This window comes from Sebastes fasciatus, chromosome 12 (genome assembly GCF_043250625.1).
Source record: "Sebastes fasciatus isolate fSebFas1 chromosome 12, fSebFas1.pri, whole genome shotgun sequence".
Taxonomy (NCBI): domain Eukaryota; kingdom Metazoa; phylum Chordata; class Actinopteri; order Perciformes; family Sebastidae; genus Sebastes; species Sebastes fasciatus.
Window position 1 is genome coordinate 3,011,101 of NC_133806.1, and position 71,595 is coordinate 3,082,695.

Genomic DNA, 71,595 nt, shown 5'->3' on the forward strand with positions numbered 1-71,595 from the left:
GTCGGTCGATTAAAACATTTAATTGCAACATTTTTTATCTGTTAAATGTACCTTAAAGGGAGATTTGTAAAGTATTCAATACTCTTATCAACATGGGAGTGGAAAAATATGCTACAACCTAAAAATCTAAACTTAACTTTATTTACAACAGCCAACTTCAACCTTTTATTAAAAGAGTGTTTCATAGATGAGGGCATCAAACTAATCCAACATCTAATAGTAGATATCCGAGAAAGAAGATGATAGAGAACACCACTTCATCCTTTTGATGATTCAAGCCTCGTCAAAACAATTTTCAAACTAAAACTCTTTCACACATTCTGGTAAAGGATTTTTATTATGAAGGTAACATTTGAATGCAGCTGATACAAGCTTAAAAAACAGATTACTTTATTAAGTACACAGTGTCAGGTGCAGCCCAGCAGGAGGCAGTGTAAAGACATTGCTGGCACTTCAAGCTGAATACCCATTTTTAGATATTTTTTTCATTTGCCAGCAAGCAGTTCACTCGTCACATTGTTCCAATGCAGTCTAAGGTCATACTGCTCACAGGACAGGAAGTACCTGCCTCACAGTTCGTCTGGTGTTCTCCTCCATATGTATAACAGAAATGCATGTTGGGCCTTTTCTAGATGGTGTCATCCAAATGCTCGTGCAGCCTCTCTCCTCTGTTACTGTGCCTGTGTCGCCTGAAAAGAAACCCAAGTGTCCAATTTAGATCAAACGGCAGCGACAAACCCAACAAGTGAACACGACAATGGTGTTGTCAGCAGACACAGCCTGACCTGTCACGCCTCGTGTGTGTCACTTAGGATGCTAGCTGTGTAGCATTTTGCTGTTTTCATCTTCTGCCCTTTTTTTTGTCCTTTTTATTAAAGCAGCTCCGAGCAGTGTGTTATTTTTCTCTCAGCATACGGCTTTATTATCAGAGCATAGCCTGAAATGAGATTTGAGTCTGTGCCTGCCAGTGACTGTGTGCATTACTGTACCTCCACAGCAGAAATGCCACCACTCCTCCGAACAGCAGCAGGAGGACGGGACACAGTACAGCTGCTGTTGTCCCGCTGCCGTCTGTCTCACAAGGTGCTGTCAGCCAGGAAGAAGACACCAGATGAGGGGGAGAAAAAACAAACATCATCTGACATGGCTGTCCTAAAAGGCCAAAACAGGTCCCTTGCAACCCGTCTGCACAGTCACTAAACTGACTGGAACAGCGAGAGCTAACAGGAGGGATCCTAAAATACCCCGGACTGTCTTTGGATCATCACGCCTCTCGGCAGATACGAAGAATTGCATTTGTCTCGCCTGTTTAGCAACAGTAGTAGCAGCAGTAGTGACGGTAGTGATTTATTGATCGCGCTGTGGAAAATCCTTTATCACTGAAACACCACCTGTGATACAATACACAGAACAAAGTGCAATGAGGACACGAGGCTCGAGATAGACACAGGGCGCGGTATATAAAGGAGTCTGATTACTGAAATATCCATGACACAACACAGTGAACCGACTTTAAAGAAGACGTCGACAGGCTCAGCGAACCTTCTCATACGATCAACTAGCTTAGACTAATAAGCATGAAACATTATAATGATCTCATAATCTTCAGTGGGGAAATAAGTTTTCAGATACTTTATTAATACAGCAGTGAGGAAGACTTTACAAGTCAAAGACTTGCATTCAAAAATACCAAAGTATTATCAGGAAAATGTACCTAATCCATCAGAATATAAAGTAGTAATAAGGCATCATTGCAGAACGTCTATATTGTTATATTTATTATATTACTGGGTCATTATTACTGATATATTAAGGTATATGCAGTATTTGTAATTTTGTCACTGGGTCGAAATTCTACTTCTTCATACACGGCCGGTTAGTGTAATCCATATTTGCACCTATTTTACAAGCTGATCATTTGTTTTGTATGTAATTTGCAAAGTAACCGTCTCAATAATGTAGTGGAGTAAAAAGCACAATATTTTATTTTGAAATTTAGTGGCGTAGAAGTAGCATAGCTGTAGCCAATCACAGCTGACATTGGGCGAAGTCACAGGGCTGACATTAAGAAACAGACAACCATTCACGCTCACATTCACTCCTTCGGGCAATTTAGAGTCAACAATTGACTGTGGGAGGAAGCCGGAGTACCCGGAGAAAACCCACGCTAACACGGAGAGAACATGCACACTCCATACAGAAGAGCCCCAAGCCGGGTTTGAACCTGAACAAGTTGATATGGCAAACTGTTTTCTGTTTACACATTCAGCAGAGACAGAGCAACATTATCATTCATTTGGAGTCGTGTTTTTGGCCATCTGGGAAATTGCAAATCCAATATTCACTCTTTTGTTTTTAGCTCTGTTTTGGTCTCCACCAACTCCTGAAGGAAATATCTGGCTCTTTAAGCTGCTAAATGCTCCACTATGTTCAACAACAATCAACAACGCTAAAATGAAGCTGTGAGAGTGAACCAAAGCAGTAGAGTTGTGGGCTGTAAAGCCAAAAACAATGAGTTGAAATATGCTCCAAGGGAAACTGGAGAGTTGGGGGTTTTGTCTCTACAAGTGAGCCCTTTCTCATTATATATTTAATTTATCTATCTTTTTTTCATTGTTAAGCGTTAAAGAGGACATATCATGCTCATTTTCAGGTTCATACTTGTATTTTGGGTTTCTACTAGAACATGTTTACATGCTTTAATGTTCAAAAAACACAATTTGTCTGTCTGAATATACCTGTATCCACCCTCCGTTTTAGCGCCTGTCTCTTTAAGACCCCATCCCAAAAAATCACAGTCTACTCTGATTGGCTTGAGAGAAAAATATGGTGCATCTTTGCAAAGGTAGTTCTCAAGCTTTGGGCGCTATATTCTAATGAACCTGTTGTGACATAGGAAGGGGAGCCAGATCTGAATAGCTTGATGAATCACATGTTTTCTGATCTAGACAGCCAACAAAAAACTGACTGGGTTGTCTTATTTTACAGTTTGTGGGTTGGTAGGCCCTCCAGATACCCAAATGGATATGCACTGAAAAAGTGAGTTTTTCATATGTCCCCTTTTAAGTAAGGTAAATAACTTTACGTTGCTATTATGAACTGTGCTGTAGTTTAGACAGTATTTCAGAGAAACAACATGGTGTCAACTCGTACCTGCCGTGTAGGTGGCAGAACTGTGGCCCAGCTTGTTGCTGACCACGCAGGTGAAGTGGCCACATATGGGAGTCTTGGTCACTAACAACGTCGTCCCATTTTTGGAGACTCTTCCCACAGTCTTGGTGATGGCGACTCTCTCGTGGAACCAGCCGAAGTGGGGGTCTGTCCCCCAGGCCTCGCCACAAACCAGCGAGGAGTGAGACACGTTGATGCTGACGGAGACGTGGTGCACTGCCTCTGTAAAGACAGATGAGAGCGGGTGAGGATAAGAATGAAAAAGAGGTGATAAGGATGGAGGTGAAAACGCAGAGCCGTGGGCATCTATCTGTTATAAAATAAGAATAATGGCACACGGCTGTCCAAAGAGGGTCGAAGACAAAGAATCATTAGAGACGTTTAATGCTGTCAGGAGAAACCGGCTCAGTTTCATGGACAATAACGAGACCGGAGAGTCAGGCGTAGTGTCGGAGAATGGGATGATGGAAAGCCCTGGAAGCTGAGAGAGCAGATGTAGAGAAGAGTGGAGTTGATGAATTGATACTGTTAGAGCAGACAGACGAGAGTTAAAGCAGAGAAGCTTTGACAGGAAACTAGAAAAAAGCTAGGACGAGACCGGAACCGTCTAGAAGCACGGAAACAAAAGGAAGCGAAGCCCCATAGGCAAATTTAATTTCAAGTGTTTCATTATTAAATGAGACATCCACAATCAGAAGGAAACAATGCCTGCTGGCGGGAAATTAAAACACATTCATTATACTGTTGGTAATTGTTGGAGTTAACACTAGAAAGGCCGGGACATCGTCAGCTGATGAGCATTTAAAATAGTTCTGCTTTCATATCATTACTCTAACACCAAATTTGTACATAAACTACCTCTGTAAGCTTTTTTTTTTAAATTATGCTTTTTTTTGTTTCCTTCAGAAAAAAGACTACAATGACCTAAATCACAACAAATAGAATAATATGTACATATAACAGATAGTAACTGTAAATTCAAAAACAATCATTAATAATAATGAAATAAATAAATATATACATTTTAATAAAAATAAAGAAATAGTAATGATAATAAATAAATAAATAAATAAATAAATAAATAAATTCAGATTCCCAGCACCTACTCTGTGGTCCCGCCACCCTTACAGGATAAATACAGAGTACATACTGTGTGTTTAAGGCACATTTACAAAAGAGTAAATAAAACAGAATATAAAAATAATTAAATAATATAAATATAAATAAATAAAATATTAAAACAGAATTAATTAAATAAAGATTGCAACAAAACTGTTAAGGAGAATATTTGCGATTTACTCCCAGCCCTTTAACCCAAACATATACCACCTGTCAGAACCACAGGACTGCCTCTGTAATCCATTCATCTATCAGCTTTTTTTTGCAACGAATCAATTGCTCAGTCTATAAAGTATCGGAAAATTAGGTCAAAGCCCATGTCGTCTTTCAATTACTTATTTTGTCTGAAAAAGGGATAGGGATTGTCGTGTCCAATGTCAAAGAAAATTAACTTTGAAACTCAATTTTTAAACCAACATAGATGGAAAGTGCTCATAAAAGAACTCCATCATGTTAATAAAGAACATGTAATATGACTGAAAGCTGCTAAATGGACCTTGATGTGAGATGGCTTTGTCGATAAAAGGTCGTTAAAATGAGAAGTGAAATGAAAGTCCTCTAATTGGAGAAGCTGTAACCTTCAAATGTTGGTCGGTTTCATTTGATGGATAAATTAAAGAGGACACTCTTTTAGCTTGATCTCACCTCATTTAATTAATTAAAAAAGAATGCATTCAAGGTGATGTTGCCTCCCACGTCAGGGGCGTGTTGTACCAGATGCCACAGAGGTTGTTTTTTTAAGGGTCTAGAGGACAGAATTACTGGAGAAAGGAACTTCTGTGGTAATGAACACTACAGAGTGAGAACAGGCTGTACGCATAATTCTCAAACTCAAGTCTGGATCGATTGATTGTTTCTGTAATGTTAACTAAAGACGTAACCATAAATCCCCCCCCACATGCTGCGTATCATACTGTACCGTATTCCCTGACGATGCAGTGTGCCGTGGTCTCGGCCCCTCTGTGATCCGTCACAGTCACAGCGAACACGCCGCTTTCCGCTCGGCTGTATCCATTAATCTGAAGTGTCGTCTCCTGCTGCTCCACGTTCGCGTGGACATTTGGCCTCGTACCAGCGCACTCGAGGCCTCTGCCGGGGCACGTGGCCAGTATCACTCTCTCTGGGGTGATCCCAGTTTCGGCCTCCCATTCCCAGGTCACCACGGAGACCTCTTCCAGGGGTCCGTGCTCAATCCGAGCTTTCAGAACCAGACTGGATTCTGGCATCACGTGCACGGGCTCCTCGTTGAGGATGTGCACTGACATACACTGGAGCCCATATGGCACTGAGGACAGAGACCATTTGTTATTGCATCAGAATGGTGCTTAAAGGTGCAGTAGGCAGAAAGTTGTTGGCATCATTGGGCAAAAATTCCATAATAACCTTTCAGCATATTGTAATTGAAGTGTTTTGAGAGAAAACTGGACTTCTGCTCCTCATCATGGCTCTGTTTTCAGGCTTTAATCTAGCCCGTCACAGAAGACTTTGGCCAATCACAGGTCATTTTAGAGAGAGAGCGTTCCCATTGGCTGTTCATTCAACGGAGGCAGCTGTAAATCACTCGCGAACTCTGATCAAACAGTCAAACTTGCTCCAGCTGGTGGGCGGTGCTTGGTATTTCCTCAACTGATCACAAACGTTCTCATTTTACAGCTAAACAGTGCACTACAAGATGATTCTGAAAACATCTGAGGAGAGAAATAGGCATTAACGTAACAGAATATTGATTCATATTTGATCAGCGCTGCCTAGTTTGACTGTTTGGTCGGAGTTCGAGAGTGATTGACAGCTGCTCATAGACGTCAGGCTCCAGCTCTGCTCTGATTGGTTGTTTTCCTCCCGTCTGTGAAATCCTGCAGATGCCGTCAGGAGCATCGGAGGACACCGAAGAACATGATTTTTTCAGAATACCTGTCTCGTGCACTACTGTCAGGATATAATAACCATTTTATAAAAATAACTTTTTAAATCATATTTGCTACATTTCTACCCAACGCAACTTCAAATACAGATTGTATTTCTATTCAGATGACCAGTATGATCCACAGTATTTCATATTCAGCAGTTTTGACCTTTTGGCTTTTTCACTGTTTGGGCAGAATTTAAAACTAATAAAACAAACAATGGCATAATACTTCATCTCTGTCCTCAGCGTGTACTATCTTTATGAATATGTATGGCTGTTTTCTGTCAAACAATGTCAAGCGATGATTTATAGCGCATGACAGCCACGCCTAATGTGATATCCATCAAACCACATCAATATCTTAAAATCTGTGTCAAAACTGTAAGCCTCCGTGCATTCACCACAAGGAGTATTAATCACACGTCTTAACTTGATAGGCAAAGGATGAAGGAGATGTAAATAATGCAAGTGTGGGCATTAATGCAAAAGGCAGATTACACAAGTTATTTTGCATTTCTGTCAGGGTGCAATGCTGGAAATGGTTAGTGTTCTTCCTGTAGTTTCAAGCAGGTTTTTTTAAGCAGAAATCATTCGGATTGCGGTTACAACAAAAAGCCTTACTCAAGAGAAGCAGCAGGGCAACTCTCCAGCTCAGGAAATACTGTAGATCCATAACACCTGCTGATGTAGACAGAGAACAGAGAGAGGAATTTGTCCATGACCTCAGCAACGGTGCACCATTTCCTCTGTACTTGTGCAGCAGGGGTGCCACTACAGCAGGAATAATAACACCACCTCCAGAGAAAATGCAAAATTAAAATGAGAGCAAAAAGCAATTAAAGCAGCATGTCCCTCTGTTAGGAAAAAAAAATTTAATCCAAATGTTGAGGGTATTCTTTCTTTCTTAATTTATTTGTGAAATATCCAAAGAACAACAGTATTGGCATCGCAGACAGAACTTGGAACAAAATTGGGGACAAGGTCTGCTGCCAAAACTAAAATGAACCCCCTGAAGCACGGCCGCTACAACAGAACACAGAGAGAGGAAGCAGTGATAGCAGTGTAGGAACACAACCCAACCTGCATGCACTGAATATAACCCGGAAATCCCCTTTGCTGTTTACCTTGAAGTCATGCACATCAAAAGGCCCTCAGAGTGGGATTCACCTACCTCTCCAAATTGGGACAAACAATACAGTGGAGCACTTCACTCTCTCAGAGGTTACGGTGCAGCGCAATTCACTCTGTGAGTAGATTTTATGGCCCAGAATAAAACAATATCTTCAAAGCAGTTGCCATCGCATTGCGAGAAATAATGTAGTTCCAGATGACAGTTGCTAGGTCTACAGCTGTTACTGCAAAAAAACATCAAACAGAAGTAAAGATAAAAGTTTCAGAGCTTTTCTTCTCCTCTCTGCTCTGCCTCTTCTCTGCCTGTCAGGTCCAGTCAGTGAGTCACGTCTAGGCGTCACCTTGTTTTCTAGCAGCTTCCTCCCCTCCCCGACTGCCCTTTCCTGTACAGTAAAAGCTTCTTTCTGCTTTGTGCTTTAAATAAGTGAACTCACCATTGTAAAACCTGCCCCCCCCCCACCCCCCTCCTCATCTGACCTGCGTCCAAACACGCACAACAATACAACATGTTCGATTCTGGATTTTCACACCACTGTTGTAAACACAGATAAATGCAGTGGTATTCTTTCGAAGGGAAACCAGTGACAATGTTGGAAGTCATTATGAAATAGGCTTTGTGCTGCAGGCTTTCTTATCCAGCACAAACACTATTTGCCCTGCAGACACAATACATTGCCTTGGCTTTGGATTGTAAAGAGGAGGTAATACATGAATTACTCTGTTCTTATTATTTTGTTTTTCTCAATAATTGTCTCTCGCATGCAACTGAGAAACATCTTCAAGCACATAAAGGGGGAATGCCAATTTGATTCTTGTTCCACTGGGAATATTCAGTCTGTGAAATTGGAGAAAACCCTCTTAAAGCTTCAGTAGGCAGTTTATATTTTTGGCAACATTGGGATAAAAAATTCCATAATAACCTTTCAGCATATTGTAAGTCAAGTGTTCTGAGAGAAAACTAGAATACTTTTCTTTAGAGACATTTTGTTTGAACCATCTGAATGCTTCTGCAGCAGGAGGAAGAGGAGGAAGAGGAGGAGGAAGAGGAGAAACTGTCAGAGTAAATAGTTTTACCTGCCAGCGACAGACCGAGATGGAGCAAAGGTTGTGTCATGTCTTCAGTCAGGCTGGTCTGCAGAGAGATGAAACACTTTAACACACTAGAAACAACTTCTGTATGTTTCTAAACTGACTTCATCCAATAACAGATGTACAGATTTATTACCTACGCTGTATTCAATTCAGATTATACCTGACTAAAACTAACTTCTTTCCTAGTGATGAAGAGGAAACTCACCGCAGTAGTTTCCTTCTGCCTTCATGTTGATGTTTGTGCTGAATAAAGACTCTGTGTCGGTTTGTTCTCGCCAACAAATGAGGTTATACTTCCTGTTTCTCCTCTATTACCTGATAATGACACCCCTGTTCTCTTAAAGAGCCCGCAGCCTCCGCAGCCTCCGCAGGTGTGCAGTCAGCAGGAAAGTGCTCAAGTGTTCTTAAAGCTGCAGTAGGCAGTATATATTTTTTGCATCATTGGGCAAAAGTTCCATAATAACCTTTCAGCATATTGTAATTCAAGTTTTCTGAGAGAAAACTAGACTTCTCCTCCTCCTCATGGCTCTGTTTTCAGGCTTTAGAAAATGTAGCCTGTGACGAGAGACTGTGACCAATCACAGGTCATTTCAGAGAGAGAGAGCGTTCCTATTGGCTGTGCTGCAGCTGGTGGGCGGTGCTTGGTATTTCCTCAACTGATCTCAACACATGCCGGGTCACAAACTTTCTCATTTTACAGCTAAACAGTACACTACAAGATGTTTCTGAAAACATTTGAGGAGAGAAATAGGCATTACAGTAACAGAATATTGATTCATATTTGATCAGCGCTGCCTAGTTTGACCGTTTGATCGGAGTGATTGACAGCTGCTCAGAGGCGGCAAGACTCCAGCTCGGCTCTGATTGGTTGTTTTCCTCCGGTCTGTGAAATCCTGCAGATGCCGTTAGGAGCACCGGAGGACAGAGGAACATGATTTCTTTACCTGTCTCATGCACTACTGTCAGGATATAGTGACCGTTTTATAATCATATTTGCTCCAATCTGCCTACTGCAGCTTTAAATACAAAGTCTGCTTCATAGACAATAAATGAGCTGCTGATTTAGTGGATTTACATTCAAATTAAACTCATATTCTGGCTTTTTCTAACATATTTAAATCAGAATTTAAACCTCCGCTGGTTGCAAGAACTCTAAAACCCCCCTGCATCTTAACAAGATTATGTAATATGACTGAAAGCTCCAGAACAGCTACTAAATAGACTCTGAGATTAAGATTGTTTTGTCAGCTACACACTGCTTTTCCACCGTGGTGAGACACAATGCCATCAGTTATTCAGGGGTTAGCTCTACAGATTCTCACTTCATGAAACACATCCTGGGGCACAAATGTAACAAGTGATTTCAAACTGATTATAAATCCATTTGTATTTGCAGAGGGTTTATGAATAATCATGGGAATCACAGCTGTGTCTCCCACTGGGTCCTTTGACTACAGAGGAGTGCTGTTAGCTGGAATTAACCAGTGGGTGGCACTAATACATCAGCTGAAGAATATCAACACTTGGCCCTCACTTTAGCCTCTCGTCTCGTCAGCAGGGAGCATCACATGCTTCTGGTTCCACGTGTGCTAAATGACTGATGTCTGGTTTTTGCTTCACATTAATCCATATCATTGCACTAGTGAGTAAATTAAGCAAAGAATTGAATGTATGAAGACATCATTACCCAATATTATTCCATAAACTGCTTCATCAGATCATAAATGACCTTAAGCCATGAAAGTCAAAAAGAAAATCACCAAGTTGAGGAAATAAATTAATTATATTCTGTGAAAAGTGATTGGTCTTTGCATAACTGCCGTCGGTTCGGCACTTTATCTCATTGTCTCATCTATGAATTTCATTAATCTAAAAAAAAAGAAAAAAGTTTCTGATGCTCTTTGTATGTGGAGCATAAAAATATCTAATACTTTTGTTTTAAACTTGCTGTAATGTTATCATTAAGTGCAATATTAGAAAGAATCAAGACACATTTATTCAAGTCCTGTACTCAAATATAATTTTGAGGTAGTTGTCGATACTTGAGTATTTACATTTTATGCTATTTTAAAATTTTATACTTGTACTGTAATTTAATATACAGATTATATCTTTTTTTTTTTTTTTTTTTTTTTACAGTTATTAAAAAGATGACACACTTTTATTGATGAAAATACACCAACACTATATAAAGTAGTAGTTGCAATAAAATGCTGTTTTAAGTATTTAGAGCCTTTAGTTAAAGTTTCTGTGAGGAACTTTTAACTGGTTATGAAACAGTCTCTATTTAATACTGATAAATTAAAGTTTCTTGCACAGTAGTAGCTTTAAGTAAAAGTACAAATACAGCAGTGTAAAAGTACTCTTATTACAAGTCCTGCATTAAAAAAGGAACTACTTAAATAAAAGTAGAGAATTATTGCAGCAAAATGTACTTAAAATATCAAAGTAAAAGTACTTATTATGTAGAAAAATGCTTCCTGTGACTTTTATATGAGTCTATTATATTGACATACTGTAGGCCTATATATAACATTTTTTAGACAATGCATTAAGCATGATTTTACTGTTGTAGCTGGTCGAGGTGAAGCTAATTTTAAGTAGTTTAATTACATCAATATTTGTGTTTTGTAAAGTTCATCATATGTTTTTATGTTAAATCTTGAAGTCTGAAAAGTGTCTAGCACCTACAGCTCTCAGATAGATGTGGAATAAAACGTAGGCCTACAACATTTCTCTCTGAAATACTTACTTAAAGCTGAAGTAGGCGAGATTGGAGAAATATGATTACATTTTTTTTTTTTTTTTTAAACGGTCGCTATATCCTGACAGTAGTGCATGAGACAGATAATCTGAAAAAAATAAATCCTGTTCCTCTGTGTCCTCCGGTGCTCCTAACGGCATCTGCAAGATTTCACAGCCAGAGGAAAACAAGCAGTAAGAGCTGATCTGAGGTCTGCTGTCCAGCTGCCGTCTATGAGAGCCGGCTGTCAATCACACGCGGACACCGATCAAACGGTCAAACTAGGCAGCGCTGATCAAATATGAATCAATATTCTGTTACGTTAATGCCTATTTCTCTCCTCAGATGTTGTCAGAATCATCTTATAGTGCACGGTTTAGCTGTAAAATGAGAAAGTTTGTGACCCAGCAGACATGTTGAGATCAGGTTGAGATGGCTTGAAGGAACGCCAAGTTATGGTCACATGACCGGAGCACAGCCAATAGGAACACTCTCTCTCTCTGAAATCACCTGTGATTGGCCAAAGTCTCCCGTCACAGCTAGATTTTCTAAAGCCTGAAAACAGAGCCATGAGGAGGAGCAGAAGTCTAGTTTTCTCTCAGAACACTTGAATTACAATATGCTGAAAGGTTATTATGGAACTTTTGCCCAATAATGCAAACATTTTTTTTTTGCCTACTGCAGCTTTAAGAACACTTGCGCACTTTCCTGCAGACCTTAACACCTGCACACCTGCAGGCCTGTCTCTTTAAGAGAACAGGTGCGTCATTATCAGGTAATAGTGGAGAAACAGGAAGTATAACCTCATTTGTTGGCGAGAACAAACCGACACAGAGTCTTTATTCAGCACAAACATCAACATGAAGGCAGAAGGAAACTACTGCGGTGAGTTTCCTCTTCATCACTAGGAAAGAAGTTAGTTTTAGTCAGGTATAATCTGAATTAAACAGCACAGGTAATAAATCTGTATATCTGTTATTGGATGAAGTCAGTTTAGAAACATACAGAAGTTGTTTCTAGTGTGTTAAAGTGTTTCATCCCTCTGCAGACCAGCCTGACTGAAGACATGACACAACCTTTGCTCCATCTCGGTCTGTCGCTGGCAGGTAAAACTATTTACTCTGACAGTTTCTCCTCTTCCTCTTCCTCCTCTTCCTCCTCTTCCTCCTGCTGCAGAAGCGTTCAGATGGTTCAAACGAAACGTCTCTAAAGAAGAGTATCTGTTGTCTCTTCTGTGGGGAGATGTGGTATTCAAAGCACGTTTATAAAACATGCATTTCAAGCATTAAGCTCGTCTTAAACCTGAACAGCTGCATTCCTCCACTGACTGCTGCTGAGTGACGTGATGCCTTCACGGCCTGACCTGCTGTGGTGATTCAGAATGGTGTTTCTATGTTTGTATGACACTTATTAATAGATTGGGATGGGCAGTACTGTAGTGTTTGAATCCAGTAATCATACAAGGTTGTTGCTCATGCATGAATGAAAATGGGCCAACTTCCAACACCGATACTCGGCTAATATGTTTATGAAAATATGACTTTATATGTGTTGTGATTATTCAGTCAAAGGTCAGCTTGCTTTTAATGACACAAATCACAGCACTTACCAATAAACTACTTTGTTACAAAGTAATGAAAATAAGCAAAATCACACAAATACTAGGGCTGTCAATTAATCACACATTTTTTTTTAAAGGGAGATTTGTCAAGTATTTAAAGGTCCCATATCGTGCTCATTTTCAGGTTTGTGTTTCTACTAGAACATATTTGGATGCTGCAATGTTAAATAAAACAACTTTATTTTCCTCGTACTGTCTGCCTGAATATACCTGTATTTACACTCTGTCTGAAACGCTCCGTTTTAGTGCATTTCAACGGAATAGCAACAGTTTGGGTCCATGTTCACTTCCTGTCAGTTGATGTTTTTTACTTACGCTGCAACAGGAAATAAACTGGGACACATTTAGAATGTGTACGTTTAAAACCGTGTAATGGTCTAAATATTGTATATTTGTGATATCACAAATGGACAGAAATCCTAACGGCTTGTTTCAAACGCACAATTTCTGAATACGGGCTGTGTGTATTTCTCCGTATATTGAGGGTTTTGATAGTTTAACAGTATTTATAAAGCACTTAAACCTGCTTTATAATATAAAAGACCAGAAAATCTCACCTTTTACAATATGGGACCTTTAATACTCTTATCAACATGGGAGTAGGCAAATATGCTGCTTTATGCAAATGTAGTTTATATTTATTATTGGAAATCAAAAACATGACAGATATTGTCCAGAAACCCTCACAGGTACTGCATTTAGCATAAAACAATATGCTCAAATCATAACATGAAGTTCTACAAGGCAACAACAGCTGTCAGTGTGTCAGTGTGCTGACTTGACTATGACTTGCCCCAAACTGCATGTGATGATCATAAAGTGTGCATGTCTGTAAAGGGGAGACTGGTGGGTACCCATAGAACCCATTAACATTCACACATCTGGAGGTCAGCGGTCAAGGGGATCCCTCTGAAAATGGCCATGCCAGTTATTCCCCGCCAAAATTTAGCGCAAGTTTGGAGCTTTATTTCGGCTTTTTCCAATGGATTCCTCAGGTTTTCTAGTTTCATATGATGCCGGTATCTTCACTACTCGCTACAAACTAAAAACCACAAATTACGTTAATGCGTTAAAGAAACCAGTGGCGTTAAAACGAATTTGCATTATCGCGTTAACTCTTACAGCCCTGATAAATACACAAACTTTGACTCCTTCAAAAGGTTGTTTAACCACATGTATGCACAACATGCACAATTTAAAGTATAGATGTAATCCTACTCTAAGTGTTGTCTGTGTTATCGAAAGCCTGATATATCTAGATTTTCTGCATTGATGTCCAAAAACAATTAAAAAATATGAGTGAGCCACTTGTAATTTATTGCGAATCCATCCTACATACGCCGTCCTTCTGCTGTAAATGTATATTACTCCGCCGATGAAAATAGTCCTCAACAGATGCACTATTTATTCCTGTTTGAGGAACATCTGTTAAAGCCCATGGGCCCAGCTGCTGGAAATTACCCCAGAAGAAATGTATTAGTGAGCAGTTTTTAAAGATTTACAACTTCAGTAGGAACAAAGGGGGGGAGTGGGGTTGGTGGCAGACAAAGTGTTGAGAGACATACCAACACATTGATAGTTTTGGTCTTCTAATGGGATTTTTTGACGATAACAACATTATATAATAATGGCAGCCTTACCCTTATAAAGTGCACATGCATTTTATGTTTGTGAGGTTTCTCGCATAATGTATACCAAATGAGTAGTGTTATCTATTGTGGTATGAATATTCCCATCCAAAATTACAGATCGTTACCCTGGCATAATACGGCGTTGGATGCATAAAAATGATCTACTTTAGGTATTTGTGCTGCAAGATGAGCCCAGAAAATGAGCAGCAAGAATGTAAATGATATTTTAATTTGTTCATTAACTAAGGGTTGTTGTTCATGCATGGAAGATAATAATTAAAGTAATGATCAGCAACATTTTCATATAATTAAATATTAATTTTACTGCCTGTCTATCTGCGATTGATATTACAAAATTCAACCTACATAGTTCATAAAAGCTTCTAAACGCCTGCGGTTTGGTGGCTGTGTCTCTGACAAAACATCCTTCGGTGCACAAGAAGTGATTTATTTTTCATTTTCAGGAACAGCGGTTAGTTTGGAAGAAATGGAAGATTGTTAGAATGAACAGTTAGACCCACCTACCAGCTAATCTCTGTAGTTTATCATCAGATCAGTGTTGCTAAAGTTGTTGGCATGACTTCAGGGCTCTCTGCCATTACTCACTCTGCAACTAAATCATTCTCATAGTTACATAGTGATATTCATAGTTATGAATTAAGTGTAACTTACAGTCGTATTTTCAACGTATTTAAATTGCGTCCTTGAAAAACAATCCAACGGTACATGAAGGCATCGACACTGTGCCGCGTCGCTCACGGGGCTTTCTCCCTTCTGACTCATGTCTCTTTATCTTTCTGTCTCTACTGATAAAACAACAAGGCCAGTGATATTTTTAATCAGGCACCGGAACACTTTTGATGTCTTTAACAACTCTGTGTGTGGGAACCTGAACGCAATCCATCTCGCTGTTGGCTCTTGTCATTTTATACTCTGCTCCCCTGTGAAAACGGAATGAAGGCAGTCCAGCGAGACTGATCAGGACCATATTGATTTGATTCACTGTAATTCATTGGCCAGAGCGTTGTTGCGTGGTAGCTTTATATGCCAATAAAACAGCACTGAAAGCCTGAATCTGTTAAACTAACACAAACAAGGGGAGGACTGGCAGCGAAATACAAAAACACAGATTTTTTTTTTCTCATCTTCGCTTACGTACAAACTACAAATGGACAAACAGCATACTACAGTTAAATGCCTGTAAAGTCAATGGTTCTTTACAACATTGTTTTGAAAAAATTGCTTATGCACCGCTGATTCTCGAGAAGAGAAACAGCAAATATGATTTCGACACGGCTTACGTTAAGTCAGCCTAACTAAAACACAAAATAGATGTTTAGCTTGGGATCACTTACAATCCAAAAAACATGGTGTGAAATCTACGAGGGAGAAAAGAGTGTGTACCTTACTAATAGGTTTTTACCCCCTGAGCCCAGCCTGTGTGTATCTATAGATTTTGTTCTCTGCAGTGCTGAAAGAAGCATTCACATCCTTTTGCTTAAGTAAAAGTACCACAACATTGATTTAAAAAGTCTCTATATTACAAGTTCAAGGGTCTTTATTCATCATTTGTCAATTCCAGCAAAGCAGTCATTGGCAATATGTATATATGAAAATCTAAGGCATAAAATAGTGCAGTTAAAGAGACTGTTTATAACTTCTTACACGTATAAATCATTGCGGGTCGGTGTCCAATGCGCACTTTTGTGTGGCTACGCTGTTCAGACTCAGACTCCAACACAAACTACACGGAAGCACCAAAACCGCAAAGTTGTATCTAGTGAAGCCCGTCTGTTAAACAGTGTTGGCCGCGGGGGAGACCGTAGCTTTGGTCTCCAGGGCCGGAGTCTCTGCTGTACTCTGCTCCTCTGCCTGCCTTCACTCACACACCGCGCTCGTTCTCACTCGCTCTCTCGCTCCACCTCTCATGTGCATGCGTGCACACTCCACACTGCAGAAGAGTCAGTTTAGCTCTGAGAATATCTAGTGAATGTTCAATGTTCAGTCCTCCAGACCAACAGAGGTTTCCTGTGTCTTGTGAAGTGACGGGGCTCCGCAGAGAGAAACGTTATCGTCGAATTGGTGCATCCCTAAAAGTAACATCAAATTGAAATACCTAGCTCAGTAGTACTTGAGTAAATGTACTCAGTTACATTCCCCCAATGGTTCTCTCTCCTTTTTTATTTTCTGTCTAGTCCTCCTCTCTGCCAATGTGCTGGCTCAGGACCCGGTCCAGATCCAGTTCCAGACCGACCCGGTGCTGGTTCAAACTGGTACTGAGATCGTGTTCACGGTGCTGACGGTGCCCCAGGTTTTTTCCATGGAATGGCAATACCAAGGAGGAGTCACTGTGGGTCAGTGGTCCGGAGGAAGCCCAGCGGTTAACCCGGGGACCCAGTTCGAGGGCAGGGTCACCATCGCTGCCACCCAGCTCCGGATCGGGAGCGCCCAGCTCCGAGACGCCGGGAACTTCACGGTGGTGGTGACCCCCGTCGCTACAACAGGCCTGCTCACTAACTCCAGATCGATACAGCTAAGGGTGTTTGGTAAGAGATAAAGGAGTGTGTGTCTGCGAGTGAACTTAAGAGAGAAGAAGAGGAGGAGGAGGAGGAGGAGGAGGAGGAGGAGGAGGAGGGATGGTGGGAGGTGGTGAAGTGTGCGGTAGAGGATGGTTTTGGAGGGAAGCGATAATGTTAAGGAGGAACAGAAGGGAGTAAAGAGAGAAGAGGGAGGATTTGGGGAGGAAGAGAATTAGTCTGGGAGGTATAATGAAATTAGTGACCCATAGTAGGCGAGGTAAAATTAATGAAAAAGGAGGAGGGGATGAAGCTAGTGGTTCAGGGCTTTATGCTAATAAAACCCATTTGATATGCAGCACTCATGCTCTTAGATGTTTGATATTGTAGCCGTCTAAATGTGTAGCGTTACATTTACATACAGTACATATAGTATTTGCATTCATTTGCATTCAGCACTGTAATGAAGCCTGAACAGCAGCTCTTTATTTCCAGTCACACCGACGTTACAGTCTCTCTCATTGCTCTTACCAGCAGCGCTAACAGGGTGTCAGGGTGACCAAAATGTTAGAAGCACTAGTCTATTACCGCTGAAAGGTCACATCCTCCAAACTCACATCTGCTAGTTCATGTCATGGAACATCCGCGTCCCTGAGCACGACAACCTCCCACTTACTCACTCACAACTTACTCTGCAAATGGCTAAAAGCTAAAATCCTAAAATATGAAATGCTCCTGCTGCAAGCGGAAAGTCTGCAGGTGATTAGAGCTATTTGGTGGCGGCTCGGATGTTTTTGTTTGTTTGCTATTGCCGCTGCGGTTCTCTCTTAGTCACAGCCTCCTCCGTCAGCACGCCCCCCCCTCTTCTCCCTCTCCAATTATTTAACTTAGGCTGCCCGCCAAGAGGCATCTCGGCTACCACTCACACCGTCTGCCCTCTTATTCGCCATCTGTGCCTCTATCTGAATCCTGTCCCTTCTCAGCTCTGACTTCTTTGATTACAACAAATGATCCTCAACAGAGACATAAAACTGCCCTCTATTGCTCTGTCACTCCAACTTTTGAAGTGCGCTCTCTCATATTCACCGCATGCTCTATACCTACAGTAATAGTGCCTTTAGAAACCTCCTCTGGGTAATTCTGCTTTTGCAGCTCTTTGGTAAAACATGTTTTACTCTCCCTGCAGATGCTGTGGCGGTGGTGAGTCTGATTGTTCCCACGGTGGCGGTGGAGGGGAGGAATGTGTCTCTGAGGTGCACGTGGACCGCCGGGACAGAAATTACAGTCCAGTGGGGCAAAGGAGGCGTAGCCGTCACCCCCGACGCCAGGATCACCATCTCAGGCGGCTCGCTGGACATCAACCCAGCCAGGCGGGGGGATGCCGGGGAGTACACGTGTACCGTCAGCAACCCTGTCAGCGCCCAAACGGCCGCCCGGAGCCTCACTGTCTTCTGTGAGTTTGCACTGATCAAGACAAGTGGCAGCTAATCTGCTGTAGCCACTGCAAACAGCAGTAGCTTATCTACTCTATCTACATTGCACCGCACACAGTGGGCTGAATTGCACTTGGGTTGCACAGGACATTCTCCCATAAGCTCGTTGTACTGCTTCTAGCTTTGTCTTGATCACATCCTTAAATCCTAATGCGACGGTCTCACAGCAACAATCAGCCCAACGGCATACTAAAGTGGTTCCACATCGTCGTCCTCTAACATCGAACAGAAGTTTCTTTACCCACGTGAAAAACATATCAGATTGTGTTGTTAAAATCTGCTGGGGCTCCGCACGCCACAAGTGTATGCACTAATAGAAAGTCACCACTTCCTGTGGCCACGCAGACACCAGACTTTAATTTGGTCATGTGTCACAGCACTTGTTCTGCTCTCAGATGCAACTAACAGTTATTTTCCTTATCGAGTCGTCTCTTAATTGCTCGGTCTATGAATAATCAGAAACTAGTGAATAACGCTCCGCGCAATTTCCCACAAGCTAAGGTGGCATCTTGAAATTTGATTTAAAATAATATAAAACAGAAAACATCTCACATTTTGAAAAGATAACATCTGTAAATATTTGGTCTTTTTACAAGATAAATTACTTGAACTATTAATTCAATATCAGAATTGCTGTTGACAATTGTTTTGATGATATTTGGGGAATACGCTTATTCGGCTTCTTGCAGAGAGCTAGGCGAGAAAATGTATTCCACTCTCATGTTTACACGTTAAAAATTAAACTGGAACCGGTCGCCAGTTAGCTTAGCTCAGCGTGCAGAGTGGAAGAGGATAACTAAGATAGCTAAATCCGCCTATCAGCACTGCTAAAGCTTATTATTTATCACGTTATCACCTTTGTTAAATTGAATCGTTTGCTTTTGCGTTTGTTTAACCTGATCAAAAACTACTTGTAAAAGCTACAAGTCACATAATTCCCACAACTATTCCCTTTCATGAAGTTCCTCCTATAGCTTGAAATACAAGTAATTATACAAAAACTGATAGTACTGTACAGTGTTGTAGTCAAGTCGACCTAAACCGACCTAAGACCAAGACCAGACTCGAAATGTCTGGATAAAATAATCAGAAGACATTGCAGAGGTGAATTTAGAATGTTCCTTTGTTTTCTACGAGCAAACACAGCAATGATGTTAACAAATAAATCAGACAATGTAGTGATATCACCGCAGCTGTGAGTCCTCTTAGTCTGACTCCGAGACTAGATCGAGTGAAAACGCGGTCCGAGACGAGACCGAGGTCTCGAGACCGGTCTGGAGCGGGCTGCTGCAACACTGGTACTGTATGTAAAGAGTAGACTCACTAACTGTGTTGAACAGCCAGCAGGCTGCAGGCTGCAGTAACTTATCTGGCAAGTGTCTCCTCATTATGCAGTACTTTGAGTGCTCAATGACCCAAACCTGCCAATCAGGTTCTGCTGTAGATATGACTTGTTGTTTATTTAAGAGGTGGCACCACTGAGTCTCCTACCAGATCAAGGAGGACTCATCAGAATGCTTCAGCCAGACGAGGTGGTTTAAACCCAAACATTTACAAAACGATGAGCTCTTAAGCAGAATATATTTGATATACAGATTTCCCTTGTTGTACTTGTGAACCAAATGTTTGTGATGCTGATAACGTCCTCTGATCATCCCCGAACCAGATGGCCCCGACACCCCGGTGCTGACCAAGGACGCCCCGAAAGAGTGTGTTGTGGAAGGGGACGTGTTGGTGGGACAGACGGTGCGTCTCACCTGCTTGTCCGACTCCCTGCCCCCTGCCCTCTTCTCGTGGCAACGTGACGGACAGCCGGTCGCGTCCGGCCAGCCGGGCAGCGGGGTGCTCAGCGTTCAGACTTTCTCAACGGACGAGAGCGGCCGGTACGTCTGCACGGCCAGAAACGACATCACCACAGGCACGTCGATGCAAGGGACAGACTTGGCAATCGTAGGTGAGTTATGGTGGACGCAGACCTATCTGTGACTGATAATGATGACGGTTGGTTTTGGACTCTGTTCCCGAATCTGTCTTCACGACAGGAGAGGGACAGAAAGTATCGTGGGAGATTGATCCGGTGAGAATGTGGCCAAAGTCGTTCAGTGACTTTCACACACACGTTCTCCTCCTTTTATTTTTCATTTCTTTCTCTGTTTCTCGTTCGCTGCTATTAATTCATCACCCTTTTTTTTAGAATCTTCCCCTCTATCATTTTTTCCTTCTTCTCGTCCTCTTGTCTGTCTGAGCTCCAGACTCATTATCTTTATTAATTCTCCGCCTTTGACTCCATTCTTTCTGTTTCAGACACATGTCTAGATGTAGGGGAAGTGGTGGGGATTGTGATCGGCTGTTTGCTGCTGATCATAATCATCGTGCTCCTCATCCTGCTCATTGTCTTTCTCTGTCGGAGGAGGAGGGGTAAGTCCGTGTGTGCCATCGTGGACATTTTGTTTGTCCACTATTTGATTGTATATTATGCTGAGTCGAACACTTTGTAAAAGGCTTCTTTTCTTGCACTGAAGTGATTTCTTTTTGTTATTACAGCAGAACAGAGACAAAGTGATGCTGCTGTGCTCGTGCAGAAGACCAACCCAAATCCCCGGCCTATAGTAAGCCGCAGTAAAGTTTACATATGATTCACCATTGATTTTGTCTTCATCCTGTCCATGTGCTGGTGCTAAAGGGCTTTTCACAAATTAACCCTCTCATTCCATCTTTCTTTTGCTGTCTCTTCTCTCCCTCCCATCGTTTGTCATCTGCTCCCATTAAGCCTCCAGATCTGCAACCTAATGGTGCAAGGGATTTGGGCCAAGGTCCCCACCCCCCCCTCTATAACACGCGCCACCCCGACCGCTTGTACGCAGACCCGCGCGGAGGCAACCCACAGACACTGCCGCTGAACGGGCTGCATAACTCCGACACACACCAACACAATGGTCACACCCACACGAATGGACTCCTACACAATGCCTCTCAGAACGGCAATTCATACCCACACAATGGTGTTGACAACCGGGCTTTCACGCACACCGATGCTCTGAACGCAAACACACTCCCGAACACGCAGCAGCAAAATCCTAGCATCGTCATACAGACTGGCACTGCGCAGGGCGGCGCCCAGCAGCCGGCGGTCCACGTCAACCTCAACACGCTGCCACAAACCGCACAGCAAAACAGCAATGCACAGATGCCCGCCATTCATGTCAATCTTAACTCATACCCACCCGCTGGCCAACAGGCTCAGCAAGACAGCTCATTTCCTCTCCCCAATACAACCAATAATAACGCTTCACAAACCCAACAAAATTTAGCTTACACATCAAATCCCAGAATGCAGAGTGGCCAGTTCTATCCTAGTGACCCCCGGCTGAATGGTCACATAGAAGCCGGTCACGAAGATCAGCCTGGACTTGTCCCGACTGGATACACCCACTATAACAGTAATACCGCTTCTCAGCGAAACGCCAACACGCAGACGTACCAGCAGGAGCCAGAGCCTCATCGCAGGTCTGAAAGAAACTCATGGGATCTCCTCAGAGGGACGCCAGCTTATCCCAGCGGCACGTTTCAGAGAGGAGAGACCTCACCTGTGTTCACCTCTGACTCTACAGACTACACTACCCATCCTCCCATACGAGAGGCGAGAACGCCAAACAGATCTCAGCCTCAAACTCCGAGCCAAATCATTTCCCGGATCAGAGCTTCACCCAGATCAGATGCCCCGTCGGCGGACAGACGGACACGGAGCCGTTCAGCTGATCTGCGAGGCCCAAACACTCGCAGCGTAACACAGCTCGAGGCTGAACGCCACACGCAGGGAAGCGGCCACACACAAAGGAGGAGCGCTCCGCGGGACATCAGAGGTTCGCCTGGTAGCCAGACCGCCCCCAGGCAGGAAGCCACACACAACAATAACCCCCGGGCACTGCCACTCATGAGCCAGCAGGCCTCTGTAGGCCACTCTGCTCTGTCACAAGGACCCATGACACAACAGGGACTGACTGCACCGCGGGGCGCAGATTCAAGAGCTTTGGCTGATCCTAATCACCTGCCACAGGCACACATGGCCCAGCAACACAGAGCCGTACCGATCCAAACAGCACCACAAGGCCTGGGCAAACAGACACAGCCTGTCATAAATGGTGCCAATCAACCTCGCCAAGGAGGCACTGCTCCAGTCCCACTCTCTTCTGCCCAGCGTAATCCCAGTAACCTAACCCAGGCTGCACTTACAGCCCACGCTGAGAGGGCTCAGACATTTCAGAATCGGAAACAACAGACCCAGGCCGCCCTGCTCCACCCTGGACCACAGGCTCGTCACGCTGCTGCTGCCGGGGCTCAGCACGCACCGCCCCTTCCTCCTGTGATCCCCCTCGCACAGTTCCAGACCCTCCCCAAGAAGCACACCCAGCACAGATCCCCAGCTAGAGGTCCTCAGCCCCCCAGGCCTCCTGTTAACATACCGGTGGCTCAACGACCCCGACAAGTACAACAGCGGCCCGCCAACCATCATCACCATCCTGGAAACGGCCACTTGAATGTCAGTGCACACAGGCATGCCCATGCCGATGCCCGTGGCAACGGGCAGCCTTCCCACTTCACCCACCCACAGCAGGTAAATCTGCAGCCAACAGCAGCCATGTGTTTTGTGTTCATGTGTATTGATATTACAGATTTCCAGCACACGGTTCTCTCTCAGATTTGCACTTACGGATGTCATATCATGTTCCTGTATATGTCCATGTGTACAGCGTTTCTACCTGTACTGTCACCTCAACAGTTTGTGCTTTTGTCTGTAGAGAGATGCTTGACAGCACATGTAAACGGATGTTGCATTTTTACGATTGACAGTCTTCTTGGTGCCACAAAAAAATGTATTTAGTCGTGAGTGTTTGTGACACTGTGGCGGTTTTTAAAAGCAGCGTTGTGTGTCAGAGGTTCTGCCTCTTCTTCTGCATGACATGTTGGCAATGAAGGGCTTGTTGTGTCTCTCCAGCATCAGGCTCACAGAGGGAGACCAAGATGATGACAGATGTCAGCAGACAACCGTCCCGTATGCATCCACTGACACAAACAAACAGCTGACAGACGTGATCCAATACACCACAAGCAAGACTGACTGCACAAGGTTCTGCTCTCAACAAAAGCTGGTATCTCAGAAATACAGTCAGTTATTTTAATGGAGGAATCGAACATGTCTCCCATGGGGAGGATAAAATGTAACTTTTTGAAATGGAGTCCTGCTTTCCTAGAAATAAATGACAAAATGATCTCAAAGGAGGCTTCATTTACCCTTTACTACTTATACTAAATTAAATAAGCTACATGATGCTGAAGGATTATTAGATAAAATGCTCCCCCATCAACAACCCACACACACACACACACACACACACACACACACACACAGTTACACACGTATTGCACTATTTTGAATTCTGAAGCGCTGGTCATGCATCAAACTTTGTCAAGAGCCTGCTCAGAGTAGACAAGCTCAGTGATCCATAGCCCTTGACCACGCTCACATCCCCTCATCCATTCATCATGAAAACTAAACAACACTACCTTGACAAAATGCACTTGAGGTGCGTGCATGAATGTCTGATCTAATAGTGACGGGCAGTACATGAGAAGGGACTCGGCCCTCTTGGGAACAGCGATGATTATGGAAGAAGAAATCAGCCCTGTGGGTGGTCTTAATGTACGTGGAACTATTTGTTTTGCGCCTTCTGTTTACAGATGCCTCTTCTGACACTTCTCAATTAAGGGGATTCGCCTCAGTGGTGCTCAGAAGTAACGCTCAGCTAACTATGAAGGGGATCCCACAAATGGATGGGCGCTTATTAATTAAATGCTTTCAATGACTTGGGGAAAATAATCACGCCCATGCATGAATGAGGTCAGCACAAAAGGGCTCGAGCTGCCACGCTTTCTGCTGAAAAGGCACAATTTACTGTCTGCGCTGGGTCATGGACAAACAATGGGATGTCATTATCACTTTAACAGATTATGTATTTATTGATTTATAATGTTTGTGCTTCATTTTAAACTTGTAAAAATGTATTATTTAGGTTGCACCAAAGCTATTATTTATGAATAAATGTTCAATTCATATGGGATTTCAAGGACAAGGCTGGTGATATTCTTTATGTTTATTATTGTCAACAAATCCTGAAGGAACTGATCCTACTTAAAAGTGATGTATCTCAGTCCTCTGTGCCATAGAGCTCCATCGTTGTCTAATAAATACATAATGAGCCACACAGTTTACTGGATGACATGGTTCCATCATTACCATAAACATGGGCACTGTGGTTTATCGCACATACACTATCCTACCGCTGTAAATTCTCACCGGAGCACCACATGTGTATTAATCCCCAGCTGAAAGTAGTCCCCAACATATGCACTACTTACTGCTGTGTGAGTAACATTTACTAAAAGCTACAGTGCCCAGCTGTTGCAGGAAATTACTAAGCCTTTTTTTGAAAACCAAACTACATATTTGCAACCTGTTTTTTTTTGTTTTTTTTCAAAGATTAACATCTTGAGCAGCAACAAATGGGCCGAGAAACGTGAGCAGTGAAGGGAAGTCAAACTAAGTTGTTTTTTGTCTTTTCGTGGGATTTGTTGACGATAAGAACACCTCATCTTCAAACATCAAAATACATAAACTCAACATCCAAATTTGAAAAAAAACGACATGAGCAAATACACAGCACATCTGGCAGCTCCAACCAAACATCTGGAGCCTGAGATTTACTTTACTGCCTTGAAAATTGGTGCCGTTTTAGGAAAATGAATGCTTGTATATACATATGTTGAATATTCATGCTGCAATCACAGTATTTCAGTCTCTTTGCTCCTCAGGAAGGAGTTGTTCATTGTTTGGGCTTTAAGATCTTATTTTCTCAATAACAATAAAGAGTTTTTGTTACTATGTGTGTTTGCGTATAACTTGGTGAAGTGAACAAAACCAAAAGAACTTTCAGATTCGGCACATTGTCTGACTTATTTCCATCACAGTGGAAGTCACTTGTGTAGACTATTCACAGCGATCATTACTTTGTTTTGCCTCTGCTTTCCAAATGAACGTATTCTTCCAAACATTTTTGATTTTCGGTACAAAATGCATCCTCATGCATGTTGACAGTAAGGCAGACCACAAAAAAAAACCCTCCTATTTATTCTGGTGCTCCTCTGAATCACAGAGCTGTTTGCAGTCTGAGCATATTTCTGCTCACTGTGTCTATAGTGCTAATTATGCATGGCGCCTGTGTACACCGAGCGCTGTTGTTGATTCTCCTCAGATGAATCTGTTCCTTCGGCTTGTTGTGGAGGTGCAGAGCGTGTGTTTGGATCACAGCTTCATCAGTCTCCCAATCCCCTGCTCCCACTTGTACGTCACCTCTGATGAACAGTCCTGCTGCTCACTATTGGAGACACTTCACGCTAGTCTAGCACTGTAATGAGTGGAGATGGAGTGCATTTGAGTACCTGGTACTAGAAAAGGTTGCGGCGTCGCCTATACCCGTTCCACATGAAAGCTGTGATTTATGAAAAGTTTGGAGCAGTTTCACAAATAGTGCTTTACTGTTGCTGCTGTCTTTGGAGTGAAGTGTGTTGTTTATGGCCCAAACAACTGGAATTACAAGACCCTGTGTAGTCTTGAAACCCACAACACGGTAAACCTCAAACGCTGATGTGGCCTCCTTCCCTGGGCCAATTTGCATGTAAATCTGCTGGTGTTGTTTTATTATACTGATTTGCCATGATTTACTGTGACTGCCGCAAGTAATTGTAATTGTTTACGCATCCCTTTGGAGGCATAAATTAAAGGCAAACATAACTCAAGTGCGGTGTGTGCAAATAGGGCATTTTTTTTGTATTGATGAATGCTTGTTTTTGTGTGTGTCAAACTGCGGCAGCAGAGAGCTTTCCTGCCTCGAGTGCGTAGCGAGCCGGTGTTGATTTTACTCAGGAGACTATTTGCACAGGAAAACTTAATACCACAAGAAGGCCAATATAATCCTAATCCAATTTTAATTTAAATTCAGTCCAGCTCAGCAGGCACACATATTTTTGTAGATTTGATGGTGTTTTATAGTTTGAAATAACATAGGAGGTGTCCAGACCGAATTTAGTCCAATTACCTAACAGCTCAAATAAAAATTCATGATGCCGCCTTTTCTTTTGTTCACTGCAGTGACGGCGATTATTCTCCACCACCGGGGAAAAGTAAGAGGTCAGGCATGATAGTCCCCGTAAACCCATATCATCACTGAACTGAACTGGTAACTCCTTTGAGATCCATGTGTCCATCCCTGTCCAAGTGTCCTTGAGCAAGATGCTGAACCGCCGCCTCTGTGCACTGACCCCCTTTAGTGAAATGTCACATGAATACGAGTCTCAGAGGAATATGAAATGAAACAAATTTATGATTAAACTTTACACATCGGGGCAGCTGAACAAAAAAAAAGAAACTCAACATTTTCGAGTGTGACAGCATGACCCTGAATTTATAGTTTCAGTCTGTGCCGCGGCCATCTATCCAGTCAAAACGTCCTTGAGCAGGACAGTGAATCCCCAACAGTTCACTGACTGTAAATCGCTCTAGATGGGAGTGCATAAAATGTAAATCACACACCCAGACTGCACCGTGGCAGCCAGGGACTCCATGCCTCATCATCCCACCAGGGGGAGCCATGTGAAAGGATTTTTGAGGTTATCTATTGATCACTCTCCACCCTTTTTTTTTTTCTCCTCAAGGCCTTCACCATCTGTGCAACTTTGATGCTGAGTGCTGAAATTAAAATACAAGCCATAGGCAAAGTTCTCCCTGTCTAGTCCAGCACACAAGAAAAAAATAACACAGTGCAGCAACAAGGAAATCCTCAGTTGTCACAAGCTTGTTTATAGATGCTTAAAGGTGAACTGCTGCCTTCAGGGATACATATCAAACACAGGAACTTCAAAGAGTTTCATGTTTTATCGTAATCTTTTGTTGAGCGTATCATGTTGCGTTTGATATCACCACCGCGCTTTCTCTTTTAAATAAAGGCAGGCTTATTTGCTGATATTTCTCTGTAAGATAAACCAGTAACAAACCCGAGGAGTTCTTGTTGAAATTCAGCGTTTTAAAGCCTTTCCAGTAGATCTTTGATATCCTCTGTGGCTTTAAAATACAACGATGGACAATCTGTTTATCATAGATATACTGTACGGTAGATACACATTCATATTTCCAGATGTTTCCCTTATTATAAAGCAGATGTTTAAAGAAATAACAATGCATAGGTTTACATTAAAAGCGCTTGGCCCAGAGGGCTGCAGTGAAAGAAGGGACTGAAAATGAAACCAAGCATATACATCATACCTACAATGGCACTAAACTACTAAACGCTACTGTTTAAAGGAAAAGGAGTTCACTGACTGAAACCGCAGACAAGAAGAGGCCAAACTTCTTGATGAATTGAAGTAAATTCACGTCAAAACATCCGTTTACAAACTGTCACACACTTTAACAGGCTACTCTGTCAAAAAGTAAGCTCAACTACAAGCCAAGTATTCTTTCTTTGTAGGCCTATAAGGCAAGAATACTTAATTATACTTTTGTAAGATATATCTTGATCAAAAGATTAAGTACAAGTTGTGACAGTCGCCCATTCTCTGGTGCTTGCGGTCGTTTCCCTTTTCCCCGGGTGTTTTTTTGGTTGAATTGCTGAATGATTGGAGGTTTATTCAGTTCACCTGTTGGCTCTTAAAGGATAGTTGAGAGCAGCTTGGTGCGTTCCCCTCTTGGCCAATCAGGGTGTGACGACACCCTTTCTGTAGGGCTTAAGAGAGGTGGGAAACTGCACGCCCAGGGTCATTCTGAACTCTCCTTCACTAAATGCAACATATATTATCAGCCAAGCCAGAAACTCTGGTCTGTTTTAGGCCCTTTTAAGATTCCTGTGCTCTTTTGTGTTTTGCTTTATTGAGACTGTTGTCCCTGTAAATACCCTTCAATTAGTTTACCTGCACTAGGACGGTTAGGGGCTATTTGATCAACTGAAGTCTGGGGGAATCAGTACCGCCACAACGTATAAGCCAGGTATACTAATGGTGCCATCAAATGAAACTCGTGTTTACAACATGGGAAGTCGTGGACACGATATGCTTGGCGTTCAAGTGGTTAAGTGGTAAAGAACACCGCTGCAGAGCAACAGTAATAGTAGCGTTACTATCGGCGTCTAGCAAGCTAGCAAGCGGGTAACATAATGCAGGAAATGCAAAGGCATAATGACAGAGGAGAAAGATGAGGCCGTTATCAACATTTTCCTCACACATATTATAAAATGACCAAGAAAAACAATAAACGACTAAAATTACAATATATTAACTTATTATGCACCAAAAAATTAATTCCATGTCCTCCGCCATTTATGACAACGTCAACAAACACGTCACAAGTCGTGAACTTGGAGCTTTCAGAAACTTTCCACTTACAATGTCGTGAATACTGCAAGAGGAAGGGCGTTCATATGGACTCATCTCGTGAACACGGTAAACACGACCCCATTTGAAGGCACCATTAGACTTCTCTGTATACTTGTCAGTATAAGCTATGTAACCTTAAGTATACTTTTGTTAAGTGTAGCTGTAATAAGTACATAAACTGAAAGTATACTCTCTTATTTTAAATGTAATAGAAGTATACTGATAGCACACTTGAATGAACTTGTTTTTGGTCACAGTAAAACCCCCTCAGTGTATAGACTTGAGCAGGAGTGCATTCTATCGCTGACACACTGACTCATTTGTAAGAAGACGAATGTGTTTATTTCTTCTGTCAAAAGGTACATAGTTCTGCATTGCAATGCATGCACAACACACTCCGGTACGTTTTTATTGCAGTCTTGTTCCGACTCTGCATTACAGCAGACATCGCTACGGGCCATGTAACCAAGCCACACAGCTTAAAGTAGACAAGAGATTGAAACACCCCGACACACTGTACCAACCCGAGGTAGCAGAGATCAGTGTGTGAATCCAGTACGACAACTGCAGCGTGTGGACAAACAGCTCCAGCTGAGTTTCCATAAACTGAAAGTGTAAGTTGTGCAGATAATTATGAGAGGGGATGTAGAAGAAGTAATCTATCAGTTCTCCGTGCTTCTTTGACGGTGTCAATAGTTCTGTAAGTGGCAGTAGGAGCCTGATTAAACAGGAATTTCTGTCCTACCTGCCATGCCTGCAGTGGGGACCTATATCTTTATTTTATCACAAGGCCGTCAGTGGAACTTTAAACACCCTGCAGAACACTAAACTCTGCTTCTAGCTTGACTTATATTTGCACGACAGCGGCCGGATAGATTTCAGCTGTTCCTTGACCGGTTTATGCCACTGACCTACTTTCTTGTGACTGTAAAGCAGAGCACACACAATCAAAACACTCCTGATGACAAAGGTGCAGTGTGTGTACTGAAGGCAGGTTCTTTTACAGCTGAACTGCAGTAATATCTGCACAGCTGCTCTGCCGGCTCACACGCTGCAGAGTAGCCTACTATAAACTACAGAGTCTGCTTAACGGTAATGATGTGCTGCTCTTCCTGCACTGTATGCATATCCAGCCGTCACCCATACCGATGCAGACATCAGTAACCTGTTATCAGACATTGGTCAGGCTCTCGTGGACATCCCTTCCTGCATCCTCATTAATTACAGTATGTGGCCTCAGTATGTGTGTGAATGTGTGTTATTTGATATGGATGTGCTGCCCTACTTCTTTGGGCTCTCAGCTCAGCCTGACTACTTTTAAATTCTAAAAATATGTTTTTACGCCCACAGGAGGAAATGGATTTGAGTGACAGATTTGCCGACAGTAATGAGTTTATCTTCCTTTTAGCAACTCATTAAACATATCTGATTGCACTATCATGTCAAGTCTAATTTATTTGCATTGGTTTTAGTCACAGCAAAGAACTTTAGGGTTTTTAAAACAATGAATACAATATATATATATCTATAAATGATGAAATCCTCCAATTTTATATCCTCAATAAACTAAACAACAAAACCCCTTATTTAGCATTTATAAGCAGTATATAAAGTACACCATTATGATTGAAAGGGTATTTTGAATATATGTTGAGAATAAGATGCAAAATATCATTAAATATGATTACAGCTGTGTGATACTGTAGCCAGTCAATCATAAATAACTTTACACACCATTACAGATGCTTCAAAAGGAGACGTTATAGTTTTCACAAATACATTAATTAACACTTAAATGTCCTTTTTGTCTGCTTACATCTGCATTATACTATGTTTTAAACCATTTATGTGCTTATAAGGAGGTTAAAATAAAGTGTTACCAACAAAAATCAGATGAAAACGTATATACCTGGAAGGGCCTTAAGCTGCCAGTATGCTTCTTCAGAACTGCTTGTTAGATGGGCGAATAGTTTACAGAACCCCCCCCGGCACCTTTCCTACGTCAGACTGTAATTGTTATTTTACGAAACTGATAATTCAACATTCACACACCCACTTCTTGCTCATTGTCATTAGCCAGCTGTGTGGAGGTGTGAAAAGAACAGAGTGCATCACTGCCTTCCAGGAGAACCTGTGAAATATACAGAATATGACGGCTGGCTTTTCACTTGTCCTTCAAGTGTGGCTACTCATAACAACTATAAACATGCATAACCCGTACAGAGAGTGCTGCAAGAAGATTTAAAGAAGAGATATAATGCCCCCTCTTCCTGAAAAGCCCAGTCTAATCTGATTGATCAGCTGGCCCACTCTGTTGTGATTGGTCAATGCTCTAACTAGCTTTGTTTGAGGGTGTGCCAAACTAGCCGCAGGGCAGGTATTATGCAAATGCATTACTTGGTGACATCACCACGTTACAGAGGAAAAGGCGGGACTTCAAGCGATGCGTTTCAGGCAGGTTACTTTGGGCTTTGTAACTTTGCAGACCTTTTTACATACACAAAAAAAAACTATATAACACACTAAAGGAAAGGGAAAACGAGCACGATAGGTCCCCTTTAATGTTGATTACAACATACAAGAGAAACAAAACAGACATGTGAATGTGGACTGTCGTCTCGGGATTGTCGATTTTGATTGTCGATGTCATTATGAGGATATCTGGTAAATGGATATTGCTGGCATCTTGGTCTACTGTAAACCACTGTTGTTCAAATTGCCCCAAAAATTTACAATATGACGGTTCTGAGGTAAAGCGCTGGTAGAAGGGAGGAAGTGGATGATTTGACAAAGGGACTGTTAGTAACTTTTTAAGCGTATAAATGTACCGGGTCGGGACACATGTGCGCTCGCATATGCGCGTTCGCGTGTAGCCGCTGCCTCTCCTCCTGTGCCTGCTCGCCTTCACTCAGACAGCATGCGTGTTCTCGCTCAGCTCGCTCCACCTCTAGACGTGAACGCGCGCTCACTCCACACTGCAGGAGAGTTAGTTTAGCTCTGAGAATATCTAGTGAATGTACAGTGGACGTTTGTGTAGAAATAACTGCTGCAGCTCCTCCAGACCAACAGAGGTTTTCCGTGTCTTGTGAAGTTACGGAGCTCTGCAAAGAGAAACGTTACCGTCTCGTTACCGACCGGGTGCCGGTGTCTCCCTGCTCTCTGCGGCTGCGGGCGGAGAGAGCAGGGAGACACGCTGCAGAGCCCCGTTGCATCAGCCTGCGCTGAAGCAGGAAAAGCCAACACTAGGATCAGATCTAAATCATGTTCATGGAGAGACCTTCGTCTGGTCAGCTAACATTACTGCCAAGCAGGTGAAATATACTCACTGTTTTGAGCGATGCTCGTTCAGGTATATTTAGAGCGAGCAAGCGCCTGACTTTCGTTGACTTTTCACGGCCACAGGCGTCGCTGTTAACAAGACATTCTGAAAGTTACAAATAGTCCCTTTAATCATCTGAAAGCCGAAAAGCTTCATTTTGAGAATCTATTCATTGCTTTAGTCGTGCATAAAAACTACCAAACCATTGCTGGCTTTTATTTTCATTTGTAAAATCATTATTTGTTTCCAGACTAAGTCCGTTATAAACCTCATCACTTTAGACTCTGCTAACTTGTGATGGGCTTTTGTCATTATCTCTGGCATTTAATACCAAAATGATTAATCCGAAGAATTGAATTGATAATGAAAACAAACATTGGTTTTAGACCTTGTGAGTAGTAACATGTCCCTGCTTATTGTTTTGCTTGACCTTATGTTGCAATACGTGGCCCAGAGAGCCTTGGAATATCTCTGCCCTTCAAAATGCCACTGTTGTGCCATGTGACCTCGTGTTAAGCAAGCCTGCCTTTGGGGGAGTTAACGGTGACATTTACAAAATGTTTTGGCAGGGTTCACTTATATAAAATTGCTCACTATCATATATTTTTGAACAGCTTTTGATAAGGACAATATTTTCGAAGGGATGCTGAAGGTCTTTAGGGACTGACATTTCTGCTGACCTAAAAGGTGTTTCTGCAGCCTGAGTAAGCAAAAGCTCTTCAAAGAAACACTATATACATTATTTTTTTATTCAACTTTGCATTCTGCAGCGGCAAGGATTTAAAAGCTTATATATACAGAGCCCTAAAAGCCTGAATCTTTATGAGGCGCTATTCTTCAACAGATGAAATTATTAATGCATTTTGCATTATCAGTTTCCATGTGGAGGCTTTGATTTAGGAGTCATCTGTACATTTATTTAAAGCTGCTCTAATCTATGTTTTGATATTAAAAGCCCTGTAAACACATTTTCTCATTCAGATTCTTGCTATGAGCATCAGGGTCTCTACATGAACACTATGTTATCTGTTAGTTAGAACAGTGTTTTTGTACTGGGTTTGTGTTTTTGTCAGCGCTCTTCTCACCATTTTGAGGTGGGTGGAGCTCAGTTGGAAAGAGCTAATGTCACATATTCCGTGCACCAATCGGAGTTTAGAAACATTTTGTTAGAGTGCACTGAGGACCCAAGTGCAGTAAGAGACAGGAGACTGGTGGAAAAAAAACACTACAGTCAACAAGCCCTTCTAACTAAATCATTTGCGACCGTCAAACTACGGCGGGGAAAAAACAAAAAACACAACTTAAGGTATCCTTCCTGTCTAGTACTCACTTGACACGTGTATGAAAATCTAAGATTCAGCAAACAGAACATACTGTCAGGGGGTTGGAAACAGGTGAAGGCAATGATTAAACAGGAAGTTATTGGCTGGGAGTTCCCACTGCTGTGGGCGGGGGTGAAAGAGGGCGCTGTGGATAGCTCCCAGCAGCAGGATCAGCACCTCGGAGAGTGCCGCGGCGCACAGTCCTGACACATTTGAATCAAAATGTCAATCAAATCTGATTAAACCACACCAACACAGTCCTAATGAAGCAAAGGATATTTGAGCTTAAACTTTGATTTGTTGCTTATTTAGTCATGAATGTTATAGAGAAATGCACGAGATTTGAAACCAAGTTTTCAGAGGCTTTAAAGGTGCAGTGTGTAGGATTTAGTGGCATCTAGTGGTGAGATTGCAGATTGCAACCGACTGAACATCCCTCCCTTTCCGAGTGTATCGCCATCGGCGCTCGGTACCGCTGCGCACGGCACCCTTTAGTGTCGGTATGAAACGCACCAGGCATTCCATTAACTGTAAAGTAAACCCATCTGCGGCAACAGTAAACGATCTGAGTGTGGTGAGGTAGTTTAGAGGGACTGTTTGTAACTTCTTACACGTATAAATCAATCCGGGTCGGTGTCCCATGCACGCTCGCGTGTGGCTACTCTGTTCAGACTCAGACTCCAACACAAACTACACGGAAGCACCACAACCACAAGGTTCTATCTAGTGAAGCCCGTCTGTTAAACAGTGTTGGCCGCGGTCGGAGGACGCGGAGGAGACCGTAGCTTTGGTCTCCAGGGCCGGAGTCTCTGCTGTACTCTGCTCCTCTGCCTGCCTTCACTCACACACCGCGCTCGTTCTCACTATTTCACTCCACTCTCACTTGCATGCGCGCACACTCCACACTTCAGAAGAGTTAGTTTAGCTCTGAGAATATCTAGTGAATGTTCAGTGGACGTTTGTGCAGAAATAACTGCTGCAGCTCCTCCAGACCAACAGAGGTTTCCCGTGTCTTGTGAAGTGACGGGGCTCCGCAGAGAGAAACGTTATCGTCTCCGACCAAAACTCCGGTGTCTCCCCTGTTCCCTCCGGCCGCGGTCAGGAGGCTGAGGCAGGAAAAGCCAACACTAGGATCAGCATTGATTCATGGAGAGATCTTCGTCTGGTCAGCTAACATTACTGCCAAGCAGCTGAAATATAGAGTGATATTGTGCTTTTAGCTGACATGTGTCGCCTCACTGTTTTGACGGATGCTCGCTCACATTCAGGTAGCGCGTGCACACGGGCGAGTTTGAGCAACAGGACGCTGACTTTCGTTGACTTAACGGCCAGAGTCGTCACTGTTACAACCAATTTCGGATTCTTACAAACAGTCACTTTTAAAGAGCGAAGGAGACACACTGGGCAGGAGGGGAGGTGGATGGGTTCAACAAACACAGGGCTTTCATCCAGGAGACCATCGTTGGTGTTCCATTCATCCCGTTACAATCAGCTGTTTGTTCGTGTCCCATGTTCACAACACTCTGTGCCATTTTTACAACCACTTTCCTAAACCTAACTATGGTGGTTAAGTTGCCTAAACCCAAAGTGACACCAATGGGTGTGACAAAGTAGCGACATGCGACGAGATGGGATGAGAATGTGTTGGGAAAGCATTCCTCATTATATACTACATTCTAATAGACCTTTTCATTGGCATTCTGTTGCTAAGGCAACAGCTTGGTCCAAGTTTCCATCCCGTCAGCTACCGCATTAACAAACATTGCTACAGGAAATACAAAGCGGCCCATTTATAATGCTTATGTTGTCAAGTTTGAAAAGGTCTATAATGAAGCTTTTTTTCCCAGTCCATTCAGTGTTTTGTAATTTCTTTGTAAGAAAGGAAGTGAGGAAGAGCAATTATTGGTATTAGAGATGCTTATTTTACAGACGAGTGTTGGCGTGACGCCATCAGCCGCTGACTTCTCATCTAAACGCTCTCAAATGTTAGCAAACGTTCCCCATGGCGATCATTAAAATTTCATCTCACCTGAACACGGAAGCTCGGCTGCTTCCCCGCTCTCTATCCTATTACGCTGCTAAGATATTAAAGAGGTGTATTCTGTACATCCATTGAGCAATTTTACACTCTAATCAGAAGAGCAGTGGCTTTCAAGTTTCATCGACCTCCAAGAATGATTGTGATGCCGCCGTCTCGTGGCTCCAGTCGGGGCCTCCTTTAATCTCGCCAATCACCCAGCGTTTGACAAAACCATTGATTCGACTCTCTTTTGCTCCCGTAATGAGATGCATTTTAAGTGCTATGCTTTTTGATCTTTCCAGACATTTTTATCTCCGTGATCTGAGCTCCTGGTCTGAGGATCAGCAGCTTCTCAACATCAGTTCAGCTCGGGTGTATTTATCGCTCTTTGCAGTTGCACAATGGAAATTAAATTCTGTTGGCTCTGAGCTGACTAAATGCATTTTGCATTCAAGACCTTGAATCATTGCTGATTAATTGAGACAGGTTTTATGTTAAAGCCTGAACCAAAAATATTGGTAATCAAGGATCTAATTGTACTGTAAATAAAGAGAAGACAAATAATGGAGGCCGCTTTTCAAATAAAGGCGACATAATAGACGGGCGGCGCAGAGCACAGTTCAACGAGCCCTGTAAACAATCAACACGCCGCCTTCCTGTTGTGCATATTCATCATTTTCAGGCTCATAATGAAGGGCCCATGACGCGGGAGCATTATTGCTTAGGAACCTCAAACATTAACGCTGTGTGCGACTGTGATCTCTGACTACTTTCAAAGCCCGTCCACGCACCCATCGGCCTCGATATCAGCTTTGCTTTTACAACCACTTTGCGAGTTCCCAGCAACGCCAGATAACCCAATAAACGCCCACGACTTGGATCCATTGTACAGATGTGTGACTTGGCCTCGTTCCCAGTAGCTGGAGAAGTTTGAAAAATGTGCACGTCGATCATAAGCTTTAGCAGAAAACTAATCTCGGTTTCAGTGTTTACAAGACTTAACAAAGCGGGGTAGCACCACATGTTGTTGGCTGAAATATTAATTGCACACGTTGGCAATGAGAGAGGACTGCACAGCACTTTGAAATGAGACTACACGATCGCTTCCTTTTGGTATCCCTCTATAAAAGGAATTGATGTGATCATTATAAAACTGATTAGTTAGAATGGGCGGGGAGCCAGGGGCTGGAAATCTATTTTGCTTCCATGGCTTTCACACTGTCATCTATTTTTCTCACAGATTCCCGTCCTCCAACAGTTGTTCTTTGGACTCAGGTCAGACTTGATAAGGCTGCCAGCCAAATGTACAAGATTATCTTTTCAACATAGCGAGCTTTATTTTATGGATGTCAGTGGGAATAAAATGAGTCCAGCTACTGTATATTGGAAGCAAAGTCACTCTTCAAATAGCAATATGGTGGCTTAGCAGCCACTGAACTCTTCTGTCGGGACGGGAGAATTATATTGTTATTTTTTTATTTTTTTCCTCTACCACAAATATAAGGAAGCTTATAGGTTCATGCTCCGGGTATTAACAGAGGGATTAGCGAGGAGGCTCAAGTCCGTGAAGCACAGAGCCACAATCTCGTCATTGTTGAGATATCTACTTGACGTAACACAATTAACTATTTATTTCAAATGCACTGAGGTCTTACAGTGATGGCAAGATGGAAGTGGATTTCAGTGGCAATCGCGCGTCGCATCTGACCTGTTGTGGCCGTGCACACGGTCCTGTGTGAGACAATGGTTAGTCTCCTCTGATGTGGACCAAAACAAATTTGCTGATAAGAGGCGGCTGAGTCACTGGAAGATGCTGCTCAGATAAACTGTGAAATTGGAAAAATCAGCTGCATGAGCTGGAAAGCGTCGCTACTTCTACTGTGTTTGTTCAACTAAATGAAAATACGTAAGACTTATGACAGTTGATTGTCAACAACATACTGTAATTGATACAGCCCATTACACCTCAGATCAACGGAATACAACGGAAAGCCAACAAGTTCAATAATCTGTGGAAAGTACTGAATTACTGTACTTGAGTACAATTTGGATGTACTTTACCATCGAGTATTTCCATCGTATGCTACTTTATACTTGTACTCCGCTACAATTAAAGCTGCAGTACTATGTCCTGACAGTAGTGCATGAGACAGGTAATCTGAAAAAAATCATGTTCCTCTGTGTCCTCCGGTGCTCCTAACGACATCTGCAAGATTTCACAGACCGGAGGAAAACAACCAATCAGAGCCGAGCTGGAGCCTTGCTGTCTCTGAGCAGCTGTCAATCACTCGCGAACTCCGACCAAACGGTAAAACTAGGCAGCGCTGATCAAATCTGAATCAATATTCTGTTACTGTAATGCCTATGTCTTGCATGAAGTGTACTGTTTAGCTGTAAAATGAGAAAGATTGTGACCCGGCAGCCATGTTGAGATCAAGTTGTGGAAATATCAAGCCCCGCCCACCAGCCGGAGCACATTTAGATATTATTTTTAGATTAAGATTTTACCTAAAAAAGCTGATAATCTTATAAATGATAGTGCATTGTTAGAGAGTAAACCAGTGGTATCTAACCTTTTTGGCCTCTTACAACAGAGCGGTGTCTAGTTGTCCTGTTTCAGATTTCCCCTCTAAACTCTCCAATGTTTCGCAAGAAAAGTCCAAAACACGAATACAGATTTGTGGGTGCAGAACTTTTTGTTTTATTGTTCCTCTCCCATTAATCATTTCAGAATCGCTCAGATTTATCTTGTGTCCCTTTAGAGGGGGCCGACCCCTAGGTCGGGAACCACTGGACAAAACAACCCAACTGTAAAGTAGTTAAAATGAGCTCCACCTTGAAAAGCTACAACAGTAATATACATATTAATGATCAGTATTAAAGAGGGTCGACGATGTTGGAAAGATAGCGTAATCTGAAAGTTGCATCGCCTCAGGAGCTCCGTCTAAACCCAGCCCTCCCCTCGGGGCTCCTAAACGCCCCCCCCACACACATGCACTAGCACCGCCGCATCATAACTACTTCACAGACACAGAGCGGAGAGAGGACCTCAACTCAACAACGCTACCTCATGACCAGTAACCGCGGCAGTGCTACTGCAGGGCAGAGTTTTCTCTTCCAATCTCCAGGAAACGTGCGGCGGCGACGCGCTTTGAGTTCAGGCTGGTGCATGCCAAGGGTAGAGAACGAGCAGGGAGGCATCTGATTGGTTCTTTCCAAGCGGACCGCGAGGCAGTGATTGGTAGAGGTTTTTACAGGATTACAGCAGCTACAGATGACGACTCTTTTCCGGTCCTTTTTGCTCATCAGTAATGGATCGCTGTCGGGGTGTAAAGACCATTTCAACCAATATAACAATAGTGTAGACTGGAGAACATCGTTAACCGTAACAAACATTAAGAGGGATGTATTGAATGGAATATAATATTAATAAGTATGTTTTCTCTAATCACCTCAAAATACACACATTGTTGTGTTTTTGTTAACTTAGAATGAACCGTTTATATCTACTCTACATACTGTAGGGGGCGGGTCCTCTTCGCAGAGCCGGCTGTCATGTTTTTACAGTAGCCCAGAAGGGACAAACCAAACACTGGCTCTGGAGAGAGACATTCACGTTTTCATGTTTTCTTGTCGGCCACAGTAGTTTTCCTACAACTTGGCACACGGGAGAAGTTTCAGTTGGATGCAATCTGCAACCTCACGGCTACATGCAGCCAGATCCTACACACCGCTCCTTTAATGCAGGAGTTTTACCTGTAATTGAGTATTTTTAGAGCTGCATAATACAGTATATAGTTTTTTTATTAATCGTCATTGCGATGTCATCTTGTGCAATAAACACATCGCGAAAGACTCCGATAGTTAGTTGAAAGAGAGTATCAAACTGCACTTTTAAATGTAACTATCATTCTTTTTTTATTGTTGATTTTTGCAGAAAGCAGCAGAAAGGCAGAATTGAGTATACTTTAATATCTGTTTATTTATCGCAAGTAATATCATTATCGTGTCGGCCACCGTAGTTTCCCTACAATCTTGGCACGCGGAAGAAGTTTCAGTTGGTTGCAATCTGCAACCTCACCGCTAGATGCCGCCACATCCTTCTCACTGCACCTTTTTAAATGGGATTTTAAATGCAGGAGTTTTACTTGTAACTGAGTATTTTTAGGGTTGCACAATAGGTTGTTTTTTCATCGTAATGGCGATGTCAACTTGCGTGATAAACACTTTGCAAAAAACTTAGTTGTTGAAAGTAAGTTGAGAGTATCAGTAGAAAACTACACTTTAAAATGATTTTTTCATTGGTGCCTTTTGTGATCAGTTCAATGTTTATTTGTTCAATAAAAGAATGTTGGAAATAATTTCCTTTCATTTTTGTTTATGCAAAAAGCAATTTATTGTATTTTAGCTGAAAGCAGCAGAAAGTAAATCTTATCGCGATATTCAACAACATTATTGCATTATTTCCTCATATCGTGCAGCCTTAATCTTTACGTTGTGATATAGTGCTTTTACTTAAGAAAAAAATAATCTTTCTTTTACCACTTATAGATTATGTTTTTTTTTGTACAGCAGCAGAACGTAGTAGCAGGTTTTGTGTTTTCTACAGATGGAGTTGCATATGTTGGGTTTTTTTTTTCAGTTCCTTCCTCTTTCTCATAAGGCTTTGGGAAGCTGAGCGTTTATTTGTATTTACTCCATTTACAGTAAATGAAGGAGGGGGAAGCACACAATCATGTCCACTTATTCCACCACTCGATCATCTCCAACCTCTTCATTCCTGCTCTTCAAAAGGCTGTTGATGACATCCAGAGCAGCTCTTGTGTACGCTGCCCGTGTTTGTGCTCTTTAACAACACAAGCACTCTGACACTTTGTTCAAACGACAGCCGTGTCAATTGGACTTCAAAAGTGGCCTTTTCCGGTGAGCACAAAGCAATTGGACGCAGTGGTGGCCAGTTTATTTTTCTGGGTGATATCATGCTCCAGTATGGTGGCTATATTTCTCAATTAATATTTCTATCAGTCTATTATTAATTAATACAAAAACAATTAGCTGTTTTCGCCAGCTGATGAAATATTCAGAGACTCCACGGGGACACTAAAACACTCCCTTAAAATACTCACTAATGTAATTCGTTTATAGTTAGCGGCTCCATTAAGCATTATTACCCACCCTCTCTATTTAACCTCTAGGATACTTAGAGGGAAAAAAATCTGCGAGGGCAATAAAGTATATCTATTGTGGTAATTTAAAAAAAATAAAAAGATCTTTTATGGATTGTTCCGACGTGGAGAGAGGAACCTGCATCTGCATTTTGTTTCTGATATTTGGGACGTGATTCGTTGGCGCACCAATAAATCTTTCTACTCCTCGCTTTCATATTGTATGATTGTATTCCTGCCGCTTCAGTAACCACAGACTTGTGCTCTGCAGGCTTTCTACCTCGACGCTGTGCGTCTGAGCCGTGTCCTTGTTCTATTTTCCCAAATATCACTCTGTTGCATCAGCTTTGTCAGACTTCATTCCCAGTGTCCCAAACTCTGAAAAGCACCTCGAGGTCGTGGGTCTGCTGCCGCCATTCACGACCTGTTTTCACACCACTCAACCTGACCGACGCTGCTGGGAAAGTCCGTTATTGTCCCTTTACACATATACCTGCGACACCTGCCTGGAACCTCCACCTTTGTTTATTGATAAGCACACACAACATGTCGGAAAGAATGAATCAGCCATGTTTGTTGCCACAAGGCTCGTCTGTGCCCCCTGCAGTGTCCTACTGCTACTGCTACTATTGTTACTACAACTGCTTTACTGTAAATGCTATCTCTGCTAAATATATATAGAGTATGCATCACTAATACTCTACAAGTCCTCCAAATTAAACTACAAAACACATTGTTCGTCCATTCATTCTAGAACGACACGTAGAAGCTTAGAATTTCTGAATGAATTTGCATTTGACTACTTATTTTATGCAAACATAAAATCAGTATTTCCCCACCAGAATTGGTCTGTCAGTGTGGAATTGAAACGGCATTTAGACCTTCATGTTTGGAAATAAAATGTACAGATAATATAGCTGAACAGTTCTATTGTTACTGAATAGTAACTGAACAATATGAAAAATGAAAATTGGTCTGGCTTTGGAGGTAGGGGGATTTATAAAATCCTGGCTATGGCCCTGCTCCCTCCCTTCCTGTTACCAAACACAAGACTTCCAGCCAGGAGGCCGCTGTTCGTGTCCCATGTGAAACTAAAAGTAAAGCTGACTTATTTTGTCACGTCAGTCGTTAGTCACGTGACTTGTTGGTATCGTCAGTCCCGTGAGTCACGTGAGTCGCTAGTCAGCGAAGTTAACGTCAACCACGACCGTTTCCTAACCCTACCTTAAGTGGTTGTGTTGCCTAAACCTACCTTCCTGTGAAAACAGAAGTTTATTTTGAAAAGACACTTTGCATGTAACAAGCGTACATTGAAGCGCCGTCCCCGGACAGATGAGATGTAACGCAAGAGGGATACCCGATGCGTCGGTCTCCGATGCCGAGGGGCACTGACCAAACGGCGGCATTTGACAAGTTCCCGTGTGAAAGCAGAAGTTACCGTTGATTTATTTGTCACGTAACTTCCGTACTTAAGTTACGTAACCCAAACCACGTTGTTTCCTGTGGAGACAGAAGTTTATTTTGAGAAGACTGTGTGAATGTGTTGCTGGACATATGTAAGGAAATGCATGAGAAATGAGTAACTTTTCGTAAGATATAATACGAACCGTTGAAATAATAAATAATACATGATAATAATTCTTGCATTTAAAGCTATTGACCTAGCCTTCCTTGCTTTATATTACACATTAATCTCTATGTATAGTACACAATGCTCCTTTGGCAGTGGAGACAACTTTAATAAACTCTTGTGAAAAATGATATTGTGCCTCCTAATATAATTTTAGAAGATAAGAAAGAGTAAAATATGGAATGTGAAAGTGCAAAATGGGACCCTGTGTACATTTCTCTTTTGATTTGCTCCTGCATCTCTTACCAGGAGGGTGAAATGGTCTCTGGCTAATTGCTGAAGAAGGTGATGAAACATCAGCGAGCGTCACAGGAAAGTTTGAGCTCAAACAGCATCTCAACAACAACAACCCTGATGTCACTCTGTAAAACCCAGCTCTTACAGTGAAACACACCAGCTTGCATAATACGAATGTGAGCGTCCAAATGTATGTGTGGAATACAAATGTGATGATTTCAGACGGCAGCGCATTGCCTGGAACTCAAACAGTTTTTCCTTCTTTGGTTGCTCGTCTAGGGCGCCGAGCCGAGGCATGTAAGAAGTTGAAAGGAGTTTTTTTGAATAAGATGGAGAGCGGGAAGTGACTGACATGGTAAAGGGGACAAATACCCAATAAGGACGGATATCAGACGGTGACAAAAATATCCCAAACTCACACAGGGGAATCAAGTGTTTGAGGACTAAGCTCAAGTGAAGGTGCCTCAGAGTGATTTACATACATTAACCAACATCAAAAGGACTCTTTGTACACCTCTGAGTCATTATTACTTCAAAAGCTCGTTTCTCTCACTTTGTGAAATTAACCATGACTATCTGTGCTTTCACCTGTTTCACCTGTTTAATAGAAACTTGACCCTGCTGTGATATTATGAGGTAAATATAAAAAGGCCATTGATCTTGGGTGTTTTTCCGTTGCATACAGAGTGATGTCACAATGGGAAGTCTCATCAGTCTTCTCTGAATAAACCACAGTCTTATTATTGTGTACAGTATATGGCTATTCAAACAACTGGCCTTTGTTTGGATAAGTATATAGCCGGCCCTGCTGAGCGGCTGCTCCGACAGCAGGTCATCGCTTTTCTGTCAAATGCCCCCTTTTTCCTCTCCTTCTCGTAATAAAGAGGCTTCCATGTAGAAGCAGTGGATAACTAAATATGATTTAATAAGCTATGATCAGACAGGCTTGCAGAGACCGTCTGCATATTGCAAAAAAAAAAAAAAGCCCAGTTGTTACCACAGAAACCGTGTTTGGCAAGCGTGGGAGATAAATTGCGGCACAATCTCCCTAATAATAATTTCTATTATCTGCGCTGGATGTTTAGATTATCATGCAAATAGGGGGACGTGCCGGTCGGCAGCAGGTGGGAGCTGGAGGCTGGTGAATAGAGGAGATCAAATAAAACAGTTGAGCAATCACCACATGTGGGAGTGCCAAGAAACATGCAGTGGGAGAAGGTAAGCCACAATTACTCCTTTTTTTAACATTTTTGACGTGGTTTCGTTTGAAAAATAGGAAGCTTGTAGAGTTCGTGTGAACTGACGAATCACCACTGCAGACGAGGAGGAAGTCTTTACGTTGCTTAAATAGGTGGCAATTCTTTGGTTTCTTCACATTCCTCTGTAAAGCGGTGAAAAAAACTCCCACCTTGTTTTGTCACCGGGCTGTAAGAGTTGAGCTTCTGTCACACACTGTTCACTTTTATGTGATGCTGCTCAGTACATAAAGGGTAAGAAACTTTCTTAACATCATAACTTCCTTAAAATTATATCTTTTTTCTTGTGTTTTTTTTTTTTAGGTTTCTGCAAATTTCCTCCAGTCTTTATTTTGTATTGTTCCTTTATAATAAGATGCAGGACTTATATACTGATGACAGTGGTGTGTTGTGTGAAGCTGGGCTGGCTAAAGCTTTGAGACGCTCATTTCCCCGGTGTAGTTAAGTCATTACGTTTATGAGGGTCATCATTTTCACAACGTGTCTAGTATTTGTGCATATAGTGAAAACAGGGGCTGGGAGCTAATGATAAAAGCATCATTGTGCTGTATTTACGACACAGAGGAAGCAATAACGCGGCATTATGGTTTGTATACAAACCCATGCGCCAGACCAAAACACTGGCTCCTCATTAAGAGATAATTCAGCTTCACAATAAACCCTGAAGTAGAAAGAAATTAAGAGGGGAGATATATAAAAAGGAATTATCTCTGGCTGGCTTCTTCCTGTGGTGTTACAGCTTGTAGGCTAAATGTATATAAAGTATAGCAGTGCACTCTTAAAGCAAGTGTCAAATGGACAGTATAGGTGGAAATACTGTGCTGTGCAGCGGGGTAATCTCTTTCCATTCTCTCTTATCAGCAGAGCTCGAAGCCCTCGAGGAAACGATGAGCGTTGGTTTATCGGTAGGGACAGGAAAACCACGCTGTCTCGCCGGGTTTGTTCCAGGCCACTGACCCAATAAGAAGCCGTCGTCTCCTGCGGTTCAAACTGCCCGACAGATCAAACCTCCCTGTGCCGCGGTGTATTCATCCCCCCCCCCAGAGTCGAGGACATAATGTGACACATCTCGATAACTGACTGACTGACATCGAGGCCACCATGCAGGAGTGCCACACTGGACTGTGTCTGTCTGTCTACATCATCACCTTCGTGCTGGGCTTCCCGGCCAACGTCCTTGCCTTTTACACCTTCTGCAAGAAAGTGAGGCAGAAACCCACGCCGATAGACATCCTGCTCCTCAACCTGACCATCTCTGACCTCCTCTTCCTCCTCTTCCTGCCCTTCAAGATGCAGGAAGTGATGAACAACATGCTCTGGGACATGCCCTACCTGCTCTGCCCGCTGTCCGGCTTCATCTTCTACATGACCATCTACAACAGCACCTTCTTCCTCACCGCGGTCAGCGTGGAGCGCTACCTCGGCGTGGCCTTCCCCATCCAGCACACCCTGAAGCGGCGACCCGTGTACGCCGTCGCCGCCAGCATCTTCTTCTGGATTTTCTCCTTCATCAACCTCAGCATTGTGTTCATCGTGCCGTTCATCGTTTCTGGAAACTCTCCGAATGCCACCTCGGCGCACAACGTCTCAGCCGTCGGTGACGTCAAGAAGGAAGTGTGTTATGAGAATTTCACGCAGGCTCAGCTGAAGGTCCTCCTGCCCGTGCGCCTGGAGCTCTGTTTGGTGCTGTTCTGCATCCCTTTCCTGATTAGCAGTTTCTGCTACATCAACTTCATCAGGATTCTGTCCAAGCTGCAGCACATTGACCGGCGCCGGCGCCTCCGGGCCATTGGCTTGGCTCTAGGAACGCTGCTGGTATTCGCTTTATGTTTGGCCCCTATAACGTCTCGCACATTGTCGGTTTTATCACGTGGCGAAGCCCCGACTGGAGAGACAAAGCCCTGCTGTGCAGCACCTTTAACGCCTGTCTAGACCCTCTCATTTTCTACTTCTCCTCCGCTGCTGTGAGGAAGACAGTGGGTAGTGTGATGGAAGGGGTTAAGAGTCGCCTCAACAGGTGCATGTCCTGTCACATGCTCTGGGCTTTGTGGGGGGGGATTAACACGACTGCAAAAGATAAGGAGCACAAACAAGAGGAGATCAATGCTATCTAAGCTGACTGAACGAAAGCTGTGAGCAGCTGCCTTCGCTAATTTGTTATTTCTTCATCCCTGGAAGCAGGAAATGAATGCCATGTTGATGTTTTCACACGTGAGAAAATGACACACTGTTTACTGTTTGACTCTCTGATGAACTTCCTGTTCGGAAACGAGACAAGAGAGGAAACCTTCTGTCTGTCTGAGCGGGCCACAGCAGTTTTTTTTTGCAGCGTAATGAGAAAAACCACAGGCCACTTTGAACCGTCACATTCAAATGAAAAACATGTCTTACGTAACAGCAGGATTTCATAAGATCTCCAGGTGTTGTGGAGTGCTGCACCAACAAAACGAATATCTAAGCAACAGCTGCGGGACGTCACCTCTGAGCAATAAGAGATAAAGCTTTAACCACGAACAGGATGTCGTCTGTTTGTAACAATATGCTCATTATGTGTGGGGTGTTGTGGGAGAACTGGAAAAGAAGATTCAAGTGTGGTGAAAATGACAGCCATAGGATGCAGCTAATATGCAGTTTGCTTTCATGTGAACATATTTGTGTGTTTTGTGTCTTGCCTTGCCCGACTATGACCATTCTAATGCAGATTTTAGTTCACATAATTGTATATTTATACTAAGATTTGATTATACGGTCATATTGAAACCAAAATGTGACACCAAAGTAGCACACATGTATATGAATATATGTATGAATGCATGAAACATACGTGTGAAAGCTGTATGACATGGGTTGTAATTAGACAAAACACAGATTTTCATACACAGATCGTATAAACATATATTTTGCATAATGTAGTAGTCAGATAATAGGTGGTGCATGTGTGAGAAGAAGAAGAAAAGAAAGTGGTGGCATGTTACAAACATGTAATAATGATAATTATTTGTTTCTGAAAGAGTGATTGACGAATGTGAACATTGCATATGAATATCCACTGCATTACATGAATGTAGATGTGATAAAATTAATACCTTTTTGATATAATGACATTCATTAAAGCAGTTTAAAATAAAATAAAAATAAGAATTAATTGTGAGCAATAGCAAATTTATTGAGCAGAAAAAAACAAACAAGGAAGGTTTTAAGGAAGGTTTGTTTTAAGGAATAAAATATTCAGGCTATGAATGATATATGAACAATCTCTCTGTAAGAACCTTCAGAATATAGATGGGAATGAAATTAGAAAGTTTGGTGTATATACTGAGGTGGAAATTTCCTTTAAATATATATATTTTAAAATTCCATACATTTTGAAGACACTTCAGGTGAATAGGATAAAAAATGTAAAATTTATTTCCATGAAGACAATTATTTTTTGTATCACAAGTTTTCTGAAAATGTATGTTTAAATATGCAAATGAGGTATTATCTTATCAAATATGCGCACATTTGCATACATTTCCAGAACATAAATCTGAACATTGGATAAATCCAGGTTTAAAATGATTGCCTTTTTCATTGTGTTGACATATTAGAGTCAGATATTCTCTTTTATATTACTCCATAAATCAGAAAATACTGGTCAACAGCCATAAAAAAGACAACAAAAAAAAACATTTTCGCCATGCTTAAATGTTGTATAAATCAGACTATGAATGATATATGAACAAACCCCTCTGTAAGAACCTTCAGAATATAGATGGGAATGAAATTAGAAAGTTTGGTGGATGTAAGAGTTACTGAAGAGGAGATTTCAGGCTCAGAGTTTGAGAAAATACTCATTTTGAGAAAACGGCCTTTTATTGTAAAATTTTGCAAGACAGGTGAACAGGCTAAAAAAATGAACTAATACAGTAGATATCACCATGAAACTTCCCCAGTTAATGACTGACATTAACACAATTATATTTTGTATTACAAGTTTTCTGAAATGTTATGTTTAAAGGGACTGTTTGTAACTTCTTACACGTATAAATCAATCCGGCTCGGTGTCCCATGCGCGCTCCCGTGTGTCTACGCCGTTCAGACTCAGACTCCAACACAAACTACACGGAAGCACCAAAACCACGAAGTTGTATCTAGTGAAGCCCGTCTGTTAAACAGTGTTGGCCGTGGTCGGAGGACGCGGGGGAGACCATAGCTTTGGTCTCCAGGGCCGGAGTCTCTGCTGTACTCTGCTCCTCTGCTTGCCTTCACTCACACACCGCGCTCGTTCTCGTTCAGCTCGCTCCACCTCTCACGTGAATACGCGCACACTCCACACTGCAGAAGAGTTAGTTTAGCCTCCAGACCAACAGAGGTTTCCCGTGTCTTGTGAAGTGACGGGGCTCCGCAGAGAGAAACGTTATCGTCTCCGACCAAAACTCCGGCGTCTCCCCTGTTCCCTCCGGCCGCGGTCGGGAGGCTGAGGCAGGAAAAGCCAACACTAGGATCAGCATTGATTCATGGAGAGACTTTCATCTAGCGTCGTTTAGCTGACGTGTGTCTCCTCACTGTGTTGAGCGATGCTCGTTCATGTCTATGTAGAGCGAGCACAAGTGCGAGCAACAGGACGCTGACTTTCGTTGACCTAATGGCCACAGGTGTCGCTGTTAACAAGACATTTATGATTCTTACAAACAGTCCCTTTAAATATGCAAATGAGGCATTATCTAATGCTAACTTTTGGTAAATTTAGGAGAAATCCACCGATGCAAATAGACAAAGTGAAGTAAAATAAACACCTAAATGTTTATTTTGGATGTTTTCTTTCCACTAGTCTGAAATAAGACCAAACATTTATTTTTTTTAAATTGCCTAAAATCTCAAAAGTGCATGAAAAAAACAATAGTTTTGCCTGGGCTGTCTCATCTTGAACTGTAGCCTCTTGGTCTAAATGTAAAGGTCATTATTACTGTCAGTATTTTGTGATCTTGGTCGTGTGGGCAGGCCTAAATTAAAAATGAATTTACCCCCCAACACATGAATCAAGATCTCACCCCACACGTTGCACACTTAAACAATGCTATCACACAAGCAAGCGCTGGCATCGACCGTAATCCTGTTTTGTGAGGACTAGGCCTACATGCGCGGAGGTTGAGCTGATCACTGTATCTGTTTGACAGGTGGATCATGCATGAAGCATTCATTCTGACACACCAGACCCCAGTGAATGACTAAGATGTGCGAACTATACCAGCCCACTGGCACAATGAGCAGATCCCAAAAAGAAACCACGGCAGTCAGCATGCCGCGCGGCGATAAAAAGAGTTGGAGAGATAAACAGCTTTGATGTGCAGAAGGAAATCAGCGTTGCATCAGTGTTTAGAGGATATAGAGTGTGAAAGCAGAATATACAGCAAGAGGTTTAAAAACGGAGACTTTCAAATATCAAATAGAAGAGAGGGAGAGAGAGGATTATACTGTATGTTTACTCAAAGCGCAGTATTAACTGTTTAGTCAGAGGTAATTCTCATTTTTCAGCGATGACTCTGGACTGTGATGTTGTTTGTCAAAGGTTGGTCTGCTGAGATGAACACCCGCCGGCCCTTTTTGTGTTTTCTCTCCTATTTCATTTTGTATTTCCTGGAAGACAATAATTGGTTATTGCGTCAGTGTTGACTTTTTCCTAACAATGTGTGATAGGTTACAGGGATAAGGCACAAAGAAAAACATCCCTTTGTGTGTGTGTGTGTGTGTGTGTAGCCTACATGACGTGTTTGCCAAAGGTAGAGGAGAATATTGTACTCACATGTCAGATATCATTTTCCCCGCACGCAGAAATGTTCGACTGCTGTAGAGAGCAAGATTGCATAGATTATTATTATTATTTTTTTTAACAGCTCCCTGTAATTCTCGCTGAGTGGTTTGCTCACATTTACCTTCCAATAAAAAGACGACGGTCATCGCAGAGAGGAGGCACATCTTGAGAATGTTCAAGTGTATAATCAGCTCGTTAGGGGAGGCATCTGGAAAGAAAAAATAAGACCTGAAATCACTGATTAGCACTGACTTATCACGTTATTGAGCACGACAGAATTAAATCAGGAAAGGTTGAACTGGCTTTGGTTGATGGACATCCGCCTCCTCGCTGGGAGGAGAGGTGTTTAAACATTGATTGGGGGAAAATCATTAATTTGTTCAAGTATGCAGTATTGCAGGCAATCTGTTGCCTTGGAATGATCGATATCTGACCCACATTAACAGTCAAGTAGGGCAAACACTGAACAAGCGTTCAGCTGGTGGTGTGTGAGGCCTCGTCGTCCCTGAACTCTGTGGCAGTACACGCTGTGTTATTTGGAAGGAAGTTGCCTATATAGACTAGCAAAGTGGGCGTCCAGGTTTCCAGAATTAAAAGTCTCTACAAGGTGAGGTAAACAGCAGTTGGAGCACTAACAAGTCATGAAACCTCTATCGGTACAAGAGTTGAGCAACTGCATTAGATTAAAACAAGATACAAGCCTGTGTACATAAAAACTAAAATCTGCTCTTATCATTGTTTTTATAATGATAATGACTACGTGTAATGTGAAAGGAGTTGCCTGTAGTGATAAACCCACACAGAAATATCAAAAACATTTCAGTTTCCTTCAGCTCTACTGAGCTTTTTTAATGTCTTTCAGCTTTTTTTCCAGTTTTCTGGAACCAAAATTTTGGGTTCAGTCTCACCGCTCTCATCATCATCGTTTCCAGAGACAGAACACAGCTGTTTTTATTTGTAAAAACTCTGATAAACCAACTGTATACTACCTGTTCAACACCGAACAGCAGACAGCGACTACCTAGTGGACAGAGTCTCTGTTTTTTAACGGTTAGAGAGTCAGATATTTGCCTCAGGAGATGGTGGAGACCAAATTGGAGCTAAAAGGAAAGTAATTATTGGACTTATATTTACCAGGAGGCCAAAAAAAAACATCCAAATGAATGATAATGTTGCTCCATAACTTCCAGCCCAGTCACAGAGCATGTAACTTATTCATGTATTGATTTGTGATCATAGACACAAATTTCCCATTCTTTTCATGATGGTCAGCACAAAATCAATTCTTATATAATCCAAATGATTGTAAACCAGGAAGTATAAAGACGCCATGTAGGTAGAACGTCGGGGTGGATGGATCACCCAGGAGACCGGTGTTCGTGTCCCGTGTGAAACCAGAAGTCAACGTTGATTTATTTGTCACGTAACTTCCGTACTTAAGTTACGGAACTTCCTGAGTTATTCTAACCCAAACCGTGATCTATTCATAAACCTAACTAAGTAGTTTTATTTTGAAAAGACTGGAGCGGAAATTTACAGGTGCGTCTCGTGTTGCCGGTCATTTGTAGGAAAACACACAAAAAAATACGTTGTTGAAAGTCGTGTTGAGCGTCACAGAAAAAAAGGGAAATTTCTGTCTATGTACACGAATCAAATGCAATTTGAATCAACTCTTCTTTTTTCTTTACCCCAGGTGAAGGAGGCAGTCAGAGGCGTGGTCATAGCAGGGTGGTCCTGAACCTTACAAGTGAAGGTGATCCCTGTTTCCAAGGACTCCTTCTGTGGGAGGACAAACACACTGAAGAGATAGACTTCCCGGCTGTGGTTGTCCATCACCTGGAAGCACTTTGGGTGGCTCGAAGGCGTGGAGTTCACCAACCAATCTGAGGACAGCAGGGCTCCGTCAGCCGGGTGTTCAGACAGGTTACCGTGAGGGGTGAACGCAGAAAGGGTGCAGTTGGTGACTGACAGGTGATCGATATTGGCTGCCGCGCTCTGATAGGTCCAGGTGATGGCGAGCTCGCTGGGGTGGAATCCTCCGGTGAGACAGAAGAGAGCCCACTGACCGGTCTGTGGGTCCGGGGGGATCTGGAGGTAAATCTTGGGAGCAGAAGGTGGTGCTGGGAGTGGAAGAGAAACAAAGTAAACACATCAGATGAGATAATTCAGTAAAATCAGGTCATTGCAGCAGCAAATAATAATAATAATATGCAGCAAGGGAAAATAGGACAGAAATATGAAAAGAGCGGATGTATTAGTCATAACGCAGCCATTTATTTAAAAAAAAGGACACATTAGAAGGATGTAATGTTGATGAAAAGTACAAGAACACATAAATTAAAGTATGTATGCATGGTGCAAAATATGCATATCTGTAAAGCCTTCAAAACACAAGAAAAAATTATGTAAAATAGTACATACATTACAAAATTAAAACATGCAGAATGGGTAAAAACATGCAATATCACTTGTTATTTGGTGCAGGCAACATTGCATCTAGAGAAAATCTAAAGGATGCGTTTCTTCTGCATGAATGGTTTCCACATAATAATTTGTCCATCTCTCCCTGCCTTGTTTTCTGGTGAGTTTCAATTCCCTGGGCAAGATCGATACAACGCACTGCACATGGTGCCGGGGTGATTAATTCTAGATCTGTCATGAAACTGCTCAGGCAAAAAGATGAACTCGGAGGGAATTTCACATGGCTTGAATTTTTTATAGATTGAGCCTGGCCGTTCCTGTTATGGTGAATCATGATCTCGTATCGAGCCGCCTCTCACTAAACGCTGTGGCTCTGCTGCACAGAAGATACAAATGAGATGTAATTACCAGCATGGCAACATCATCCAAGCAGAGCAACGAACGAATGAAACGAGCGATTTGTTTCTCACCCATGACGACCAGCTCGGTCCCGTTGCCCCACTCCGGGTCTTTCTGCAGGACGTTCACCTCGCAGTAATACCACCCAGAATCCTCCAGTGCTACCTCGGTGATCACCAGGGAGGAAGTTTGATTCTTCTCCACGACGAACTGCCTGGACGACTTTGGGATGAGCTGCTTTCCCGACTTCATTTTGAACCACTGAACCCCATACTTGAGGGATTCAACTTTGAAATGACAGGACAGGGTTGCCGTTTCACCCCGCATCACACGGAGAGAGGGAGGGAACTGTCTCACCCTCAGTCCCTCTGGGGTTGCTGTCAGGGCTAAAGACAGAGCCATTAATAGAACTTGTCATACAAGGAACTTTTAAAAAGTGCAGAACAGACCTGCGGGTCGACTACAAATACTTTAAATGTGTGTTTAGTATGCCTGGGTGAGAGCTGGGACAAAGAACAGACACATTCAGACTCAGTTTTATAATGCACCAAACAATGTGGTGAACTTCAGCGAACAACAAATGTTTTTTTTAAAACTAATTTTTTTCTCTCAAACAAAGACTAATCCAGACACTCTCAAGTACAAAAGAATTCAACAGCGTTGGAGTATCTGTTTGACTGTGGCCACCGCTTGTCTTGCTGAGTGTGATGAAGTGATTATTAAGTGCGATGATGATGAAATACTGCAGATAAGATAAGCAAAACACTCAGGAGTGCAGATGACAAAGAAAGAAGACCAGCAAACAAAAAAAAAAAAATGGCACAAAAACAGGTTGCGTCTTCTACTTCTATTCATTATCAGCAAGATTTATGCTCTAATTCAATCATTTTAATAACGTAAAATATATGTTATTTAATTCCAAATCTCAAGCTTAACAGAGGTCGACCTTGGATGACAGTTAATACAAAGCACATTCTGTAACATGACTGACTTTCCGACTGACCTGGTACTTGGCCTGCCAACAAAAGAAGCAAACACAGGAGAGGCGGTTTTGCCATGCCGCTGTTGTTCCCTCCACTCCAAGCTCGAGTGGTGAAATCATTTCTCAGGCACTTTTAAGTCTGAAGCTCGCTGTGCTTTAAAATGTGATGGTGTCAGCTTGTTTTGTGGTTGCACTCTATGGTTAGAGGTGATGGTTCATTAATAGGTCAACAGAAACCTGAATCTCAGAGACTGTTGGGGTGAAAAAAGCGACGCTTGTTAGTGTCTTGGCAAACAAATAGGCACCCTGTCTGCATGCTGACACAAACCACAGTGCAACAGTAAGCAAGAGCTGCTGCCAATACTCTACAGGTTTCTGTTTCCCTCCACAGACACATACATATTTACAGCCAGTTACCTGCTTGAAAATACCCATAACACACAGAACCCTTTATGAGTCGAAGTAGTGACCACTTACGTCTCTTTCTTCTAGTTTAGAGGATTTGCAGCATATTACTGAATGTGTTGATGTATTCCAAAACTCTTATTTTGATTTTGGCTTTTTGAGTTTTTCTTGTGCAATAGCTGTAAATATGAATTTACTGAGTGGCCTGACGAGCTACAGTATAATTAATTCAGATCCTCCGGGGAGAGCGACGACTTGTGATAGCCTACTAGGTCTAATCATCATCATCATCGAAGCAAAACACATAAGTTTAAAAATGTGAGTTCAACTTGAGGAAAAAAACAGTCTGCTTATAACTTCACACTCTAAATTGAAAACTGCAGATTATCCACTCTGTAAAAACACTAAAATTGGAATGACTTAAAAGGGCGATACGTGACAAATTACTTTACAAACAGTGATGTATGTAACCCAACATACGAATAGTCGCATTAATATAGCAGCAAACAAGTATTATCTATGCAAAGATATAGAGGAGTAATGTCTACCTGAGCAGAGAATGAAGTCACTCTGCCTCTGTGTGTTGTAATCAGAGCTTCTCTGTACTTTGTTGACACCGCCGGGCCGGCTGCACATGCTTCTTAGTGCATGTTCGTGCATGTGAGCGTGCCCCACTGGCTAGCTCACGGCCGCCACACTGTACTGCTCTCAAACGGCGGTTACAGCTGATAACGTGACGTGACGGCGTTGTCACTGAAGCGTAACACCCATCCCCCCAGGTTAACCCTGTCAGCTCTGTCAGCACTGTTGCTGTTGTTTTGACTGTTAGAGCAATATAATTGCTCCCAATATCGCATTTTGCACCTTTAAGTTTTGCTCACAGTATTGGTAAAGGTCAATGTCACCTTCTCAAGTCCTACCTATCTGATGAAATCATCCCCTTCTATTGTATACCAGCCTTATGTACTTAACAAGTAACATATTCAAAGTACCTGTTATGCAAAGTCTAGTGTTACTGAATCCTCAGGAAACCTAGAGTGTATTTTATATATATATATATATATATATATATATATATATATATATAAAGTAGGGCTGTCAATCGCTTAAAATATTTAATCACATTTAATCGCAGGATTGTCCATAATTATTCGTGATTGTAAATTATTCACACATTTTTTATCTGTTCAAAATGTACATTAAAGGGAGATTTGTCAAGTATTTAATACTCTGATCAACATGGGAGTGGACAAATCTGTTGCTTTATGCAAATGTATGTATATATTTATTATTGGAAATCAATTAACAACACAAAACAATGACAGATATTGTCCATAAACCCTCACAGGTACTGCATTTAGCATAAAACAATATGCTCCAATCATAACATGGCAAACTGCAGCCCAACAGGAAACAACAGCTGTCAGTGTGTCAGTGTGCTGACTTGACTATGACTTGCCCCAAACTGCATGTGATTATCATAAAGTGGGCATGTCTGTTAAGGAACCCATTTTCATTCACATACTGTATCTTGAGGTGAGAGGTCAAGCGACCCCTTTGCAAGTTTGGAGCATTATTTAGCCTCCTTCACGACAAGCTGGTACAGATTCCTTAATATGGATACCTGTATTTTCACTCTAGCTTTAAAACTGAGCCGCTACACCCTCCGAAAGATCGATTGCGTTAAAGAAATTAGTGGCGTTAAAGCGAATTTGCATTAACACGTTACTATTGCGTTAACTTTGACAGCCCTAATATAAAGTATAAAGTTATATAAATACCGTGATTTAAAGGGGACATATCATGATAAACTATCTTTCAGTGCTTTGTGATCATAGATTCTGGAGCGCCTACCAACTGAAAAACTGTGAAATAAGACAACCCAGTCAGTTTTTTTGGGGCTGTCTAGATCAGAAAACGTTTGATTCCACCAGCCATTCAGAGTTGGCTCCCCTTCCTATGTCACATGCAGGCTCATTAGAATATATCAGCCCCAATCTGAGTATCTCCATCTCTTTTTGGGAGGTGGTCTTAAAGAGACAGGCACGAAAACGGAGTGTTTCAGACAAAGGGTGAATATTCAGACTGACAGTATGAGAAAAATAATGTTTTTTGAACATTACAGCATGTAAATATGTTCTAGTGGAAACCTAAAATACAAGTATGAACCTGGAAATGAGCATGATATGTCCCCATTATATGCAGAAATTGTTATTTATATATATATTTTTCACACAAATTACTATAGAATACAACTTGATAGTTTTTCCTGCCCAGACTAAATAATTTCATCCTCTCTGGACGGATGTAAACAAACAGAATACTGATTTTGTTATTGCATTGAATTGGGGAAGATTATCTCCCGAAAGCTATTATCGATTTGATTGACAATAAGTGAGTGAACATGTGGCGCTGTGAGCGTTTCCTCCTGCCTGTAATCACATGACAACAGCCAGTGTTAATCAAAGTGGACCCCGACAAGCTAGTTAAAAATGAATAATTTTCACATTAATGATTGGTAATGACTACAGATCATTTCTATTAGGAAGTTATCACCCACTCATAACGTTCAAATCATTTGTTGCCAAGTGGTTTGATATGAGCCATTTATTCTGACAGACTCATCAAACCAAACATTTTAATAAAAAAGAAAAAAAGAAAAACTGCAAACGCAACAAAAGCAGCGGCTCTTCACTCAGCAGGAAGCAGAAAGCGAGCTGCAGCGAGTCGCCTGACCTCGCCTCCTTTCCAACCGCAGGGGCCGACCGAGAGCCCGGCTCCCCAGCAACAAACCACACACAGTGATTTCTGTTAAAAACAAAACAGATTTTTATTTTTTTGTCTCCCTCCACTTGATATGATTTTTAACTCCACTTCATGGATTTTGAAAAAAAAAAAAAAAAAAAAGTCACACTCGGAAATAAAAGTCAAAGAAGACACGTTCAGCAAATAAATGGATAAAAAAAAAAGTACAATCATCGCTTCACAGCACTGAACACCCGTCAGGGTGGAGGACAAATGTTTTGTTCCTTTCATAGTTTTCTGTCATGTGTGTTTACATCGACGTGATCTGGAGAAATGTAATGCTGCCAGTAATTCATGAAGGAACCGAACATGCCCTGTGCAGCTCGGAGAATACACACTCACACACATACTGTTAGATGCAAGCCCCTTGAATTACTCACGCTCATTGTATTGAGCTCAATACACACTTGCACATAGACGCACAGGTACACACACACACACACACACACACACACGCACATCATTTATATCAGCAACGTCAGAGTGGGCAAACCTGGAGTACCGAAGAGTGGGAGGGCAGAACTTTTTCACAGGTTATCTTCACACAAAAAGAAACGGAGGACAGGAAGCGTGGAGGTGTGTGTGTGTGTGTGTGTGTGTGTGTGTGAGAGAGAGAGAAAGAGCAAGAAAAGAAGAAGAAGAGGAGAGAGAGATGGGTTCCACATTCAACACCAGCCTAAGCCAACTCATTCCCTCAATTATACACGGTGGGTTCTCTTCTGGTAAAATATGTTATTAGTTTCCAAATGAGACATTTTCCATTACTCTGCAGCGAGGGTTCCTGCAGTCTGTTCACTGTTATTGCCCTCTCGAGGCACAAAGCACGTGACCGGCCCCTATCACACATCCTGTCATGTATCCCAGCCTCCGGCGCACCTGACGTGGTAATAAGACAGTTGTAGCCCGCATCAGTGACTTCACCGCCAGCCCCGCCGCCGCATAACTGCAATATAAATCAGCACAAAAACACCAGTTGGTGCTGTCACTCGTGAAAGAAATCCAAGTTTCCCCTGTCAGTCCTCAGCACCACAACCAATATTTACCCCTCGGTTGATTGACAAGGAAAATGCCAGGCGTGGGCTGGTGATTCAGAGAGGCCAAGTAACGGGACTCTTCCCGTGTTGGAGATGTGAGGTGGGCGACTTAATGACTAGGGGAGACGTGGTGGGCGAGATGCCTCCATTGTGTCGCCTGGTTCGTGCGAGCGTTGCCGTTGCTCAAGTGGTGGCGGCGGCGGAGTGCAGCATGCTGTTAATTAGCCCAGACGCTCCTGTTCTTAGAGAGGTGAGTGATTGACAAGACGCCATCTGTGGTCGCGGTGAGGAAGAGGGCGAGGCTGACGTCTCTGTGGCCCGACATCTTTGCTGCAAGCTGAGGTTTTAAATATATACAGAACACCTGAATGTGTGAGAAAACTCAGCTAATTACTAACACTAAACACAGCACTAAAACATCTATCCATCTATCTATCTATCTATCTGTCTGTCTGTCTGTCTGTCTGTCCGTCCGTCCGTCCGTCCGTCCGTCCGTCCATCTATCTATCTATCTGTCTGTCCGTCCGTCCGTCCGTCCGTCCATCTATCTATCTATCTATCTATCTATCTATCTATCTATCTATCTATCTCTATATATGTATACCTATCTATCTATCTATCTATGTATGTATGTATCTAAATCTAAAGCATTAACCCCCTGAGACCCGATCCAGACTGACTTTACTGTCTTTCCGAGGCTGTAGCAGGTTCAGTTTTTATACATGGATATCATATGAAACTAGAAAATGTAAGGAATCCGTTGGTGCCATGTCGTACTCTCTCGTCGGGAAGGAGGCTCAGTAACGCTCCAAAGTTGGGCTTAATTTTTGTGAGGAAAAACCGGCATGGCCATTTTTAAAGGGGTCCCTTAATCTCTGACCTCCACATATGTGAATGTAAATGGGTTCTATGGGTACCCATGAGTCTCCCCTTTATATACTGTACATGACCACTTTGTGATAATCACATGCAGTTTTTTCATGCAGTATAAATGCAGTTATTTTCGCCTATACTAAAACGGTGTATTTGAATATTTCTGCATACTGCTGTACTAAAACCATCTTGGAATTACATAAACTGGGTCTCACTGTAAAGCTGAGACTCTTGTGGATCCAATGAGCCCAACTGTATTCATCTGTGATGATGTTAGTCCTCATAATAGCCATTTCATTGTCGTGAGACCATTTTTAAAAAATTTGACCTCACTGTATAAAATGACCTGTGGTGACCTCTAGGATAATCACAGCCTCATGAAACTTTACAACCACAAACTAGAGACCTAGAGCATTCAGAGGATGGATGGCTTTCCTAGCTAGATTGACAATAAGGAGGTTTCTGAGCAGTTTACGCATCAGAAGTGCTCGCCATCCAATCGCCGAAAAATGCTATTCTTGCAGAAATATCAAAATATCAAAAGTTTTTGATACCAAATCACAGCATGGCTTTTTCTATGGTGTTCCTCAAGGTCTTGGTGTCTTAATGTGGTATTTTGGATGGATTATTGATACTTTTTATTGATTCTTGATTGGTAAAAAATGGTTAAATTTAGCACCAACCTGTGTAACAAATGGTATCAACCCCAAAATTGCAGCAACAGCTTATGAGACATAAGTGAGCATGAGGATGATCATCATATACTTCTATCATAAAGCTCTGACACACTTTCTCAATTTATTTGAATAAATAGATAAATTAATTCATGTTTATTTCTGATTTATGACTATAAGAACTTGACACACGGTGTTGAGCTGCATCTCAAATTAGTCTTCAGGTTCTCAGCTTTCAGATGATGTACACCACTTCTATGTGACATCTCCTGTTGACCTTCTATCTGCCCCTAAAGACCCCCTGTACCTGGGTCTATTGTTGGTCTCAGAGGGTTAATGAACACTGATCTTGATCTACATCCTGTGACTGTCATGCGACTCTTTAATGAACAAACCTGATGTCGTTTCAAACACCTTGCCGCGTGCTCATGCTCACTGTTATGGAGACTTTTCCTCGTCACAATCCCGTCTAGCATGCTGTTTACTAATGCACTCATTAGCTGCGGTAATGGAAAGGTACTGGGGTCTTAATAGACTTGCAACATGGACTTTTGCCCATGAGAACTGAATGAGCCTGTAGATAGTTTGGTAAACAATGGATAATTAGGATAATATATGGGAATTAGGCGTGCTTTGCTGTAAAGGACGTGAGCGGGGCATTTAGAGCGATGATGATCATTCATATATAATTGTCACTCTGCGTATGTAGCCTTTTGGTATACCGACTGGTGCTGCAGCGTTTGCAATTCCTCACAATATTCAATTATAATCTGTTACATATAATTTCTTGCTATTGTATCGCGCGCTCACATCTTATCTTTGTGTGTTTTACAACCAGACATGAGCCTCTGGATACACATTCTCAACAGCTGCTGATATTGGCAACTGCAAAATGATCCAGGTTACATCTCTGTCATTACTGATAAAATATAATGCAACATTACAGCAGCCACTGGAGTGTAAAAGCCCAGGGAGCATGTACGGTTGACGCTTTATTATGTAGCAAAACAAACAGCAGCCCGGATTGACTCGAAAAGAAAAAAACCAAATGATTAATTCTTCATTCCCTGCATCTGAACCGTCGCTCTGAACACATAGTTTACTGAGCTGACATTACAGCTTGCCCAAATAGTTTCAGAGAAGGGTTTAAAATCGATGCGCAATTAGAGGTGTCTTGTATCAGGCATGATGAATGATGCTCTCTGTTCTAAGGCTGGTCTATAGACACTTGATCAATTCAGCTTCTGGGGACCTGGTACGGCAGGCCGGGAAGAAATTGCTCTATTCCAAAGCCATTCGGTCGAACGTATTGATTAACCATTGCATTCTGAATTGAACGTCGGTCCGGGATCTGTTCTATGTTGGGAGGGTGTTGTAGGAAAAGCTACGGCGCGAGCCTGCCACATACAAAACTGAAGAAAGCAGTACATTCAAACCCTCTGTCACTATTCTACAGTCTCGGCTTTAAAGCACCATCATTATTTTACTGCAACAGTTCAGGAACAATGTGCGGTATCTGTCCTTACACCCTGAAGAGCTTAATTACCTCTCAGCAAAGGCACAGTGCTCTGAAACTGTTAAACGTATTTCAAAGTATTTTACAACACTGTATATGTTAACGAAAACCAAAAGTGCCATTTACAACTATATACATTCACCTCCTTTTCCACCTGTGTAAAACGATTAATTGAATCTTAACACCCTTATAACAAAAGAAGTATACTTCAAGTTTATTTTATGATGTAAGCTTAAGTATAGTTCAAGTATAATCCCAAGTACTTTATGTAATAAGTATACTAATATCAATGTACTTCAATACTTCTTGGGACTAAATTGGCCCACTTTCTAGTTTACGAAAGTATACTTTTAAGTATACTTTAAATGTAAGAGTAGTAAACTTTGAGTACACAACTAGTTTACATCTAAGTTGTATTTTGTATTGCAACTTTATTATGAACTATACTACAAGTGAATTTATAGGTATACTGTTAGTTTACCAGTTATATACTTGTTGCCCAGTTTTTGGTTTATGAAAGTACACTTTAAAGAATAGTCTCGGTAAACTACTAGTTTAGTTTTTTACTGCAAGTATACTTGTTAGTTTTCTTTAAGTGAACTTATAATACTTAGCCAAATATACTTTTCTGTATACTTGCCAAGTAAACTTAGACTTTTCTGTATACTTGCCAAGTACACTTAGACTTTTCTGTATACTTGCCAAGTACACTTAGACTTTTCTATATACTTGTCGGTACAAACCAAGTATACTTCAGTATAATTAGTTCATCTCTGATAAGTACATAAACAGTAATCTGAAAGCATACTCTCTTATTCTAAGTTTTGAAAGAAGTATACTAATAGCAGCATAACTTGGATAAACTTCTTTTTTGTAAGGGCATAAACAAAAGTACCGCTATTACTGTAAAGTGCAACACAACGCTGTAAACTGGCACTCCTGTTCGTGCTAGTTTTGTGAGCTCAAAACAACAGCTTCCTTATTAACAGCGACTCTGTAAACAGATCATAACCTTCAGCTGCAGGAGCCAATCAACACTTTCTCATCAGGGTGCGCCGAATGTAATTAGAGGCCGAGCAAACGTCTTGTTTATATCACTGTAAACTCATTGAACCCCGGTTGGGGTGTTATTTATACACTTAGAAGTAGGCCAGACTGTGTTTGTGATCAAGGCTATGTTAATGCTGTTCATATTACATAGTGCAACCATAAATAGAGTGTGGTACACCTTCCCCTGGGGAAGACCACGGCGCTCAAGTTTGGAAATGCAATATGAGGGCCTGTCTGTCTTCCTCCACTAACTGGAGGGTTCACAGTCTGGTTGGTGTCATCCCATCTCCCTCTGGCTCTCAGTGATTTGCATTGTCAGGGTATCCTCCCACAGGCCCGTCGGACCGGGTGCTATCTCAACAGCTTCTACCCTCAAATTATGCACCCAGGGGGATCTGCTGCCTCTCTGCCGACACCCACCCTCCCCTCACTCGCACCACAAGTGTGACTCATTTACATACATCATGACACATGAAAACATATTTGTACAAATGCCCACATTCTGTTTATCATCACTCCACGATTTCAAGTCATATTGCCCGAATTATTCCCCTCCAGTTTTAACCCTTTACCCATCAACCCTGAACACAACATACAATGTTTGCTTGTTTCTTTTTTCTTTTCTTTTTTTTTTTTTCAAAATCCACCCACACACGAACATTGACGTGCTTTTTTTCAAACCCACATTGAGAAACATGACAGTATGTTATTTTTTTGTCCGTGTTTTTTTTGTTGATGTTTTCTTCTATTTTTTGTTCTTTTTTCTTCATCAAGGACAGATTATGTACATACAGATGTTATATGCCACTGACAAACCCAGTGGGACGATGACATGGAACAGTGTACAGTATTTGAGTGGGAAACAGAAGAAGAAGAAGAAAAAAAAGGCAGCATGAAAGACTGAGAGGATGGAAAAGTGACAGAAAAAAAGAAGCACTGACCAAACGACCTGCTCTTGTGCTTGAAATGGAATCCGTCATTATTTTCGGAGCAACAAGACGCATGCACAAACAGTGTGTTCTGTCACACGGACGACCCGACTACACTGCAGAGGGCAAGACTTTTTGAGTACAACATGTAGTGTTTTAGATTAAGGGCCATTTAAACAGAGCTTCACAATCATTTCAGAGTACTGTACACAGTAAAAGTACAACAACAGACTTATTTGATATACCTTGTTAATGTAATCTTTTCAGATATTACACCACAGCTTTAACCATATCGGATACCTCTTGCACAGTAGAGTTAGGGGGTTATTGCTGGTTTGAAACAAACAAAACACATTCAGACAATTGATTCAATACGGAGTAATTCCCCTTTAAGGTCGCAGTAGTCAGGGTTCAGCGGGGGTAAACTCATCTCTCCGTGCAGGCTCGTTATGGCAAATTTGCATATAGTCGCTGCATGTGAGTGGAGCAGTGTTTCAGTGGAGAAACGAGTGCCACCATATTGAAATATGGGCTTACCTCCCACTGTTTGTGCTGTGCGGGGGTAGCGGATGGATAATTGTGCCTTGGGGTTTTTGTAGTGCCCATGCCTGCATGTCACAGGTACACACTGGAGGGAGGACTGGTGCACCAAGGCGAGGCTGTCCTTGAAGAGGATTCCTGTCAGTGGCAGGTATGAGCTTGATTTATGGGGGCCATCATAGGCTGGCAGGAGGGACAGGTGGAGCCCAGGCTCCTTCACTTAGCCAGCCACAGGTGATGGCTAATTACATCTTTATCTCCCCGCGGTCTGGCCGAACAAGAACCGACTCACAGCAACGATCGGAGACTGACACGGATCCAAATCATTTATCTAGCTGGTCGGAGAGAGACACACTGATAACTGGACAGGTACGCTGTAAATGTGTGATGCAGTTGACAGCATGACAAAACAAAGTAGTCCAATACATACAAGTGTTACAAATTATAAATTACATCATCATTCACTGCTTCTGGACTTGGATGAAATAATCCCTCAGGCTGTTTCAAATGCGTTTTTAAAAAGCTTGTCATGGCAAAATAGAGCACATCACTTCGAAAACTTTACATGTCTTTTTTTTTGTTGTCGTTTGTTTTTTCGTTGTAGTCGTTCAATGTGTGTGACTTCTCAGAGTAAAGTACAAAAATTATTTTCCCCCACGCACGGCTCATTACCATCAGATTTTGATCTTTTTTTTTTCTCACATGGAATTACTATTCATAGTTATTCAAATACTTATTAACATCATCATCATCTGTACTATTATTAACACCAAAAAAGTAAAAGCAGGTAACCTTGCAGAGAAAAACAGACACAGTGCGGGGAGGGAGGAGAGGAGAGGAGAGGAGAGGGAGTGAAGGGAGTATGGACTCACAACAGGAACATCTCTAACCGGTACATGCTATCAACAAGCGACAAAGAGGACGGAGTCGCAGCTTTGAAACAGAAGATATTGTTGTCACTTGGACAGTCTCTTGCTGCTTCAGAAGACTGGAGCGGAGTCGAGGCTGATGGGAGATGTCGTTCGGCGCCGGGCGACTTGAGGTCGCCGGCGTGGCCTCTGCACTGCATATATTTACACTGGGGAGGAAGACGGAGGGAGGAGGAGGAGGAGGAGGAGGAGGAGGAGGAGGAGGAGGGGTGACACGGAGCAGAGAACACTAAAGCGATGCGAAGGGCGACTAGACAGAGCACGTTGAACAGAGGGGCGGAGGGAGGGGGTAAAAAGGTTTGGGTAGTGAGGAGGTCTACATGCGAAACCTTGGTATAAACCCCCCAAATTACATAAAGGGGGAGTTAAGACTGACGCCGTCACCACCCACCCTTTTTTATACATTTTGACATCATTCATAGCAGCTTCACTGCTACACAGTTAAAATCAAAAAGCCATACACGTGTGTGTGTGTGTGTGTGTGTGTGTGTGTGTGTGATCAGAGGGTGACACTTCACATGGCCACCAGTTGAACAATTTCCAAAAGGTCACATGACCGTCAATACCACATTAGAACTATAATTTCTATAAATATCCACCATAATATTGAGATTTTATGTATCATTTCCATAAGGCAAACATTGTAGGTCAGTCATTAGTCTATGTAGTATATTACATAAATGATCGTCCACTTGTTAGATTATCTGTTTTTCTCATTGATCACCGACACAATAATCGTTAATATACACTCTTTATCAACCTCAGCCCGGTGGAGATAATGAGGGGAAACGAGGTGAGGAGGGGAGTACCAAGTCAGACTAATCTGCAAGGCATTCTGGGAGACAGAAAGCGAGAGACAGACTGTGTGTGTGAGAGAGAGAGAGAGAGAGGGGGAGGAAAAGATGATGACAATGGTTTGACCTCGAAATTGAATTGAGGGTGCGGGGGTTTTTAGGGGTGGGGGAGGTGGGGGGGGGGGGTAATGTGGTCGTGTGTTTGATGCAATGATTCAATGGCTCCTGGAATAATGCATATTCTTTTTGTTCACAGTGATGGGTTCGTAATTAAAGAATTTCATTTCCTTCTTCCTTCCGTAGAGGAGGGGGGGGGGGGAGGGAGGAAGAGGAGGGGGGTAAAGGGCGGGCGGGGACGGGGGGGACGTTTAGGGGACGATTCCAGGTGGAGCTCGATCTTTACACCTTCAGCAGAAGAACAGCAGAGAGGGAAACCCAAACACACACGCCGACACTCATCCCGGCACGTAAAGCGGTCCCTCGGCCCTGTATGGCGCCCGGTCCTGGAGGAAGACAGACGGATCACAAGAAGAGAGGAGGGAGGGGGGAGAAACGTGTAAAATACACAGAAACAGTTTTACACTCATTACACCATCTGAAGATGTTTCTTTAAAGCTTTGTTTTTCTGTTTTTGATGGGGGGGTGGGGGCATGTAATATCCTCATGGCTGTGACACGAGGGCCGACATATCGACTTCCCTTACGAAAAAGTAGTATACTTCAAGTTTATTTTATAAACTGATTACCTGATTATTGGCTCTGACAGCCGAACATGCAGCAACCAGTCATGTTGATGCCGGTTACAGTTTTAATTCAATGTTTAAAGCTTGCTAACTCATCTGGATGGTACTTCCGTTGCTGACATGCATATTTTTGATGACGTCGGCTGTATAACATTAATGATGGCTCTGTCCCATTTAGGTGTGCCAGGAAGCCACGCTACTGATCACTACACGCACAATATAAGCACCCAGGAACTGGAATGTTATTAGTGACGCCTATTTGATACGTCTAAATGACCACCGTGACAGAGGTCTATTGAATTTCCTAATTTCGTTAGGAATGCTCACGTGGTTAATATCAAGTTACAAAGCCATGCAGTGCTGGAGTTTACATATTATAGGCTGTCAAACACAGGTGGGACTATTGACATTAATCATGGCTCTGTTCCATATATGTGTGCCAAAAAGAAAAGCCACTGAGCATGCACAGTACAAGCACACAGCCATTATTAATAATAATAGTTACACCTATTTGATACGTCTAAATGACCACCGTGACAAAGGTCTATTGAATTTCTTAATTTAGTAACATGTATATGGTTCAGGGCTTACATTTTGTCTCGTCTAACACTAATAACATTGATAATTGCTCTGTTCTGAGCCAGCATTCACAATACAAGCACCCTGGCACTGGGACACCTCATCAATGCAACCCTTATCAATGTCATTAGTTATGCCTGCGTCTGACAAGTCAAAATGTCCACGGTGACCAACGTCTATTGAATTATGCAATTCAGAATGTTAACATGGTGAATCTTGAGTTACAAAGCCATTAAATGCAGCAGAGATAACCTCAGAATGGTTCTCCAGAAGGCAAAATAAAAGTTATTTCAAAATACCATCAAGAATATTGTATTTGGGACACAAAATGACATCACGATTTAAAGGGACGATTGCAAGAAACCTTTCCTCTTCCTGTTTTGTGCCATTAGGCGATCTAGTAGATTTCCAAAATGCAACCTGGTGGCTTCTAATGTAACAGTGTAGAGTGAAAGCTACAGTAGTAGAGGCTGCCAGTGGTCTAATGGGCTCATTGGCTGAGGGTAATTACAATAATGTGCCAATTTTTGATGCGATGGTGGGTTGTTGATATTAAAATGCTACACGTGGCAGCATCTTTAAAATGGTGAATAAAAGAGGTACAAAAGCATGGAAACAAAGTCGGCGGAGGCAATGACAGTGAGGGACGGTGCGTGAATAGAAATGCCACAAAAGTATCCGATTATGGTCCGATTTGCCGTGCCTGGTCCAGAACAGAAAGGGATTTGTTGTGTTCTAATGATGGCAGGAGGAGATTAGGAAGGAAAGAGGAGGCAAAAGGACAGATGATGGAGAGATAGGCTGACAGAAGTGGCAGCGGCGGTGGAAAAAAAGGAGAGCAGGAAGATGTATGGGTCTGACGAGGGAGTGAGTCATTGAAGGGAGACTGGCCGAGATAATGGGTAAAGGAATGAAAGAAGAAAGGGGATGGATGAAGGACTCACTTAAGATGGTAATGCTGAATGCACTAAAGGGGGAGGGGGGAGAGGGGAGGAAATCGCTCATTGGGGACGGTTAATGTGAATTGGGCATGGAGAGAAATGACAACTTCTTGGGTAACGGGACAGAGCAGAGCAGAGCGGCTGTGTGTGTGCATGCAGGAATGTGTACAGACGAGAGATGGAGGGTGAGAGCGTCAACGAACGAGAGAGAAAGAGAGAGACAGAGAGAAAGAGAGAGAGAGAGAGAGAGAGAGAGAGAGACGGTAATGTAGGCAAGCAAAGCTTTAATGGGGCGGAGAATAAGGAAAATGGGGAGCAAGGAGGGAGGAGAGGGCTGAGAAAACGCTGTGCTGTGTGCAGAGCAAAAATGAGACGGGGCGAAAAACAGTGTGTCATTGCAGATGTATCGTATGTCACGTCTGTTTGATAGTCACATCAGATAAATGTGGAGCATTATGTGGAAGCTTGGGATGAATGCATATATGTGCACACTCTGTCATTGTGTACATGTTCCTGAATGTAACTTACGAAACAGCAGCATGCTGGCGTTGGAAGCCCCCAGACGGTTCGAGGCGAAGCAGGTGTAGTTGCCAAAGTGTTTCTCTGTCACGTTGGTGAACAGCAACAGCGAGCGCGTCTTCTCGTTTTTGATCCTCAGGGTGTTGTCACTCTCTACCGGCCTGGGTGGTAGCGGTGGGTGGGGGGAGCGAAAGAGAAGGAAGGAAGCGGGAAGAAAAAAGAGTGTGTCAGGAAAAGAGAGATAACACAACGTAACATCACACCTATAGTGACTCAGCCCGCATAAGAGGCTCTTTTCCTCCGTCTCTCCAGAGACACAGTCCCCCTCCACACACCGGCTCCGTCTCACCTTGTACTAATAGTGAAGTCTAACAGTCCATAAATAACAGGGCCCTCCTGCTGGGGCCCATTATACTCTATTAACAGCTCTCTCTGGCTGGCAAAGGCTCGTCTAAGTACTTCTGCGTCTTACTTTGGATGATGCCAAATCATCCTCACTCTTCTATGCTCTCTGGGACCTTTTACAAACTTGGAAGGACAGATTATGTGTGGGTTCTAGAGAGCAAATAGGTTTCCAACAAGCTAATATTTCTCCGGAGATAGCAAAAACATACATGATTATCTCAGTCCTATAGTGATGTCAGAGGTAAGGCGGATGGACGGCAGCCAAGACTGCATGCATCCACAGTAAATGTTATTTATGTGTGAATATGAGCAGCTTTTTCACATTGATTTTGTAAAGATTTCATGTCCCCACTGACAGATTCAGCCCGGTTATTATGCTGAGTCTCAGCTACTTAAATCTCTGTTCTGTGTTCCCTCCTTTTCTCTGTTATCACCTGCTGTATAGACTGCTTTTTAATAGCGCTTGACTCATTCTCATTAACATACGTTCTGTTCTGTTGTCAGTAGAGCTGTCAAAGTTAAAGCGCTAATAACGCTTTAACGCAAATTCGTTTCAACGCCACTAATTTCTTTAATGCAACTTGTGATTTTCAGATTGTAGCGGCTCAGTTTTAATGCCTGAGTGAAGATGCTGGCATCATGTGAAACCTAAGGAATCCATCGGTACCAGCCATGTCATACTAGCTTATTTCGAAGGAGGTTAAATAACGCTCCGAAGTTACGCTAAAATTTTGGCGAGGAAAAACTGTCATTTCTTCAAGTGTGCTATTAAAATGGGTTCTATGGGTACCCACGAGTCTCCCCTTTACAGACATGCACACTTTATGATAATCACATGTAGTTTGGGGCAAGTCATAGTCAAGTCAGCACACTGACACACTGACAGCTGTTGTTGCCTGTTGGGCTGCAGTTTGACATGTTATGATTGGAGCATATTTTTTTTTATGCTAAATGCAGTACCTGTGAGGGTTTCTGGATCAATATCTGTCATTGTTTTGTGTTGTTAATTGATTTCCAATAATACATATATACATAGATTTGCATAAAGGCAGCATATTTGCCCACTCCCATGTTGATAAGAGTATTAAATATTTGACAAATCTCCCTTTAAGGTACATTTTGAACAGATAAAAAATGTGCGATTAATTTGCGATTAATCACGATTCAATATTTTAATTGATTGACAGCCCTAGTTGTCAGGGCAACTGATTTGTATAAAACAATAATTGTTTACAGGCTCATAAAAGCTATGATTTAACCAGGTACGATGTTATTGACCAATCAGCGCCACAAATCAAAAATACAGGTTACCTGTTACCAGGACACCTGTGTGATTGCCTTTATTGACTGATTTAAAATGTGTGCTCACGTGTTGAATTAGAGGGAACGTTGTCTTCTTAAGTTCACCTCTGCAGCCCCCAAACGGCGTCTGAGCAGGCCTACACGGCTTTGTTTCAGGAGCTCAGTTTTACACATCGATACTAAATTGCAAAGCCGGTGTTTATGGATTTTCCCACTCTGTAGAGCATTTTTCAAAAGGCTTCATTTTGTGTGTAAAAAGCATTTGCTTAAGGAGGACCGAAGGCCATGGCGAGAAAAACATGCATTTACAGATGTAGATGGTCTCACCTGTGGTCATCTCTGTACCATTCGAAGACGGCTGGCGGGACCGCCATGGCTTCGCAGCGCAAGATGGCCGTCTTCCCCAAATGAGCTGGCATGTTTTTCATGTCTGTGATCATGGGAGGGTCTGGCAGGGAAAAACGAGGGAGGCAATTAGTATACATCTGCATTCACCGAGAAGTGGAGTCAGGTCGCCACGGGGTCGCAAACAAGGTTGAAAACCCCCCGGAGAGGGCGAATTAAGATGTATGAATTCATACATAATAATGCATCTACAGTATTAACATATACCATTAATACATTAACAGGGAGGTCCAGTGCGACTTGAATTATCACCACTGTGCTGTTGCATGACGCAGAGAGGGATACTCACAGTTGACCGTGACCTTGACCTTGCGCTGATCGGGTGGAGCCACTCCGTTGTTGGTGATGCATTCGTAGTCCTCAGCCTGCTGCCTCTTGATCTCTGTGATGTCCAAGAACTCGCCGTCACTCACTAGCCCATCTATTGACAGAAGGCAGATGTCAGGGGTCACTATTTATCAAATGCCAGATGACTCTGATTTATGGTTTACCAGTTGAGAAACCACAGCAGGCGGCCTGACACCCAACTTATAGCTAAGATGATTTAAGAACATGGGGGGAGATACATATATCACATAACATACTGTATAGTGCATATTTAGATTGATTCAGGAAAATAATCTCTGTCAATGAATTAAAATATTGAAATTGACTGTCCATAGTTAATCTTTAATCGCAAATTAATTGCAAATTTTGTATCTGTTCAAAATGTACCTTAAAGGGAGATCTGTCAAGTATTTAATACTCTTATCAACATGGGAGTGGATACATTTATTATTGGAAATCTAATAACAAAACTAAACAATGACAGATATTGTCCAGAAACCCTCACAGGTACTGCATTTAGCATAAAACATATGCTCAAATCATAACATGTCAAACTGCAGCCCAACAGGCAACAACAGCTGTCAGTGTGTCAGTGTGCTGACTTGACTATGACTTGCCCCAAACTGCATGTGATTATCATAAAGTGGGCATGTCTGTAAAGGGGAGACTCGTGGGTACCCATAGAACCCATTTACATTCACTGATCTGGAGGTCAGAGGTCAAGGAACCCCTTTGAAAATGGCCATGCCAGTTTTTCCTCGCCAAAATTTGGCGCAAGTTTGGAGCGTTATTGAATTATAATTGAATTATCGAAAAGCCCTGATGAAATATCTGTAATCATTGCATCATATTTGTCTTATGACCCTAGCTTAAGGGCTTCAAACTGCTTTGGTCAGTAAAATAATGGGTCAGCTGGTGAATTCTTGAAGTAAACATGATCTGGCGGCAGTGACATCATTACTTTTATCGTGTCGGGGGAAATTGTAAGCTTTCCTTCCAGGCAGTGGACACAGCAGGGGGGCGACGGCCTGTTCTCTACATTACGCACTGAGAAGAATATTTGGCTGTTATTTGATGTTGACAAACTCCCAGGTGCCCCCAAACCGAATTAGTCAGTCTCGCACTCACACTCTTTTTCCTTGGAGCGACAAACAGCCACACAATCTCTTCAGAGGGGAGAGTCGAAGGGACGGGCTACAAGTTATTGCTCCTTCATGTGAGGGAATGGATGTTGGGGGTGTTATTGGATCGACAGCGGCGGAGAGAGAAGAAGAATGAGAGTGAGAGTGCACCCCCCCCTCTCCCTGCAAGTCTCAGCAGCCAGCTGTCTCACTGCCTCCAAAACCATTAGGCCTTTTTTTTCCTCCCCTTTACCC

At 42.4% G+C, this 71,595-nt stretch overlaps 5 protein-coding genes across 12 annotated transcripts in view; 2 read left to right on the plus strand and 3 right to left on the minus strand.

Moving 5' to 3' along the window:
* Nucleotides 1–318: 318 nt before the first annotated feature.
* On the minus strand, nt 319–8,713 carry LOC141778337 (uncharacterized). 8 transcript variants are annotated; one of them, XM_074652528.1, is made up of 7 exons: nt 8,625–8,713; nt 8,402–8,459; nt 6,818–6,877; nt 5,210–5,575; nt 3,154–3,393; nt 990–1,086; nt 319–689 (listed from the first exon to the last, which is right to left on the minus strand). In XM_074652528.1, exons 2-7 carry the CDS (start codon nt 8,439–8,441, stop codon nt 629–631), a joined length of 864 nt encoding a protein of 287 aa, XP_074508629.1. In that variant the 5' UTR covers nt 8,442–8,459; nt 8,625–8,713; the 3' UTR covers nt 319–628. The 8 variants fall into 8 exon arrangements, with proteins under 8 accessions (XP_074508629.1, XP_074508630.1, XP_074508634.1 ...); XM_074652529.1 differs by having other exon boundaries at nt 6,818–6,874; nt 8,625–8,705; XM_074652533.1 differs by lacking the exon at nt 6,818–6,877 and having other exon boundaries at nt 8,625–8,707.
* Nucleotides 8,714–11,926: 3,213 nt separating this feature from the next.
* On the plus strand, nt 11,927–25,358 carry LOC141778347 (uncharacterized). The gene is made up of 9 exons (XM_074652552.1): nt 11,927–12,047; nt 12,211–12,268; nt 16,610–16,960; nt 18,117–18,383; nt 20,090–20,377; nt 20,728–20,841; nt 20,968–21,032; nt 21,194–23,038; nt 23,420–25,358. Exons 2-9 carry the CDS (start codon nt 12,229–12,231, stop codon nt 23,447–23,449), a joined length of 3,000 nt encoding a protein of 999 aa, XP_074508653.1. The 5' UTR covers nt 11,927–12,047; nt 12,211–12,228; the 3' UTR covers nt 23,450–25,358.
* Nucleotides 25,359–44,706: 19,348 nt separating this feature from the next.
* Nucleotides 44,707–47,035, plus strand: LOC141778229 (free fatty acid receptor 2-like). The gene is given in 2 exon segments (XM_074652423.1): nt 44,707–45,682; nt 45,685–47,035. Coding segments are annotated over 2 exon segments (1,011 nt in total). The 5' UTR covers nt 44,707–44,955; the 3' UTR covers nt 45,969–47,035.
* A 602-nt stretch (nt 47,036–47,637) lies between these two features.
* Nucleotides 47,638–52,848, minus strand: LOC141778376 (uncharacterized). The gene is made up of 5 exons (XM_074652607.1): nt 52,540–52,848; nt 51,337–51,768; nt 49,770–49,856; nt 49,640–49,681; nt 47,638–49,473 (listed from the first exon to the last, which is right to left on the minus strand). Exons 1-4 carry the CDS (start codon nt 52,793–52,795, stop codon nt 49,650–49,652), a joined length of 807 nt encoding a protein of 268 aa, XP_074508708.1. The 5' UTR covers nt 52,796–52,848; the 3' UTR covers nt 47,638–49,473; nt 49,640–49,649.
* Nucleotides 52,849–61,703: 8,855 nt separating this feature from the next.
* Nucleotides 61,704–71,595, minus strand: part of iglon5 (IgLON family member 5) — a 93,654-nt gene continuing 83,762 nt past the window's right edge. Inside the window, exons 5-8 of the mRNA XM_074652536.1 lie at nt 70,182–70,313; nt 69,815–69,935; nt 67,790–67,941; nt 61,704–65,502 (exon numbers count right to left, since the gene is read on the minus strand). Coding sequence (XP_074508637.1) covers nt 65,399–65,502; nt 67,790–67,941; nt 69,815–69,935; nt 70,182–70,313 — 509 coding nt within the window. The 3' untranslated portion in view covers nt 61,704–65,398. The remainder of the gene's footprint in view (nt 65,503–67,789; nt 67,942–69,814; nt 69,936–70,181; nt 70,314–71,595) is intronic.

What these genes read in the sequence shown, in the direction of transcription:
- LOC141778337 (XM_074652528.1), bottom strand. Translation starts at nt 8,441, where the DNA reads ATGACACAACCTTTGCTCCATCTCGGTCTGTCGCTGGCAG. An exon ending in TCTCGGTCTGTCGCTGGCAG is followed by an intron (nt 6,878 to 8,401) that starts GTAAAACTATTT and finishes TGTCTACATCAG; the next exon opens with CAGGTGTTATGGATCTACAG. An exon ending in CTGCATCGTCAGGGAATACG is followed by an intron (nt 3,394 to 5,209) that starts GTACAGTATGAT and finishes CTGTCTTTACAG; the next exon opens with AGGCAGTGCACCACGTCTCC.
- LOC141778347 (XM_074652552.1), top strand. Translation starts at nt 12,229, where the DNA reads ATGACACAACCTTTGCTCCATCTCGGTCTGTCGCTGGCAG. An exon ending in GATACAGCTAAGGGTGTTTG is followed by an intron (nt 16,961 to 18,116) that starts GTAAGAGATAAA and finishes CTCTCCCTGCAG; the next exon opens with ATGCTGTGGCGGTGGTGAGT. An exon ending in ACCCAAATCCCCGGCCTATA is followed by an intron (nt 21,033 to 21,193) that starts GTAAGCCGCAGT and finishes GCTCCCATTAAG; the next exon opens with CCTCCAGATCTGCAACCTAA.
- LOC141778376 (XM_074652607.1), bottom strand. Translation starts at nt 52,795, where the DNA reads ATGCGGGGTGAAACGGCAACCCTGTCCTGTCATTTCAAAGTTGAATCC. An exon ending in GACTGCCTCCTTCACCTGGG is followed by an intron (nt 49,857 to 51,336) that starts GTAAAGAAAAAA and finishes TTTTCTTTCCAG; the next exon opens with ATGCCTCCCCTAACGAGCTG. An exon ending in CGTCGTCTTTTTATTGGAAG is followed by an intron (nt 49,682 to 49,769) that starts GTAAATGTGAGC and finishes TGCTCTCTACAG; the next exon opens with CAGTCGAACATTTCTGCGTG.